General features: G+C 41.2%; 2 protein-coding genes and 1 long non-coding RNA gene across 3 annotated transcripts; 2 read left to right on the top strand and 1 right to left on the bottom strand.

The window, feature by feature from the left end:
- Positions 1 to 20282: 20282 nt before the first annotated feature.
- On the bottom strand, positions 20283 to 24493 carry LOC117524211. The gene is made up of 3 exons (XR_004564740.1): positions 24390 to 24493; positions 23407 to 23410; positions 20283 to 20293 (listed from the first exon to the last, which is right to left on the bottom strand). It is a non-coding gene; the product is annotated as an uncharacterized LOC117524211 (long non-coding RNA).
- A 4773-nt stretch (positions 24494 to 29266) lies between these two features.
- On the top strand, positions 29267 to 58527 carry cops8 (COP9 signalosome subunit 8). Its single transcript, XM_034186584.1, has 7 exons — positions 29267 to 29407; positions 31959 to 32029; positions 33085 to 33133; positions 33722 to 33854; positions 55017 to 55124; positions 56386 to 56448; positions 57867 to 58527. The coding sequence occupies exons 1-7, from the start codon at positions 29336 to 29338 to the stop codon at positions 57944 to 57946; spliced, it is 576 nt and encodes a 191-aa protein (XP_034042475.1). The 5' UTR covers positions 29267 to 29335; the 3' UTR covers positions 57947 to 58527.
- On the top strand, positions 44754 to 46384 carry trim63b (tripartite motif containing 63b). The gene has a single exon (XM_034186583.1). It carries the CDS (start codon positions 45011 to 45013, stop codon positions 46043 to 46045), a length of 1035 nt encoding a protein of 344 aa, XP_034042474.1. The 5' UTR covers positions 44754 to 45010; the 3' UTR covers positions 46046 to 46384.
- Positions 58528 to 60948: the final 2421 nt, after the last annotated feature.

The raw sequence follows: 60948 nt of genomic DNA on the forward strand, positions 1-60948 counted from the left end.
TGACAGTATTTTGGATCCACAGAACCTGGACTGGGAAACACTGAATGCAATAAGTAGATATGTCTTCAGTATGTGTCTTTTCAGAGGAACTTTGTCTCCTGTTAGAAAGACTTTATGTTTAAGCTGCTAAATACAAAGGAGCCACTTTTTCTTGAATGAATGAATGAATATGTCAGGCACAGTGACAGACTATAATTGGCTGGTACAATTATCAGCATGTATGCACTTCAGCCTTACTTATTCTTGCATTTAATCTTAATTATGATGATTTAATTATTTTTATTTTGGTCTTTTATTCTTGTTTTTCATTGTTCTTATTTAATCTACATATTAAATGGCACGTGGCCTCTGTATGCATGTGCATGTGTATGGCTTCAATCACGGAGAAATTGGGGAGAGCTAACATTTGCCGTTTGGTATGCTTATGTATTTTGGGTCAAGGATGAAGGCTGCAAAAACAGAACGTCGATAAGGCTAATATTTTTAGAGAAACTGCAGATATTACATAGCAACAGTGAACAATGGGCATTGATAATTACTTTCTGGATTCACACGCCATTCTGTCAGCGAATCCAATCTAGAGCCCATGGATCCCCAAAGGCAATGCACCAGTAAACGTTTATTCTTTAACTTATTTCAAATTTTCTCCTCCTTACCTTGCCCATGTGCGTAGCAGCTTTATTTTTCCCATATACCATACTGTCCTCTGATACTAGTGAATTCTTTTAATATGCATGAATGTGTATAGGTGGCTGGTGGACTGTAGAAATTTAATTGGCCTTCGAGGATGAATAAAATTTTTTGTATCTGTAGATGTACCGTGTTTGTCCATACTTAATTAACAAAGTGTAGTATTCTATGTATGTCTGATCCTGTCAGCTCTCAAAACCTAAGCAGGGTATGTCCTCGATAGCACTTGAATGGATGACCGTGGGCTGTGTGTGTTTCTACAGATGAAACTGGAATTATCCCAGGTAACAAAAAAAGTTCCCAGAACGTTACGTAAAACATTTGCAGAATATTATTACGGATGGTTTTCTTGACGTCCTCTCAGTTTTACTAAATACGTTATGGGAACTGTTAGATAATATCTGCGCTAATTCTTTATTTTATTTTAGCTATCAAGTATTTTTGTTATTTGTTTGGAAGTTCTGAGAAATATAAGTTAAGTTTCACTTCAATCATACGTCCAAGTTTCAGACACAGGGAGCACTCCCCTTGTTGGTGAGAGCCAGTAACATTAGAAATGTGAGACTAAACCACACCCATTGTTAACATCCACATTGTATAAAAGTGTTGTACAAGCCACTTCATGTGCCTTCACAAGATGGACACTGTCTGTGAGGGACACAGGCCTGTTTTTTTGTTTTTTTAATTTTGTCGTGACCTTTAATAAACTAAAAATGAGTTACAGTGAGGAAAATAAGTATTTGAACACCCTGCAATTTTGCAACTTCTCCCACTTAGAAATCATTGAGGGGTCTGAAATTTTCATCTTAGGTGCATGTCCACTGTGAGAGACATAATCTAAAAAAAAATCTGGAAATCACAATGTATGATTTTTTTAAATAATTTATTTGTATGTTACTGCTGCAAATAAATATTTGAACACCCGTGAAAATCAATGTTAATATTTGGTGCAGTAGCCTTTGTTTGCAATTGCAGAGGTCAAACATTTCCTGTAGTTTCTCACCAGGTTTGCACACACTGCAGCAGGGATTTTGGTCCACTCCTCCATACAGATCTTCTCTAGATCAGCCAGGTTGCTGGGCTGTTGCTGAGAAACATGGGGTTTGAGCTCCCTCCAAAGATTTTCTATTGGGTTTAGGTCTGGAGACTGGCTAGGCCACTCCAGAACCTTGATATGTTTCTTACGGAACCACTCCTTGGTTATCCTGGCTGTGTGCTTTGGGCCATTGTCATGTTGGAAGACCCATCCACGACCCATCTTCAATGCTGTAAGTGAGGGAAGGAGGTTGTTCCCCAAAATCTCACAATACATGACCCCGGTCATCCTCTCCTTAATACAGTGCAGTCGTCCTGTCCCATGTGCCGAAAAACACCCCCAAAGCATGATGCTTCCACCCCCATGCTTCACAGTAGGGACGGTATTTTTGGGATGGTACTCAGCATTTTTCTTCCTCCAAACTCGGCAAGTGGAATTAAGACCAAAAAGTTCTATTTTGGTCTCATCTGACCACATAACTTTCTCCCATGACTCCTCTGGATCATCCATATGGTCATGGGCAAACTTAAGATGGGCCTGGACGTGTGCTGATTTAAGCAGGGGAACCTTCCTTGCCATGCATGATTTTAACCCATGACGTCTTAGTGTATTACCCAAAGTAACTGTTGTGTGTTGGGGGGGGGGTGTGGCTGGACATTTTGGTGTTCTTTTCTTTTCTTTGCTCTCCAGGTGGTATGAAAACTGATTTGTCAGTGGAGAAGGTGCTGGCTGAAGAGTCCTTCACCCTCATCAGCGTTATGTGCAGCACCTGTGGATGGTGCTCACATGCAACCTTAAAGACTTTCAGCTGAAGCAGATAATTAGATGGCGTTCTGAATTTAAGCCATGTGTGATTCAAGCAGAATTGCCGGGAACGCGACCTTGTGGTGTTCGTTTGTGAGACGCTGAGGACCACGCCTGGGTTTGACATCGTGCCTGTGAAGGAAGAAGGGTGAGGGACACATGCTGTCAGCACACATCAGAGGTGAATAATTGTTTGACTAATTGTTGATAGTAACTTGGTATTTTGTTACGCAGTATATTTGAATTGTGATGAGAATTGTGCAGCTCGCTTCTCACTGCCGTGGCGTGCGGACAACTGATCCTCCACCTGTTGTGAGAAGCTGCTCATTTACATAAAGCTTAAATACAGACCTGAATGTGTTGCTGATAGTGTGTGCCTTTTGAAGGATATTGCTTGTAACTGCTGACTTACCTCACCTCTTCTATCCTTCGCAGAGAGTCGGTTTGTCGTGTCCACCTGGGGGGTGTTTGGCGGTAAAAGTGAGTCCAGAAGCGGGCCTCGATCCTTTTGGGCGCTGGAGAGCGTGCCAGCCTTCACTCCACCAGACTGACGCTGTTTTAGTTTGTACACGTTGTTATGCACCAAAGGGTGGAAGAAATAAATTGTTTTGTTATTGGAACCGCTTTCTGGTTATTTTAGCGCTGGGTTCCGTCAGACGCAGGTCCGCTCCTCAACCCGCGTCGACACATAACAGTAACCTTGGAAACAGTGGTGCCAGCTCTCTTCAGGTCATTGACCAGCTCCTCCCATGCAGTTCTGGGCTGATTCCTCACCTTTCTTAGGATCATTGATACGCCACGAGGTGGGATCTTGCATGGAGCCCCAGTCCGAGGGAGACTGACAGTCATGTTTAGCTTCTTCCATTTTCTAATAATTGCTCCAACAGTTGATCTTTTTTCACCAAACTGCTTGGCAATTGCCCCGTAGCCCTTTCCAGCCTTGTGGAGGTCTACAATTTTGTCTCTGGTGTCTTTGGACAGCTCTTTGGTCTTAGCCATGTTAGTAGTTGGAGTCTTACTGATTGTGTGGGGTGGACAGGTGTCTTTAAGCAGCTAATGACCTCAAATGGGTGCTTCTAATTTGGAATAATAAGTGAAGTGGAGGTGGACTTTTTAGAGGCGGACTAACAGGTCTTTGAGGGCCAGAATTTCTGCTGATTGGCAGGTGTTGTAATACCTATTTGCAGCAGTAACATACAAATAAATTATTTAAAAAATCATACATTGTGATTTCTGGATTTTGGTTTTTTTTTTTTGATTATGTCTCTCACAGTGGACATGCACCCAAGATGAAAATTTCAGACCTCTCCATGATTTCTAAGTGGGAGAACTTGCAAAATCACAGGGTGTTCAAATACTTATTTTCCTCACTGTATACAATGGTTTGGTTCTTGGTTAGGGGCAGTAAATTACATGAAAGAACCGGGTAGAAATAACAGAATGTTACAAGAAACATTAGGATAACCCTAGGAGAATGTGATAGGTATGTTCTTGCAAGGTTATGGATGTTCCTGTGAGGATGCTCTTGAACATTATTGTAGCATTGCACTGAAAGTTGGGGCCAAGCTTTATGTAACCTTGAGGAAATATCTGTGCAGAACTACTGTACATTGATGATGGAAATCCTACGAGGGCTGTCAATAAAGTTACGGTCCTTTTTATTTTTTTCAAAAACTATATGGATTTCATTCATATGTTTTTACGTCAGACATGCTTGAACCCTCGTGCGCATGCGTGAGTTTTTCCACGCCTGTCGGTGACGTCATTCGCCTGTGAGCACTCCTTGTGGGAGGAGTCATCCAGCCCCTCGTCGGAATTCCTTTGTCTGAGAAGTTGCTGAGAGACTGGCGCGTTGTTTGATCAAAATTTTTCTAAACCTGTGAGACACATCGAAGTGGACACGGTTCGAAAAATTAAGCTGGTTTTCAGTGAAAATTTTAACGGCTGATGAGAGATTTTGAGGTGATTCTGTCGCTTTAAGGAAACCGACTTCTTCTGAAACTTCTCTGTTCTCTCACGACGTCCTGGATCAATAGAACCTGAAATGTGGAGGTTTTTAGCTTGAACAGGCTGACGACGCCGCCTGAGAGCGCTGCGCGACGTCTCGCACCGTGAAAAGTCCTTAAAGCGACAGAATCACCTCAAAATCTCTCATCAGCCGTTAAAATTTTCACTGAAAACCAGCTTAATTTTTCGAACCGTGTCCACTTCGATGTGTCTCACAGGTTTAGAAAAAATTTTGATCAAACAAAGCGCCAGTCTCTCAGCAACTTCTCAGACAAAGGAATTCCGACGAGGGGCTGGACGACTCCTCCCACAAGGAGTGCTCACAGGCGAATGACGTCACCGACAGGCGTGGAAAAACTCACGCATGCGCACGAGGGTTCAAGCATGTCTGACGTAAAAACATATGAATGAAATCCATATAGTTTTTGAAAAAAATAAAAAGGACCGTTACTTTATTGACAGCCCTCGTATATCATGTTACAAATAGATTTTGCTTTCTCGTGTGGTATAAACAATCTAATGTCAGTATCCTAGCCATGTGCTCAAAAAGGTTACCCATTGATAAAGTCCAAGGCCACTACGTGAAAGCTGGTACATAATATTGGGGATTGCTGTTAAGAAAATAAAGAATTGGTAGTTCCAGAAATATTTGTGTGGGGCAGGAGATGTCACACAACACAAAATATTATTTACTCTACATCCATTATTACCACCAGAATTATTCTTCTACACTTATGTGTAATGTAACCATTTGTTTGCAATGTACCCCAATCAAAGAAAAAAAAAAATAGCTCCATCCATTTTTAAAGTATTTCAAATCTTTTGCCTCTAGAAGTGCCCTCAAATATTTCTGGACCTGTGCTTAAATAAAGCAAGCAAGACATTTGTACCAAATTAAATTTTTAATATCTAGAATGTGTACATCCACTCGTTCCGGAGCTCCATCAACTAGCTTTGTTTACACACACATCCAACATCATCAGTTCCCAACAGACTCCTCCAGAGTTCTGCATCTGCACTATACACTTTAAGGTTTAGCTTTGCTCATTGCGCCCATGTGCAGCACCTCCATCTGCACGCTGTGAAATGGCCGAGCGCAAAGCAGCTTTATCCTATAAAGAGAAATAATACATTTAGAAACATTTTGCAATTCAGTCCCAGGAATTCAAAACACATCAAGTATATGAGGCACATTGCATTCACCTTTTATACACTCAATTCTAAACTTGTATGGCCCAGATACAACAGCTAGGTTGCATCCATTTCATTTACATAATAGTCTTGTGCAAGCCGCTTATAAAGTTCAAAACTATGTGAGTCAGAATGAATGTGAACAGGAGCTCCGGCTCCCTCACGCAACCCCAGCAGATGGTGGACACGGCCGACTGGAAACTGCAATCAAGCACGGGAGGAGCAAGTCTTAACCTTGGATCTGGCTTTACCGCCTGTTTTGCCTCTTTGGCTCATGATTTCGTTCCAATCCTTCACTGTGAAAGCACAGAGAAAAAAATAAATACAAGGACTGTTGACATGAGTTTTCTATTGACAGGAGCCGCACTTTATGCTCCATTCACAGCCTTATAGGGACAAAGGATCAATAGTTATGATAAATCTGACTTCAGAATCTACGTATTTGAATTGACCTAAGCACACGTTTTCATGTCTTAAATGTAAATAACGGCATTTTCCACTGACAGCAGCTGCGCTTCAAATCTTTCAAGATGGGTGGCTCAGTGCTCCAGGTCACATGACTGAATAACCTGTCTATCATGGGATGTCTATGGTCCAAACTGCTCAGAGTTTACAAGTTGTAAGTACACCAGACGCTGCCCTGGAGGTCATGTGAATAACGCCACCGGATCGCTAATTGGCATTGCTTATGGTCGGAACTATAATGGCATCTGATCATCTTCGAACCTCCGACTTTCATTCCTGATTAATGGAAACATTCACTTCTAGCCCCCGGCTGTTCCTCTTAATCATGTCCCCTGCTAAGTGAATAAAACCCACAAAATATAACTGCAGTCCTATTCCATTATTCCTAGCTGGAATATCCAGGTGGCCCACTTTAAACATTGTAATTTCCAAAGTACACACTTCAGACCGTATTATAAGGGATACAATCTTATACATATATATTCTTCTTCTTTGTCTTTCGGCTGTTCCCGTTAGGGGTCGCCACAGCAGATCAATCGTTTCCATCTCACCCTGTCCTCTGTATCTTCCTCTGTCACACCAACCACCTGCATGTCCTCTCTCAGCACATCCATGAACCTCCTCTTTGGTCTCCCTCTTCTCCTCCTGCCTGGTGGCTCCATCCTCAGCATCCTTCTCCCTATATACCCTGGGTCCCTCCTCTGCACATGTCCAAACCATCTCAATCTCACCTCTCTGACTTTGTCTCCAAACCGTCCCACCTGAGCTGTCCCTCTGATATGTTCATTCCTAATCTTGTCCATTCTTGTCACTCCCAAAGAGAATCTCAACATCTTCAGCTCTGCCACCTCCAGCTCTGCCTCCTGTCTTTTTGTTAGTGCCACTGTCTCTAAACCATACAACATAGCTGGTCTCACTACTGTTTTGTAAACTTTCCCCTTCACTCTTGCTGATATTCTTCGGTCACAAATCATTCCTGCCACCTTTCTCCACCCACTCCACCCTGCCTGCACTCTCTTCTTCACCTCTCTACCACACTCTCCATTACTTTGAACAGTTGACCCCAAATATTTAAACTCATCTACTTTCACCACTTCTCCTTGTAACTGCACTATTCCACTGGGCTCCCTCTCATTCACACACATGTACTCAGTCTTGCTTCTACTGACTTTCATTCCCCTTCTCTCCAAAGCATATCTCCACTTCTCCAGACTAGACTCAACTTGCTCTCTACTCTCACTACAGATCACAATGTCATCTGCAAACATCATAGTCCATGGGGACTCCTGTCTGATCTCATCTGTCAACCAGTCCATCACCACTGCAAACAAGAAAGGACTCAGAGCTGATCCTTGGTGTAATCCCACCTCCACCTTGAATGAGTCTGTCATGCCGACTGCGCATCTCACCGCTGTCACACTATTCTTGTACATGTCCTGCACTACCCTAACATACTTCTCTGCCACTCCAGACTTCCTCATACAATGCCACAACTCTTCTCTTGGCACCCTATCATAAGCTTTTTCTAAGTCCACAAACACACAATGTAACTCTTTCTGTCCTTCTCTGTACTTTTCCAACAGTATTCTCAGAGCAAACATTGCATCTGTAGTGCTCTTTCTCGGCATGAAACCATATTGCTGCTCACAGATCTTCACCTGTTTTCTAAGCATAGCTTCTACTACTCTTTCCCATAACTTCATGCTGTGGCTGATCAGCTTTATGCCTCTGCAGTTACTGCAGCTCTGCACATCACCCTTGTTCTTGAAAATAGGAACCAGCACACTTTGTCTCCACTCCTCAGGCATCCTCTCACTTTCCAAGATTTTATTAAACAATCTGGTTAGAAACTCTACTGCCATCTCTCCTAGACATTTCCATGCCTCCATTGGAATGTCATCTGGACCAACTGCCTTTCCACTCTTCATCCTCTTCATAGCAGCCCTCATTTCTTCCTTGCTAATCTCTTTTACTTCCTGATTTACTCTCACCACATCATCCAGCCTTTTCTCTCGCTCATTTTCTTCATTCATCAGCTCTTCAAAATATTCCCTCCACCTTCTCAGCACACACTCCTCACTTGTCAGCACATTACCATGTGCATCTTTTACCACCCTAACCTGCTGCACATCCTTTCCAGCTCTGTCCCTTTGTCTGGCCAATCGGTACAAGTCCTTTTCTCCTTCCTTACTATTCAACTTCTTGTACAGCTCGCAATATGCCTTTTCCTTTGCTTTTGCCACTTCTCTTCTCGCCTTACGCCGCATCTCCTTGTACTCCTGTCTACTTTCTTCATCTCTCTGACTATCCCAAAACTTTTTTGCCAACCTCTTTCTCCTTATGCTTTCCTGGACCTCTTCATTCCACCACCAAGTCTCCTTGTCTTCCTTCCACTGTCCAGATGTCATACCCAGTACTGCCCTAGCTGTCTCCCTCACCACATCTGCAGTACTTTTCCAGTTGTCCAAAATTACTTCCCCTCCAACTAGTGCTTCTCTCGCCTGCACGCTAAATTTCACCCAACAGTCTTCCTCCTTCAGCTTCCACCATCTGATCCTTTGTTGAGCTCTCACTCTATTCTTCTTCTTTACCTCTAAAGTCATCCTACAAACAACCATCCTATGCTGTCTAGTGACACTCTCTCCTGCTACCACCTTACAGTCTGTGATTTCTTTTAGCTTGCATCTCCTATAAAGAATGTAGTCCACCTGTGTGCACCTTCCTCCACTCTTATATGTTACCCTGTGCTCCTCCCTTTTCTTAAAGTAGGTATTCACCGCAGCCATTTCCATCCTTTTTGCAAAATCAACTACCATCTGTCCTTCCCCATTCCTATCCTTGATACCATATCTACCCATTACTTCCTCATCACCTCTGTTCCCTTCACCAACATGCCCATTGAAGTCTGCTCCTATCACCACTCTTTCATGCTTGGGCACACTCTCCACCACCTCATCTAACACACTCCAGAAATCTTCTTTCTCCTTCATCTCACAACCTACCTGTGGGGCATATGCACTGATGATATTCATCATCACCCCTTCAATTTCCAACTTCACACTCATCACCCTGTCAGACACTCGCTTAACCTCCAACACACTTTTAACATACTCTTCCTTTAAAATGACCCCAACGCCATTTCTCTTCCTGCCCTCACCATGGTACAACAATTTGTACCCACCGCCAATGCTCCTGCTCTTACTTCCCTTCCACTTGGTCTCTTGCACACACAATATGTCTACCTTTCTCCTCTCCATCATATCGGCCAGCTCTCTCCCTTTACCAGTCATACTACCAACATTCAAAGTCCCCACTCTCTTTTCCACCCTTCTAGTTTTCTTCTTCTCCCGCTGTTCGTGGCACCGTTTTCCTCCTCTTCTTCGTCGTCTTCGCCCAGCAGTAGCCCAATTTCCACCGGCACCCTGTTGGGCAATAGCACCGGTGGCAGACGTTGTTAACCCGGGCCGCGACTTATTACATATATATATATATATATATATATATATATATATATATATATATATATATATATATATATATATATATATATATATATATATATATATATATATATATATACAAGATTATATATGAGCCATCTAACAGTCAGGTGATGCGCTGCACTGTGGAAGAGGTAAGAGGTCATTTACCCCAAACACAGCCGACATGTGTGAGCACCGCTATTTAAATTCAAGTCAGTATTATCAGTATTTTGTGTCTGTCTGTTGCCAGCAGCCGTGGTAATAAAGTTGCTGCAGTTAAGAAGCTCATAGTTGGATTTCAGTGTTCTTAACTGAGTGTCCAGCACAGGCTTTTTTTTTTTTGGACTTTATTAGAACAAAACAGAACAAAGGAATACAGTAAAAACTCTCAGTATCTACAAGGAATCAGATGTAATAACGAAGTGATTATGAACCTCCAAAGACAATACAATCTGCATTACAGCATTTTCTCAATGAGCCTGGTGGACTGTATCTGTTATAATGTGGTCTGAAGCCTTTTCTTTGAAAATTACAGTGTTTAAAGCATGACATCTGGATATCCCAGCTTGGAATGATGGAATAGGACTGCGGATCGATTTTGTAGGTTTTCTTCACTTAATTGTGGCCTCAGTTAAGAGACAGCAAGAATGTTTTCATTAATCAGGGACATAATTCGGAGGTTCGAACATGATCAGATACCGTCATAGTTCCGTCCATAAGCGATGACAACTAGCATTCCAGCAGCATGATTCCCAGGATCTGCCAGGCAGCGGATCTAGGACTGGATAATCTTGGAGAATAATTCACAGGCCCACATACATATAATTTCACGGTAAAGCGAGCTGAAACGTTCCAACAGCGTTCTTGGGACATCACTAAGAAATGTATAAATCAGCACGAATTGGAAACATTTCAATTATTTGAAATCATAAGCAAGCAGGCAATTTAGATAGCAAGGAAGAAAGAAAAGACAGACAGACAAACAGACGGACATACAGATCAAATTATAGATATTAGTTCCTGCATATCTTAGATTTTCAACATAATGGAGTCCATGCTTAAATAAGAGCCAATCTATTTCCTTTTAGAAAAAAAAATTCTCTCTCTCTCTCTCTATATATATATATATCTAAAATTTAAAATGTCCCTGTAACGTTCTGCTAACATTACGCCAGAACTAGAATTTTGAAGTGAGTTATCTTCTGGATTTTACAAAATAAAAAGAAGCACTAATAGCAGACAATGCTTTTAAATGATTAAGTTCCTCTTCCCAAAATTCTTTTAAGGATCAATTTAAATGGTCTGAGAACATTCTCACGTGACGAAACCAGTGACATTCATGACCTTGTGAGAACCACAGGGTATGATAACATTAACTGTTAGCTGGGAGGTCACCTGTGGGAGCAATCCAATGCTTCCCAAAGGAGATTCACAATCAACTCAGGAAAGTGCCCCCATGACCTTGGAAGACAAGGTCCACAGTCACCTGTTGAATGATGGAATAGGATCTACTTGAGGTAACTTTGGAGTCCAGGAAAAACTGTCCTGTTACGGAAATTGAGATTCGGACCCCAAATCTTAACAGAAGAATCCGTCCAGAAATATGTATTTAGCAGGAGCAGGTTCAGTCCTGCAGACTCTCAGCCTTCAAGGTAAATTCCCAGGATCTGCTAGCGCCCCCCAAGAAAATACACTGCAGCACCCACCGACCAATGTCTAGACTCAGCAGGACCGCAGAACAAAACATAACTGTTCTGGGAACCAGGGGACAAACCCTGGAGCTGGTGTGGGAACCAGAGGACAAAAACCGGGAGCTGGTCTGGAAACCAGAGGACAAAAACTTTAGGAAACTACTGAAAAAAATTCTTATTATTTTTTAAAGAACTAAAGACAGACAGAAAAATGCGGACCTGGAGTTGATGCCATGTGATTACTGCAAGGGTCTCTGTGGAAAAAACGAGAGGACACTGCAAAAAAAAAAAAAATGCACACATTTCTACACAACCGGCATAAGGTTCTGGATGACAGAGACATGGCTCAGAAGCCGGACTAACTGACATGGATGAGGGAACTACTTTCGTGGTGGCTGGAGACAGAGAAGCCGGTGTGGCGGAGGAATCAGAGAGTTGTGCGGCTAGCTGAGTTAGCTGCATGAGATGACTGTCCGACAGAGATATTTGCACAATGAATTGTGAAAAGAGTGTGTCGGAGTGTGTAACCTGGGCTGAGAGGTTCGGAACTTGGACCCCTATGGAATCTGTGGATTGCTGTATTTCTCCCAGGAATTTACCTTGAAGGCTGAGAGCCTGCAGGACTGAACCTGCTCCTGCTAAATCCACATTTCTGGCCAGATTCTTCTGTTAAGATTAGGGGTCCGAATCTACAGGTGATGGACTTAAGCGCTGGGAGCAAGGAACAAAACTGGTTGTGAAGAAAAATACATTTATTTATAATAAACAAGTGAACAATTCTGCGCTGGTTAGATGGCCTGCTGAGCCAAGACAGGGCCTGCTTGTAGCGGTGGAACATCTGGGAGCTGCAGTGCACACACAGGCAGACTTGGGAGTAAGAGAATAAGCAGGAATCCTGGAGTGTAAGGTTCTGGAGCCGGAGCCAGGTGGGACGCACAGAGCTGAGAACAGGAAATAGGAGAACAGAGGAAAGGAGAGGTGAGTGACTGCACTAGCAACACTGAAGCCCCCAAAAACAAAGAATCCAGCAGTGAATAAGATGAAAGCCTGGGTTTAAGTAACCTGCTGCTGATGAGCTGCTCATGCACTTCAGGTGTGTGGCAGTGATGAGCAGCAGGGTAAAAAACTAACAAGCTACGCACAAGGTTTAAAAAGGAAAGGAGATAGGAAAGACAGAGGCAAACCATGAAGTATTTCTGAGTTTTTTTATTTTTAGTAAATTTGCAAAAATTAAAAAAAAATCATGCTGTCATTATGGGGTGTTGTGGGTAGAATTTTGAGGGAAAAATTAATTTAGTCCATTTTGAAATAAGGCTGTAACATAACAAAATGTGCTTTCCAGATACACTGTATACATTACTCACTTTAATTTTTTTTTTGATAACCTTGCCAAATATATACTCAATTTAAATGCAAAATATAACACGGCATTACTTCTACCTGATGACTTTAATGTATGTACTGCTTCCAAAGATGCTATGTTCAATGCTAGAAATAATTCAAATATGCTTGGCATTGAGGCTGTGTAATGGAGGCCAGAAGGAGTCTCAGATCAGAGCCCTGGGTTTTAGCCTTGTGGTTAGGGAGTCTACCTCCCATTCTGGAGACTGTGAGTTTGCATCGCGAGGGGAGCGAGTGGGAAGAGTCAAAACCCACAGCACAGAGCAACCTTCTACAGGTGCAAGCTATCAGGTAGATCTGCATGTTGATTTGGCACCAGTTTTATGCCGCATGCCCTTCCTGATGCACCTCCATATTACATGGAGAATGAGCAGGGGTGGGAACCTTTTGCATAAAAAAATCAGCACACTAACAGAGCGGGCAGCGCCCTCAACTTTATCTAAATTCTGGGTTTTTTGGTGAAGCTTAGGGCTAGTAGCTGGCAATCACCTTAGTATTTCTTTTGCTTTTCTTGTTGCTTAATGCTGACAAATTATACTGTATTTGTTGTCTTTCTGATGCCTGATTCTGAAACCCTCCTGTCCTGTGCACCGGCAACTATTCCTGTATGTTCATTTTGTGAATTGTTTTGTAATTTACGTGGTCTGTCCATAAATTAACGGTCCTTTTTATTTTTTTTTAAAAACTATATGGATTTCATTCATATGTTTTTACGTCAGACATGCTTGAACCCTCGTGCGCATGCGTGAGTTTTTCCACGCCTGTCGGTGACGTCATTCGCCTGTGAGCACGCCTTGTGGAAGGAGTGGTCCCGCCCCCTCGTCAGATTTTCATTGTCTGGAAATGGCGGAATGAAAAGGACTTTTTTTCCATCAGAATTTTTTCAGAAGCTGTTAGAGACTGGCACCTAGAAACCATTCGAAAAATTTATCTGGCTTTCAGTGAAAATTTTACGGGCTTCACAGAGAAGAAGGACTTTAACTACAGCTTTAAGGACCCCTTTAAGGATGGTCGGTGCGCCGCGCTGCGAGCTGCGACGATGCGGCACAAACCACTGGATCATTTCTAAGCTGCTGGCTCTGTGGATACGAGACTGTCGTGTGCTCTTTCTCTGGTTATCACAAGACCTGGACATCAGCCATTTTCCGGCAGATTTCACTTTTAACAAGAGATTTTGTCATGGAAAGCCGCGCGGAGGCTTCGCGCATCACGACCGATTCGCTGATGAAGCGAGACAAAGGAACACCTCCGTTTCGGAGTGTTAGAGGACAAGTTTGGACATGTCTATCTCGGCTTTCAGTGCTTACCAGTCGAGTGAGTATAAAAGAACTTGTGGCGAGCCATCAGCTTAGAAATGATCCAGTGGTTTGTGCCGCATTGTCGCAGCTCGCAGCGCGGTGCACCGACTGTCCTTAAAGGGGTCCTTAAAGCTGTAGTTAAAGTCCTTATTCTCTGTGAAGCCCGTAAAATTTTCACTGAAAGCCAGATAAATTTTTCGAATGGTTTCCAGGTGCCAGTCTCTAACAGCTTCTGAAAAAATTCTGATGGAAAAAAAGTCCTTTTCATTCAGCCATTTCCAGACAATGAAAATCCGACGAGGGGGCGGGACCACTCCTTCCACAAGGCGTGCTCACAGGCGAATGACGTCACCGACAGGCATGGAAAAACTCACGCATGCGCACGAGAGTTCAAGCATGTCTGACATAAAAACATATGAATGAAATCCATATAGTTTTTGAAAAAAATAAAAAGGTACGATACTTTATGGACAGACCTCGTATTCTATAGCATGGCCCAAGCAGAGGGTCACCCCTTTGAGTCTGGTCTGCTTGATGTTTCTTCCTCAGAGGGAATTTTTCCTTATCACTGTCGCCTGTGTGCTTGCTCTGAGGGTTGGTAAGGTTAGACCTTACTTGTGTGAAGCACCTTGAGATAACTTTGTTGTGATTATGCACTATATAAATGGAAATAAATTGAATTGATATGAACTATATTATATTATTTAATATTATATTATTATTTCTGACGTAATGCTGCGTTTACACATAACGACGATGAGTCACGAATGCCACGAAGTATACATTCTTGGCCGCTAATCACGAATGTGATGATTCGGGGCAGAGGCATCAGGTGTCCTCAAGAACTGCTGCAACCTGTTACCACACGTTATGATTAATGGCATGTGTTGCTGGAGAATTATCAGGAACCATTACGCATGGTCAAGAATAGTGTTCCGCGTTGTTGCGCGCTATTGCGCATAACAGCGCATCGTTAAGTTCTGTCACGTTGTGAACGAGGTGAATTGTCGCCACACACACACACACACCCATATTCATCCAACCGAATTCAGATCGCTCCAGTTTTTCAGAAGAACTTTGTGACTCTATGCATAGTTGGGCTCTGTGCCATGGAGTGGCACAGAGAGGAGGAGGAGGAGACGGACAGAGCCAGATGTGTGGCTTCATGCGGCTCTCGTCTCGCGCATTTTCCCAAACATCAGGCTCATGCAGTAGGTGGAACACCTGCAGGAGCGCGCTGAAGAGCACTGAAATTAGACTTTTAGCCGACTTGGTGTCAGCAATCAAACTGAATGCGGTGCAGCAGGGTTTAATTGTGCGCGCGCTTCTTCCTCCACCGGACTGGAGGAGGTGCAGAGATGTCTGGCTGCACGTGAGTCTCCTCTCGCTCCTCTTTTTCCTCTGGTTCAGACTCGTTCTCCCACTCATCGGTTACAACAGCAGGTGGAACACCTGCAGAAGCTTCAGCAGGAACTGTGGAACGACATTTGGAGCCGACTTTAATTGTGCGCACGTGACAGAAATCTAATTCGTCGTGGCACGCAGTGAAATGTGACGCTGCGTTACAAGTCATGTCAAAACTTGACAGTTTCCATGTCACTTCATAATAACGCGTGACAGTTTGGGCTCCAAGAACCATCACAGGAACCACTACAAACGTTGTCATGTTCTATTAAGGATCACTACTCATCAAGACGGATCAACACACTCAGTTGCGACCTCCACGACGTGAGATGAAATGATGGTGGTGTGTGACATTCGTGGAAGATTTTTTGACAGGCAAAAACACGAATATCAAGAATATCACGCACTAACACGCACTATTAAGAAACCTATTCAGATGTGTTAAGTCACATTAAGAATGTCAGGAATGTCATGAATGACAGAAAAATGACATTCGTAATGCTTCTTGCTTATGTGTAAACGCACCTTAAAGAGACAAGCTGTGCAAACCAACTACATTTATGTAGCACCACCAGTACAGTAGTTTTATGTCCATTGTTGGCATTTATCTAACATTTAAACAGTCAAACCCAACACAGCAGACACTGGATCAAGCACCTGAAACAGGAAGGCAGAGTAACAGAACACAGACCCAAATCATAAATAGGTAAATAGATAGTTATGCAAATGAGACGTAGAACAAAGTCAGTGATCTGACAAATAACTGTGTGGAATGAGTGACAGCAGTGAGAATGGCACGGAAATGCAAAGCAGGCGTGCTGATTTCAGGCAGTGGTGAGAATAAATTCACTTTAAGTGTCATCAAAATTGGAGGAACATATGTACTGTCACTCCCTCATGAAAATTAAACAGTAGTTTGAGTTTCACCATAAAAAAAACAGGTTACCATCACTGCTTAAAGTACAACACATACAATGCACCATGCCTCCATTATTTACAATATTAAAATGCTTACCCATTTAATTATGCAGTAGTTGGACTGGGATGATGCAAAAGAAGTGTCTTGTCCAAGGAAGGGAAACATGAACCCAGGTCCACATAGTAGTAGTTCAAGTCCTTATCCTAAAGAGGTACCTGCTCTCCTGGATGTCAAATCTAACCCCTTGTCCACTTCGTCACATCTGGATAACGGATCAAGTAAGGGATTGCCTGTTAGCGTGAAATATAGTCGGGACCTTGTGTGTTCCATACCCACTATGGTAACCATGAAGTCCCAACAGTAACCCTGACCACAAGATGGCTAACAGGGCTCTGGTGAAACAAGATGTCCTCAATGGTGCATCAGGAGGAGAAGGTTATGGCTTGTATCCCAGTGGCTGTGAAGGTGGGTGAAGGCTGCAGCAGGTTCTCAGACCCTGTTCATCTGCGATTTCCCAACCATTGGACCAGGCTAAGGATCTCTCAAGGACTGTGTGTAACAACATTTCCCATGTTAAAGAAACACACGTCTCTAGATCAACCCTGGATGTATCTGTGAAGGCTCGCAGTTGTCCAGGTGGTTTCCATAGTTGATATACATACTGTGAGGGCTTTCCGTACATGTTGTTCTTTAGGGGAGTGAAGGAAGCATTTATGTGAAACAGGTGAAACTCAGCCTTAACTGGGGGGGGTCTAGACACGCTTTGTCCCCTGTTTACAATGGGGTACTCTGGTCAAAGCAGTTTCAGTCTTTTGTTCATGGTAATGAGTCATTCACATCATCAGGAGAGTTGTCAGGAGAGTCATCAGGAGAGGCATCAGTCCCATCCTTAGGAGGGACAGCTGCCCTGTCATTAGGAGGGTGCTAACTAGAGCACAATAGGTGCTAATTAGAGCAATTGTTAGTCACTAGCCAATAACAGTCTGCCTGTTGGTAGGAGAGGTCTGGTTAGTCTTAAAACTCCAGCTTTTGCTGGCTTCTGTCATTCTTCTCTACAAGAGTCAAGACAGAAGTCAGACTACCAGAGCAAGAATTTTAGCTGAGGAAGCTTCTGCGATTAGAAGTGAAACATCCTCGCGTCAAGCAACCCAGTCCACTCAAAGATTCAAGCTTCGCTACTATGGAACCCTGGATGTAGATATCCCATCAGGGAATTAATTAAGAGACAATCTTCTTCACCTCTTAGGGACTGCCACGATAACCTGCTCTACTTTGCTCTGCTCAACTACATGTAGATTTGGCACATTTTATACCAGATGTCCTTCCTGATGCAACTTCACATTACACAGAGATGTGCAGGGATGGCTTTGAACCAGAAACCTTCCATGCTGGAAACAAGCACACCTAACCACTTGGCCACCAATGTGAGTGCCAAAGAACACATGGAATTCACTTGTAGGTGTTACACTAATGTTATTAAATGAACAGGCTTGTGGATTCCATTCACTAACACAGCAAGAACTGTGGAAATTCTTCATCAAGATTTCAGAAGAAAAACAGCGGAAGCGTGCTTGATGTCAGCTTTATTTTTATCTCTGTGGGTGGGAGAGGGAATGATCAGCCTGTGGAGAGGCTCCAAACGCTACCTAGTTTGTAGGAACTCCACAAAGCAAATGAGGATGCAAACATTTCCTGCAGCTTTGACAAAGGGGAAAGAAGTTAGTGGAAACCCACTAGCACTGCCAGTGGCGCCAATGCCAACACATTTTAGACAAAAATGTATGTAGTCACCAGCATCAAAGTCAATGAGATCAAAAAGGATGGAAATACACACAAGCTCATCTTTAGCAGACTGCAGAAGAACATTTGTGACTTTAATAAGAAAGTCTTCCAAAAAATCTGAAACAGTAACAACAAAAAAACACAACTGGCTTTTTTGATGTGAAAAGTTTGGGGATATGAATGAGATTTTAGAGGGAAAAACAAGTTCCCTGCCAATTGCTTCAAATGGCTGGAAAACCATAAGTGGGCAGGGTGAAATAAGTCAATGTTTTGTTGAGCTAAATCAAGTGCTTGCTTTTAAAACAATGTGTAATCCAATTTATCTTTCACCATAAATTAGATCATCAATCATTTTGGCACAACAACTGTTTAATTCAGTGACTCTGTGTGTCCAATCAGCAGCACTGCTGTTATTTTCTGTTGTTTTATATCATCTCTCGTCCAACATGCACAAAGCTCACTTAATAATTATATGCTTTAATAATGAGATTTCTGTTAATAGTGCATGCTTTTCGGGCATAATAAAAGCTGCCGCTAAGTCACTTGCACATTTCAGCTTGGTTTGTTTTAAATGTCCTCCTATCCATCAGATGGCCTGGAGAAATTGCTTCGCCTACAGCAGTAACCCAGACATCTGGTCAAGGAGCCTTCTGATTTAAAAACTCTAATTACTCTAAACGCTTCCTTCCCAGTGATTGACTACTTTTGCCCAAATGTGACTTCAGCACAGTTTTCCTCATTAAATGGATTATTACCCCCCCAGCAGCCATAAGAATGCAAGCGGTATACAGAATTGAGCAAAATCTGAGTCTGCGTTCCTCCATGTGTGTCAGTCAAATGTTCAGTGTATATGATAATTTGACCATAATGTATCTGATTTTCAACAAATTTGAACTGGTTATCCTAAATAACTGTCTCAGACAAGTTTGAATTTCAGCATAATTGGTTATTTTCCAGCTACTTTTGAGCAGAGTATTGATTATTATCTCCCATCCACCCTTGTTGTAACTTCAACCAGTGCTGGTGCTGCCTCCTACAGTTATAAAGTGGTTTTGCTTGAGGTCTGAGTCCTAGGTGCATGTCTGCTGGTTCAGACTATCAGTTTTTGAGAAGGATTTCAATGTATTCCCTCACGGCGGTGACTGGCCGAGTCACCATTTACACCATATAAAGCCGCCGGCTGTAATATCTAACAACTAAGAACTATTTAGCTGTGATTTTGTGTTGTTGGGGAAAACAATCTTTTCTCAAAACACAGAAAATCTCAGGTTCCCCCCGTGAATCCATGGGCAGTGCAAGTACAATACACAGACGACAATAATTTGAATTAAAGGTAAACCTACCAGGTTTATTAAACCGGCAGATCAGATGGGTTCAGAATGCATACACATCTTTAATGACACCACAAAACCGATAACCACATCATTGTGTAGCAAAATGAACACCCTTCTTTTCAAAAACAAAGTTTCTAAGCTTGCAGTTCAGAAATCTGTCCAGGCGGGGCACCCAGTCCCACACATCCTTGGTCTGAGTACAAAAATTTAATAAATGTAACTCCATGATAGAAATGGTGAGAAAAAAATTAGTCCATAAAGCAGGGCATTGTTGTTAATCCTTAGTTGTCCAACATTGTGATGGAAACTAATCTGATAATCACCCTGGGCGCAGAGGTTTACCAGCACATACGCCCCCACATTGTCTTTGCAACAAGTGTAACTCATTAATTAAAGTAGATCAGTGTTAAAGAGTAACTCTCTTCAGCTTGCTGTTTTCAGCTCCGTATGAGAAAAGGTCCATGTTCAGTTCAGTTCAATTCACAGCAACGTTATTGTATTCCTACCGACACTCTCAGGGTTGGCTTCAGATAAGAACTAACAACGCCATTGTTGTCCCTCTGGGAGAAAAACTCTTTCACACAGTCAAAGTATGAGATCACTCACATTTTACAGAATACAGCAAGCAGCAATTAATTTTGAACAGCAAGTGCTATGGGGCCAGCAGGAGTCACTGTATGGCTGAAGTCAGTAAACCTCAGGGAGGTGATGGTCTAGTGGTTAAGTGCTGGGCTTGAGACCACAGGATTCTCAGTTCAATTCCCATCCTGACCGGAAAATCACTAAGGGCTCTTGGGCAAGGTCCTTAATCCCCTAGTTGTTCCTGGTGTGTAGTGGGCACCTTGCATGGCAACAGCCTGACATCAGGGTGAAATTTGAGGCATTGATGTGTAAAGTGCTTTGAGCGTCTGATGCAAATGGAAAAGCGCTATATAAATGCAGTCCATTTAACCTCACTCCCCAAAACCAAAGTGACAGGAAGCTAGAGGCCATGAGTTTTAGCCTCATGTTTAGAGTGCCTGCCTCCCAACTTTGAGATTGTGAGCTGACGCCCTGAAGGGGAAACACAGTGCAGAGGTTCAACATGCACGACCTTTGTGTGAGTATGTATCTTTGTGATTGTGCTCTCATTTGTGTACTTTTGCGAATGTCACATGACGTTACATAATTCAAAGCAGAGGCATCTGTCAGGACCAAGTAATTATCTGCTTGACTGTGATGAGATGAGGTAGACCACAGATGGTAAGATACCTTATCAGACATTCTCCCAACAAATGCCTCCTTGTCTACATCTCAGCTCACTTTCAGCTCCTTATACAGCCTGAAATTTCCATTAAGCACTGTACTACGACCACTTTGGATGACATTCACCCAGCCCTTATATGAACAAACACCTCCTCGTGTGGATATTGACAATCCCAGTGCATTCCTTTGCAACGTTAATGGTCTTGACATGGAAGAACTCCCACATTCCATGCAGTCCTCCAGCCACACCGCACGCAAACTTTATCAATACAGTCTGATCTTGAATTCTTGCCAGATTTAATCTCAGTCATGCAGTAGTGTGTGACACACTAATTGAAACCTCAGAGAAGCTACAAGTTAACTAACTGACTCTTGAGTCTTCCCTTGAAAGCAAGAGCCATCTCCTTAGCAGCACCACTGGTATCAGAACGCCATGCCCAGAGTGCCATGCTGGACACTTAAACATGGGTCCAGCAACTCATCGACCCTGGCTTTTTGCAAAGCCAAGGGGCACTGAGTCATTTTTGCCCTGGTTACCAGATCAATGCAGTCCCCATAGCCACTCCTGCCAGTGCCATTGGTCACATGGAAATTACCCATGGATTGTCACCACCTGGGCAGTCTTTAATTGCATTTACCATGGTCAGAGCATAGACTGAGCCAACAGGATGACACCGGAAGACTGGTCAAGTCTGAGCCTCATGATACAGTCTACCACACCAGTTGCTATTCTCCTGTTATGCCAGCCACTGGAGCAACCAGGTGAAAACTAGGCTTGTCCGCCAGCTGGGCTCTGGCCAGTTCTAGATCTCAGACCTACCAATTGCAGACTTTTGATAATTTTGTGAATTTGTTAAATGGACCATTGAGGGTCATGTATAGGTCTGCTGTGTGCCTACAGTGGTGGTGGTGTAGTGTCAGAATTCTCTTTGCTGTTCTTACATTATTTGCACAGTTGTGGCAACATACAAACAAAAAAAATCCATGAACCTCTTTGGACTATTTGGGTCCAGGTTTTCCTTTTAGCTGAAGACTGAAGTCACTGTTTCCTGTTGCTGAAGGTCAGGGTTGGCTCCCTTTATCCTGGAGATAAACTGATTGGCAGGAGACTGGCTGTTAGGGCAGACTGGTGCACGAAGAAAGAGTCAAATGCCATTCCTGAAAAATTGGAGCCACCTCGAACGCCTCGTACACCTGTCGCCACAACCATTTGTGCACACCAGAGGCTGAAAGACAGAGTGCACTGTGAGTGCCCATTCAATTCCTCTCTCTCTGCAGGTGTCAACCAAATTCCAGGTGCCACACATGAACATCCAGTACCACTCAGGGAGCACTTAGGAAATGTTGTGCCATTTGTGCAGCCAACACAAAAATAGTGAGTAGGCGACCACTTTCGAGCTGGCTGTGAAATTTGTCTAAGTGACCCACGAGTGTGGAGTTGCCAAGCAACACACATGTGGCCTGCGCATTTGCCCTCCCCCCCGTAACACGTGGCGTGCGTGTGGTTTGGGCTTCCCCACATTTCCGTGAAATGCTGATATGTATGTACAGACACACATGGGGACTGGCAAGCCACATCTGACCACACAGCACGCCAAGGCACCTCTCAGCTGATCGCCAGCCAGCCACACAATGACAGCTGGAAATGACGGCTCAGTGCACACAACGTGTTACATTAAACACACAGAGACCACAGCCAGGAGGGGTATATAAATAATTACTACAATAACTACACACATAATTACATAACAAATAACTAAAATAAAATGATCACATAACACAGAAACAGAAAGTAACACTTTGTTCTGTGTGCTGAATTAATAAATGGGCGTGGCCATGAACACCCGCTGCTGTTGAGATCTCTGGACCTGGTCGTCACAGCTGGAGAACATGTACCGTGTTTTGAAGGACATGACCTTATAAGTGCCTGCTGTGATGTGCGTGTGTGTGCCTGCTGTCCTCACATGGAAATACATAAAACATATTTTGCCTCTGCGACGGGCTGCAGCGGCTGCACAGCGTGCACATCCACAGGCTGTGCCAGGTGAAATTGATCGTCTGATCATGTGAACACTCAGGTGGGGATCTGAATGTCACGTCACCCACATGAGCTCTGGTCCACATGACACGGTGTCTCTCCTTCGGCACGCCACTCACTGGACACACACATGGGACCAGCACAGATGTGGACATGATAAGAGCACACTGCTTCATTCATGTCATTTCTTGACTGTACATCTATGACCATGGGTCATCTACAGACGAATAGAAGGTTCATACTTATATTGTCCACTTGATAAGAGGGATTAAACTGCAGTGGTGTTTTTTTATGGTGTGTGGTTTTTATGTTATTTTTTTCTCCACACCAGCGATGTGGTACAACACATTCCAGATGCTCACAATGTGTTTGTGCACACACACGAGCGTGCACAAAACCATCATCACTGCATCGTGCACGCCTGCACTGCGTGTCCCTCCCGACAGCAGGTGGAATGTTTCGCACTTCCCCATTTCGTTTTTTGTTTGCAGATTCTCTTCTGGTTCCTGCTTCTTTCACCCAGCGTCGTGTTATGTGTGAAAGGGCCCTTACCTTTGCTCTACAAAGTGGTAAAAAAAAGATTACTTAACTGACAGCACGAGCATTTCACCTGTCACACAGAGCTTACGGAAAAATTAAAAATGTCATTTTGGAATTTATATAAAATGTGATTAATCATCTCGGCCTACTTGCGCTTTATTTTACTGACAACCACTTTTCAAAACATAATTGAATGTTTGAAGGTAAAAACAATTTTCATGTCATTCATTAGTCCAGCTGGGCTCAGCCCATTCTACTGCACAATTATAATCAACTTGCTGATACTTGAAACCTTCTTGAGAGAAGTAATCCATCACCACAAACCTCATGAATACAGTTTTCTTTTCTCACATATATTGTTTGGTGCTGTTTTCTTTTGAAAGTGCAGGGTGAGTTGTTCAGTAAGTTTATACTGATGGAGAGTTGATATCCTGCCAGAAAACAGATGAAAGACTTTCACATTTAGCTGTGGTGTAATTACGCTGCAAACAAAAGTAAAACAATTACTCAACATGAATTCATTTGAGTAATACAACTACTGCTACTACTGCTGCTAATATAATAATAATAAGTTAAGATATTTCTAATCTATTTCTACTACTACTATTAATAATAATAATAATAATAATAATAATAATAATAATAATAATAATGTATTCATTGATTTATTTAGTGAGCATATGGAGAGATTATCAAGACATCCACTGAGACATTTTTGTGAATTTGTGCTGATTTATTCATTCATTCATTCATTCGTTTTCTGCCACTTATCCGAGTCTGAGTTGCAGTGGCAGTAGACCAAGCAGCTCATCCCACACTTCCCTATCCTCGGCCAAATCCTGTAACACTTTCCAGGGGATCCCAAGGCATTCCCAAGACAGCTGGAAAAATATAATCCCTCCAGCTTGTTCTGGCATTTCGGACATACCTGGAAGACCTATCGAGGGAGATGACCAGAGGGCACATTCTGTCCAGATGTTCAAACCACCTCAACTGACTATTTGTGATGCAAAGAAGAAGCAGCTGTAGTCCAAGTTCCTCCCAGATAGTTGAGCTTCTCACCCTCAGATACCCGACGGAGGAAACTCATTTCTACCGCTTGTATCCGCGATCTTATTCTTTCTGTCATTACCCAAATTTCGTGATCATAGGTGAAGACAGGAGTGTAAATCAAATGTGAACTTGAAAACCTCATCTTCAGGCGCAGTTTCTTCTTCACCACAGCATTCATGAGTAGGGGTAAGCTCATTTATTTATTTGCATTCATAATTAGTAATCATTGATTGTCAATGGGGCGGCACGGTGGTTTATTGGTTAGCACTGTTGCCTCACAGCAAGAAGGTCATGGGATTGATTCCCACCTGTGGCCTTTCTATGTAGAGTTTGCACGTTCTCCCTGTGTTTGTGTGGGTTCCCTCCAGGTGCTCCAGCTTCCTCCCACAACCAAAGACATGCAAGTTAGTTGGATTGGAAAGTTACAATTGTCTGTAGATGTGTGTATTTGTTTGTCTATATGTGGTCCTGTGACAGAGATGTACCCTGCCTCATGCCCATCACTGTTGGTTGAAGATGTGTGTGTGTGTGTGTGTGTGTGTGTGTGTGTGTGTGTGTGTGTGTGTGTGTGTGTGTGTGTGTGTGTGTGTGTGTGTGTGTGTGTGTGTGAGAGAGAGAGAGAGAGAGAGAGAGAGAGAGATGAGAGAGAGAGAGAGAGAGAGAGAGAGAGAGAGAGAGGAGAGAGAGAGAGAGAGACTGTCAGTGAAACAAAAGCTTACTAGAAGTAAAAAGAAAAAAAAAAACGGAAGAAGACAATATATGTAAGTAAACAAGTTAGAGGGGACTCAGTGTTCATGACTGCTCCATGGTTGACTGAACGTCCACTCTACTCTCCCAATCATGTTGAGCTCAGCATCCAAATCGGAACTGGAAACTATTTTGTCAACATTTGTGATTTTCAAATATTCTACAGTGTACAACCCCAATTCCAGTGAAGTTGGGATGTTGTATGAAATGTAAATAAAAACAGAATACAATGATATGCAAATCCTCTTCAACCTATCAACAGATCAACACTTTGAATACATACAGATACACTTCTGATGGCCGATTCCAGGAAGTCACAGAAAGCCTGGATCATAGGCTTGATCTGGGACAATTGCAGACTCATAACGCCACTATACTTACTGGTGTTTATACAACCCCAATTCCAGTGAAGTTGGGATGTTGTATGAAATGTAAATAAAAACAGAATACAATGATTTGCAAATCCTTTTCAACCTATATTCAATTGAATACAACACAAAGACAAAATATTTAATGTTCAAACTGATAAACTTTATTGTTTTTGTGCAAATATTTGCTCATTTTGAAATGGATGCCTGCAAAATGTTTCAAAAAAGCTGGGACAGTGGTATGTTTACCACTGTGTTACATCACCTTTCCTTCCAACAACACTCAATAAGTGTTTGGGAACTGAGGACACTAATTGTTGAAGCTTTGTAGATGGAATTCTTTCCCATTCTTGCTTGATGTACAACTTCAGTTGTTCAACAGTCCGGGGTATCTGTTGTCGTATTTTGCGCTTCACAATGCGCCACACATTTTCAATGAGTGACAGGTCTGGACTGCAGGCAGGCCAGTCTAGTACCTGCACTCTTTTACTATGAAGCCACGGTGCTGTAACACGTGCAGAATGTGGCTTGGCATTGTCTTGCTGAAATAAGCAGGGACGTCCCTGAAAAAGACGTTGCTTGGATGGCAGCATGTGTTGCTCCAAAACCTGGATGTACCTTTCAGCATTGATGGTGCCATCACAGATGTGTAAGTTGCCCATGCTATGGGCACTAACACACCCCCATACCATCACAGATGCTGGCTTTTGAACTTGGTTCCGGTAACAATCTGGATGGTCTTTTTCCTCTTTAGTCCAGAGGACACGACGTCCATGATTTCCAAAAACAATTTGAAATGTGGACTCATCTAGACCACAGCACACTTTTCCACTTTGCATCTGTCCATTTCAAATGAGCTCGGGCCCAGAGAAGGCGGCGGCGTTTCTGGATGTTGGTGATGTATGACTTTCGCTTTGCATGGTAGAGTTTTAACTTGCACTTGTAGATGTAGTGACGAACTGTGTTAACTGACAATGGTTTTCTGAAGTGTTCCTGAGCCCACGCAGTAAGATCCTTTACACAATGATGTCAGTTTTTAATGCAATGCTGCCTGAGGGATCAAAGGTCAGGGGCATTCAATGTTGGTTTTCGGCCTTGCTGCTTACGTGTAGAAAGTTCTCCAGATTCTCTGAATCTTCTGATTATATTATGGACTTTAGATGATGGAATCCCTAAATTCCTTGATTAAACTGTTGGACTATTTTTTTTCATGCAGTTGTTCACAAAGTGGTGATCCTCGCACCATCTTTGCTTGTGAACAGCTGAGCCTTTTGGGGATGCTCCTTTTATCATGACACTCACTTGTCTCCAATTAACCTGTTCACCTGTGGAATGTTCAGGTGTTCTTTGAGCATTCATCAACTTTCCCAGTTTTTGTTGCCCTGTCCCAGCTTTTTTGAAATGTGTTGCAGGCATCCATTTCAAAATGAGTAAATACAGTATTTGCACAAAAACAATAAAGTTTATCAATTTGAACATTAAATATCTTGTCTTTGTGTTGTATTCAATTGAATATAGATTGAATAAGATTTGAAAATCATTGTATTCTGTTTTTATTTACATTTCACACAACATCTCAACTTCATTGGAATTGGGGTTGTACTTGTATAAACACCAGCAAATATAGTGGGTGTATCTGTTTGTATTCAAAATGTTGATCTTGAAGCTCATTTATCTCAGCAGTAACTTTCATGTATCTGGGTCCTCAGTCTTTGAGGTTGAGAAACACCTTGGAAGAGCTTATTGAGTCATGAATTCACTGGACAGGGGTGTTTAGCAATGCTAGTATGGTTGCAGGAAGGTCCATGTCTTTAAGGCTCCGGTGCTTCATGTGTAACATACGGTTGTAAGAAGTGGCACGAACCAGAGAACTAAGGTCATAAGGAGACATATTTGGTACTAGGTCTCTTTGGAGGATCTTTGGGTGCTTCTGAAATGTCTGTGTGTCAAACTGGCATTTACTTAGAGATGCTCAGATGTAGTATACTATTTGGGTAGTGAGGAACATCAGCTGTGCTATTTTCTCCATTTCTATTAGCATAATTCCCCATACAGGTGCCTCAGTTTTGAGGAGCACACTCAACTGGAAAAGGCCAAGAGGAAGTCCACATTCCACCTAGCTGCAACAGATGGATGGTTATTATTGGTGGCAATGGACCAATTTGTCTGCCTGGTTGGTTGCCATCCAGGACCCAAGGCGGCTCCATGGTGCACTGGATGTGTTAATGTACTGTACCTCACCAGTACTTGAGATTAATGCGTGGTTCCAAATCTATGTGTGACTTTATATATTTTAAAATGGCAAATGGATGACATTTATATCACACACACACACACACATAGATTCTATGTGTGACTTTATATATTTTAAAATGGCAAATGGATGACATTTATATCACACACACACACACACACACACACACACACACACACACACACACACACACACACACACACACACACACACACACACACATGCACGCACATGCATGCACACAGAGCTCATGCTAGCCATTTGGGTGCCCTAAGCACAAATGCTTTGTGGTCCGCCCTCGCGAAATGAACAATAATTCAGAATTTTCCAGTGTGGTTCTCCTTATTTAAAAAATAACTTCTCAATACTCAATATTAAATTAATATTGAGTTATTATGTTAATAATAATTTATTAATGTTTTGAAAGCAGCTGCAAATAAATAATTTTGCATTAACAATGGCACCGAATGTGACAAAAAAAATAAATATAAAATTTAAAATAAATAAATACCACCACCATTATTTAAAAATGTAATTAATAACTACAGTCTGCAGTAAATTAATTGAACTCCTCTCAGGAAAAAAATTGTAAACTTTTTTCATGTTTCAGCTTTTAACACAGGATTTTGTGCTTTTCTACCGTTTAGATCATTGCCAATTCAATTCTCTTTATATTTTTGGACAATTTCTTGGACGAAACATCATAAAGTCAATGTAAAGATTCAAGTTCTTACACACAGACACACACGCGCGCGCGCGCGCACACACACACACACACACACACACACACACACACACACACACACACACACACACACACACACACACACACACACACACACACACACACACACACACACACACACACACACTCATACCAGCAGTGACATGGTGGTGTTATGTGTAATCAAATCCTGCCTGAAACCACACAGCTGTGTCACTCAATATCACATGCAAAATGCTCAAATGTGCAATTGCAGCAAGTTAAGGATTAAGTACCTTGCTCAAGGGACGTTAGACTGATATTCCTGTTTCATAGGGAATTGAATGAAGCCTGTCTTTGTACCCTCCAGACCAATGCCTTCCATTACATTTTTAAAAATGGATTTTGACAGAATGGTTTGTTATTGAGTTACAAATTAGTATCAACTATTTTAGCATTTTAGAATAAACTATTTCTTGGAAAACAGTCATTTGATAAATTTAAAATATTTTAAAAATAAAAAAAGAGTGATCACAAGCACAATTAATCAATTTTGTTGTTTAAATGTGAGGACGATAATGTCAATAATTTGTTTGGCTTTATCGTGTTATCCTCAGCATTTTGTTTCAGGTGCCATTATTTTTAATGTTTTTATAAAAGATAATTTACAGTTTTATGTTATTATTGTGACACATAATATGGCTGATTGGTCTTCAACATATTTGATTGCGGATACAAGTAGACTATTTGAACAAAATTCTTTTTGACTAATGAAGTTTGTACTTCATCCTGTAGATGGCAGTAATGAGACAGACGTGCTGCTCATCTGCTGCTGTTTCTGAGCAGAAGAAGAAGAAGGCTTCCGTTGTTGTAGCTGGGCATCATGCCTGCTGCTATGATGATGGAGGAAAACTTTGATAAACTGCTGGAACAGTGTGAAGCGCAGGAGCTTGAGGTAGGGACGCAATCTAACATTTACTTATTGTGGGAAGAGCGACCACTGAATGGTGGTTTACAATGTAGGAGTACTCGTGCTGTTTGTGACAGCTAGCTCGTCTTCTAGCTAGCTAAAAGCTGTAGCTCACTCACAGTATTAATTTGCGGCGCTGCTTGGATGGTAAGTGACATTATTCGCTCTTTTAAGATGGAAAGCATTATCTGCATTAATTATAAGTGTGGCAGCAAGCTGCGTTACTCCACACTGAACTTTAAGAGTCTGCTGTCCGCAAGTAGAAAGTTAAATTAGCCCAATCTCCTCAAACAGTGCTGCAGGTAATATTACTCATTTTGTGTCTCATGGACGAGCATAATGCATCATGTAACTTTAAAATAGGCTATTTCCCCTCTATTAATAATATGTATATTTTCGCTGACATGAGCGAAGCTCTTTAGCATCTCACCATGTCATTTAGGTCCTTCAGACTTTTTTGAGTAAATGCTTCGGTGGAGCATGAACATAGCTAAAACCTTTCAGCCCGCCTTAAAATAATAATAATAATAATATATATATATATAGCCTACAATATGTCCAAATTTTCATATTGCAATATTGTCATATCAATATGATATAAATGTAACCGTTTGTGAATGACTGTGTTGTGTTGTAGAAGAAGAGTCTCAGACGTGGGTCTCTTTGGAGGTTGTCTCCGTTTAATTTCTGACAAACAGTTAAATAAAATAAAAATCCTCCGGTCAGTGGCTTTTATACAACATGCCCCTCTCCCACAGAGATCCAAAAGGACCGAAACACAAATAATACATTAAATAATTTAAACGGGATATAACAAACCTAACAAACAGTGAACTAAAAATCCTCCAGTCAGTGGCTTCAACACGACATGCCCCTACACAAATTAAATGACACAGGCCTATGTTTCAGTATATCGTAGGGACTTTATAAGAAGCCTAAACTAGCCAGTAAACTTAAAAATGCAATTAACCAAGGCTAAAACAGAAATTCTCTCCCGACTGCAAGACGACTTACCTCTCCCATGGAGATCAGTAACAGAAGGGGAGAGGAAAGGCGTGAAAACACTACTTATAGAGGGCAGTGTCACATTAAAATGTGAACGTAAGGGGACAGGAGCATATTAAAGTTCCACATACTGACCTGGAGGCCCAACCTGTCAGGTATTAACTAAAATAAATGAATAAAAATAAAATCAAGGTACACAGATTTTATGTAATTATACCAATAACTAATGTAAAACATATTTTACATACACATATTGCTGCTGTATAATTGACTCTGTTACATAAGATATGACTATGATTTCACACAAAGTGCAGCAACAGTGAAAATTAAACATTCTTAAACAAAACAGTAATAATACCACACTTATTTTGCACTTATCATAAGCTTAGGATACTTTGCCCTCCAAAAGTATTGGAACACTTGGTATTTCACACATATTATGTTAGAAAGATTAAAAAAGAAAATAAGATTATAAAATCATACCTTCACTGTGCTTTGTGATAGAATCACTGCGACAACTGTTCCAAGATGGCAGCCGCATTTCTTGCGCCTCAGCAACCAATGCGGCGTGTACTCCTCTTTATAATGTCAATGTTCATCTATTGTCAGCCTTGTAATAGAATCACTACGATAAATGGTCCAAGGTGGCGGCCGAATGTCTTGCACCAAAGCAACCAATGTGGTGTCTACTCTTCTTTCTAATGTCTGTGTTTGTCTACTGTTGGTTTGCGGCTTTTACAATAACGGTTTATGGTTTTTTCCCCACTCTGGAGATTTTTTGGGCCACTTCCGGTTTGTGCCTCCGTCTACCATAGAGCGAGTCTCGCGCTGCTGCATGGCGCTCCACTCGTATTATTGTAATGTAAGGATAGTTAGTATCGTGATGTCACACTTTAGGATCCTGATATCTGTCATGTGTCATCTTGAACCATATTTATTTCTAATTTCACCTCTGTAAGAGTTTTTGCATTCACAAGATGTGCTCCATATGTGCACTGCCCTTCAAATTATCAGTTTGAAACTTCTTTACAGTCCTCCATATTGTCTTTCTGTCTGGAGCTTTTCTGACTGCAAAACGACATTGATATTGTCGTTGGTTTTGAACGATCGATTTGGTTTCAAAGTAGAATTCCACCAATTTCCCTTTTGGCTCGATTGTAAGCCGCATCCTCATTGGATCAGAAGAAATTCCTCACGTATATCTTGATGTCTGAGGAAAAAAAAGAAAAAAAAAAGAATGCAGGTTAGCTGTTGCAGAATTAGTCAAATGATTTTGTGGCACTGTTTTGGGGACACCCTGTATTCACATTGAAGAATGAAATGAGAATTTTTTTTTTTAATGAAAACAAAAAGACTCAAACCAATTAATTGAGTATCCAAATAGCTGTCAAATAATTTAATAGTTGGTTAATAATCAATCATTGCAGCTCTACTGATAACTTAACCTGCTATTTCTGTTTATTCTGTGCTCCAATATCACAATGTCCAGTGTAGTCTTTTCCTTTGACCTGCTTGCATTTCTTTTTGTCAGGCTCCAGGGGGCATTGCAACACCTCAGGTCTACGCTCAGCTGCTGGCCCTATATTTACTACATAATGATATGTAAGTAAACCAGTCAGAATCTAACATTGTTCTTTCTTCAGAGAATTCTGAAGTGTTGGGGGCAGGCACCATCATCATGCACCACAGGATGAACCACTGTCTATAAATTGTAATATCTTGAACATTTTAACTTTATTTTGTACCTTTTCACAAGCAAAAAACTGGTTTATATATCTTCATTACTAACTTTAATGCAGTTTTCTACACTAATTCGGTTTTTGTTTTGAAGTGATTTGACAGCACGTTAAATGGCTTCATTTATTCATGCATTAATTTTCAACCGCTATGCGGTTCTGGGTCATGGTGGCAGCAAAGCAAGCAGCAGTCAGTTGGTTTATTTTTTTATATTAGTGCAATGTATAAAAAACAGGCTGCTATCTGTATCAAGAAATCAGTCAGAGCTTTCATTAGAAGATGTCACATTTCAGAATCTGAAATTTGCAGAAATTTTGGCTCCTGTCGATATAACAAAAGTTGGACGTTGCTCTTTATGTTGGGATATGTGCAAGTGTTGTTCTTTTGGCTTCTCCTGTTTGTTCAGGGTTGCCACAGCAGGTCCAGCAAAGATCCACATTGGGATTTGGCACAAGTTTTATGCTGGATGCTCTTCCCAACACAACTCCAGTGTTACCTGGAGAAATACACACAGCCCATGGTCTTTTGAAGAGGTCTCTCATCCAAGTATTAACCAGGACCCACTCTGCTTAGCTTCTGATCATAGTATTTCTGAGTGTCTCACATTTTTCATCAGTGCAACGCACCTTGCAATGTATTCAAGATTTTTTTTTGTTTGTTTTTTTGGTGGTCGGTAAGTACCACTGGACCTGAAATAAATTCTAGGGGAAATGCTACGTTTGGAGCATTGGCTCCTGGTAGGGCCTCCCTTGGCAAATTGGTCCCAGATGGGCCTTTAAAGTAGAAACGGTTGAAATCCCCTGCACTAATATAAAATAAACCTACTCTCTGTGATAAAATTCCAGATGGAATGCTGCCACCGTTTTGTTTTCTGTAACTGCCACTTATTTGTGTTTTTTCAGCTGTTTTGTATCCAACAGGAATAATGCAAGGTATCTCTGGAAGAGGATTCCCCAAGCCATAAAATCGGTAAGTTCAAACTCATAGTTGGAGACGAGCCCGATCTGATCCAATATCTGTATCTAGTAGTCATTCACTTACCAAGTGTCATAGGGACAGGGCCAATCCACAAACGTATCCAAACCATTGCCACGTAACATAAGGCTAATGAAAACATGATGTCGTGACCCTACTTTGTTTGTGAATCTTGCATGTAGTAGTAGGGTAGTGCATGTAAAAATTCTTATCATACTACTGGCAAAACATGTTTGCATCAGTGCCATTGACAAAGAGTCTGATATGTGGGACTGCATTGTTGTTGTTTTTCCACAAAATGCATGACTGTATTCTTGAGGGGACTTCAACAGAGATGGTCGATGACTCTCCTAAATCTCCAACAGTCTTATGCGTGACTGGGACTTTAGCTAGATTAAGTTGATGCTTGTTATTCTTCATCTCGCTGACCTTTCATTATTATTTTTTTTTTACTTTTTAAGGACATGCCTTTAAAAAAAGAACACACACTTGCCTGAACAACTGTGATCTGTGTTTTGGATGTGACTGTTGGATGTAGCATGCTGAGAGCTTTTGAAATTCTTTTCTGTTTGCTCTTTGAAGGCATACCCTGAATTGACAGCCATATGGGCTGTTGGCCAGCGAATTTGGCAGCGAGACTTTCCAGGGATCTACATGGAAATTGCAGCCTACCATTGGTCTGAGAATATAGTTCCAGTCATGGAGGCCCTTCGAGGTATGAACTCAAACTATCCAATTTTATATTTTTTGTTTTAAATAATTATGATTGCAGTATCGTACAATGCCACAACATCAAAAATAATCATAATATTAAAAAAAAATTCTTATTCTGACAGAGAATATTTATTTCAGTCGAAACAGGAATAGGCATTAATTACGAGCCTAATGGTGTTTTTTGGACTTCAGGCCCAGTGGGTCAGTAGCGATGAGGCTGAGCAGTTGTATGATTCCATCATACACACCCAAACTCCATTGTCCCTGCTATAACATAAATATATATATATTTTTTGTTGACTGGGCAAACGTAAGGAATTTCAGCAAGAGAGTCTAAATGAACGATGACTGAGTCTTTTGTTTCTGTGTTAAGCAGCTGACATGCTTTGTGACTGTGCATTGTCAGCATTCTGTCCTTGTCATGTAATGAAATGTCCAAGATAAGAAAGCATGTACATTTGGTGCATGCAGTTTTTGTGTGTGTGTGATTTCCTGGTCTCTCTGTGCTTCATTATAACCCCCTCAAGAGGATGTTATGAAAGGAACTTTTGAATTTGAGGTTTAGATACGCTAAGTAATGAGGTGCCTGCTCTAATGGCATTATCAGTATAGTGTGAGATACTGCAGTTGCAGACATTTGCATTACTTATGTAGTAATTATCCCCCACTGGCTGAAGGCCCAAAGGAAGATTATGTTGTGGTGTTTCTGTCCATAAGTCTGTCCGTCCCTCCCTCCCTCCCCTCACATTTTTCTGAGGAATTTTGTGAAACTTGGTGCAGGTCCTTGTTATAGGTTGGTAATACATATACTATCGACATACATATACATCGACTCCTCCCACGTTTTGGGAGGCATTTTTGGAAATGGTACAAGTCCTTGTTGGTAATGTTCATATTGTAACATTGTACAAGATTGACACATTTTGGCAGAGTTATGGCCCTTGACTGATAAACCCAGACACTGCAAGAGTTGGTGTTTGCATTCTGAAATCAGCTATCACATACAAATGGACTGCATTTATATAGCGCTTTTCCATCTGCATCAGATGCTCAAAGCGCTTTACAATTATGCCTCACATTCACCCTGATGTCAGGGTGCTGCCATACAAGGCGCTCACTACACACCGGGAGCAATAGGGGATTAAAGGCCTTGCCCAAGGGCCCTTAGTGATTTTCCAGTCAGGCGGTGATTAGGGCAGTCACAGTTATTACAATATTCGCCAATTGTGATTATTTTTCATATTTGTGATTATTTTTCATATTCTCGATTTTGGTAAATTATTTATTTTATCCACAAAGCATAAAACGACTCAGAATCTGACGTCATTGTGCTGCAGCCTTCCTTACTCTGTTTCGCTCTCGTCTTAAGGCAGGACAATAACATGGAGGGTGATGAGCGATCTGTCCTGCCGTTTGGATAAGACGGCCGATTAAAACAGTGGCCGTTTTCTTCAAAGCCGTCTAAAATGCGGAGTTTACCGAAGGAGGTGTGTGTGTGTGTGTGTGTGTGTGTGCGTGCGTGCGTGGTCAACAGGCGCGAGGGAGGGTTGAGGGAGGGAAATTCCTGAATGGAGGCACGACATGTTACAGTCTCCTGAGAACCATCAGTGCACACAGTGAGCACGGAGCAGAGAGAGGATTTTAACCTGAGTGAACATGTTAAACAAAACCAAAATGTGGAGCTGCCTTTACTTCTCTCTAAACTTTCTCTCCCGGTGTGATTCTGCCGTTACCATCCTGTTCACACCATGTGCGCGTCGTATACTGAATTTATGAGATCATGAGATTAAATAAACGGTCAAATATCTTTAAAAATATATTTACAAAATGTGAAAAAATGTGTAAAAAATATGAACTGAGCAAAAAAAAAAAACCTGACGTGGAGAAGCTGTGGTGATGTTCAGACACACAGATCACAAAAAGCAGGTGAGAACTCTGAACTTTAACAGCTGTTATTTTCCAAAGGTATTTATTTGTTCAGTCTTGAGCTTAATGTAGTGTTTAAGCACAAAACGTGACTGATGAGGAGAAACAATTTCAGAAATGCAACAGAAACAACCACAAATCAGAAAAAGTTGGGACTGTATGTAAAATGAAGATAAAAATAAATATGTTGCACTATTCCCAGTTTCTCCACTCACAGAAGCCAAACATTCTTCCAGAGTTGTGTAGCCTTGTACTACGATAGTAGAATATAAAGCAGCGAAAAAAAGAAAAAAAAAATAGACAATATATTCGTCAATCGCAATTATATGTCTCCAGAAATTCCTAATCGTGACAGCCCTAACAGGGATTTCTGAACTCAACCCCAGTACCTTAACCACTAGACCATCACCTTAGCATACCTTGAAATGTTGTCAGAATGTAGCAAGCACTTGTACCAAAGCAGCATTTGCCAGCGGGGGTTATTGTGCTGTTTTACTTTTTTCTGGTAGTCTTATTCTCCAGAGAGACCTGTTTCAGTCAGACATACAATTAAAATACACCACAAAAATTTGATGTACAGTGGACAAGCCAGTGACTTATAGGACTTATAGTGTATGCACACACACACACACACACACACACCCAAAAGTCATTGAATTCTGTTCAAACTAATAAGAAAATGACTACAAAAAACATAAAACCTTTTGGCAGTAACTCAAACTGTTTTTAGATGTTTGTGGTTTTCACAGCTTTTGAAATGTAATTAAAAACACTTGCTATAAAAAAAATAAAAGTAAGCTACTTGGACTTATTTACGATGCATTTAGAATTTTAATCAGCAGGGGGCACTATTTGACCACAGTTGTCACATGGCCCTGTTGAAGGTAAAAAATAGTTGTTAGAAAATAGAGCCTGAATTGGAATTAATTTGATTTGGTCATATAGTGTTTTTGACTTTGTTGTTTCTTTCCTTCATGTATCATTTCAGGATAAGGATCCTGAAATACTCACTTGATTTGTAACTATTGCCAATGTGGTCACAGTGACCAGAGTCTACATATCGTAATGTTCTCTTGTGAAAGAGTTTAAGAATAGCTTGTCTTTCATGTTTACAATTCTTCCTGCCGATCTGATATTTACACTGCTGTGGCGTGCATCCAGTTTGTCACAAGGTACTTCGGTACCTTGGTTAAGACTTGCTTGTACTTCTCCTGAGCACAGACCTCTTGCCCTTTTCCAATTTCTAAGAAAAAAAAAAATCTAGTTACAACATAGGGAATGTTTCACAAGTAAATAACAGTTTGATAGGTAGCCTTGTCTTCATGTGGAAAAATTACAAACAGGTAACTGTAAATGCTTTGGGGAGAAAACACGATACAGGAATCACCTTGTCCTTCTGGACATGAGTGTTATAATAACAAGTCTTCCTAAACCAGTTTGTAGCTTTACTGAACTGTCACAGAGTGGTTGCACCCCATGTGAAGATGTGCATGAAAGAAAATAATTCAAGGGGAAGTGATTAATTGTAATTAGTAGTCAGTAACCCCCATTCATGTGCTGCGCAATGTCAAGCATGCTGTTTCACAAAGCACCACTCAGATCACATGAAGAAAGAAGTTTTTTTTTGTTGTTTTGTTTTGTGGGTTTTTTTTTTTTTAACTTTTTTTAGGCGCATTAGCATTAGCAGTACAGATGTCTGGTGTGGTACATAAGCTATTGAGGAGTGTTATCATCATGCATGATGAGAGTATTTTCTGAAATAACGAGTAAACATGCTCAGTCCTGATGGAGAGGTGGATGTTAAGGTCGAATTTTTTTATTTTTTGTTTGTGTTTTTTTTTTTTTTCTCTCAAATGGTGTCTGACGAATTTATGTATGACTTTTTTTTTAACTAGTCCAAATCTGTGGAGTAGATGTCAGCTTCTGGTGCCTGACGCCTATTGAAAGCTGTGACTGCACTCATGCAGACAGCAGTGGGAGTGTTTGTTAGTTGTCATCAGGTGACTGGCAGTGATATCAAGATGTAGTAATGAGTGAGGCGCTTGTTGATAAAGCCAAATGGTGTACACGCTCAGTTGAATTTTAGAGGGCTATTGCACTCAGAGACTGGCTATTGTCATGCACAGCTCCACATTTTAGAGGGTGAAAAATGATTGTTTATGTGGGTGTATATTTGCAGGTATTTTTGGAACCCGGGGCATAAAGTTAAGGGCTTGTTGTATGGGAACATGTACACTCACTTATTGTTTCCTGTAACAGAGTATGTCATGTTTTTGTATGTCACAGAAACTTGTACCCCAGAGATGACATACCAATGATGCAGGGCAGCTGTTTATGGAATGTCACTAGTTAAGGTATAGTTAAGATCAGGCATCGACATTAAGCTTTTTAGTGTCCATAGGACAAGTAACCCTGGCAGTTTCCTTGTCCTGTAGGAAAACCTGGTTGTCTGGACAACCCGTGAGTGAGATTCAAATTACATATTTATCACACATACTTTGCTCTGACTTGTCACTTAATAAAAACCTGTCATACTTCTTTTGTTTGTAAGTACTTTAACTTTAATATTCCAACATAAGAATTGCAGCTGAAATAGAAAAATCATTACATTTAAACTTTTTGTGGGAGAGATTCAGATTAAATATTTATCACTACTTTGCTGTGACATATCACTTCATGAAAAAGTTAATACTGTCACTCTCCTGTGTGGGTGGTAACATTTTGAAGATGTGGCAACAGAAACAGTTCATCTGTGGTAATACAGGGAGGCACTTATTGTCTTAATCCAAAAAAAAAAAAATGTCACTAAAAGACACAAAACATAAATAATGCATGGCCTGTGGTCTTATAGTTTTTCAAAATGTGGTGATGGACATGTAGTGATCCTGACATTTACTCTGTCTTCTATTTCTGGAACTGGAACCAACATATTTCATGATTGTGACATAGCTTTGTTTATTTTTTGTTAATATATATCCATTCCTGCATTTGAGGCCTGCTGCATTTTCCAAGAAAAAAAAAGGTTGGGACAGGGCAGTTTATTGTTAGTGGAAGAATTAGTTAATAATATTTACAGCCAATTTTCTTGGGAAATTTCAGAGGATGAATATATGAACATTTCCAACTCACTGAATATTTCTTAGACTTTATTTACATCAGTCATTCAGAAATACAAACAGTGTAGTACTTTATGGTAAATCTGTGTCAGGTAGGCAGTTCTCAACCAAAATGTCCATGCTGGAAGAAGACAAGTGAGGGAAGCCACCAAGACAACTTTGGAAGAATGTTTGCTTCTGTGGGTGTGAGTGGAGAAACTGGGAATATAACATTTTTATTTTTAATCTTCATTTTATATACAGTCCCTACTTTTTTTTATTTGTGGTTGTTTCTGTTCCATTTCTGAAATTAAAGAACTGCTATAAGGAAAAGTGTTAACATTTGATTGTTTTTTTTTAAAACTTTTTAGTAGAGCAAACACAAAAACTAAAGTCTTATAAAGAAGGAAAAAATACACAAACGTGCTGGAAAAACTGAACAATGCAGACTGATTTGACTCATGATTTTTGAAAATAATAAGCAGTAACTTACTTTGAAATAAATGAAACTCAGACCTGCAGCCTAATAATTTTGAAAATGTTGTCTTTTTTCTCCTCCTCAGTCACGTTTTGTGCTTGAACATTAAACAACTACATTAAGTCATCTAAAATAAATATCTGTGGAAAATAACGGCCTGTTAAAGTTCAGAGTTCTCAGCTGCTTTATGTGATTTCTCCTTCTGAACATCACTGCAGAGTTTCTACACATCAGTTTTTTTTAATTACGCGTGTGATTTTTTTTTTATTCTGTTCATTCATATATTCTCATTTTAAGGAATTTTGACCAATTTATTTCATCTCATAATTTCAGTATAACTGTCACCGACACGCGCACACGGTGTGAACAGGACGTACCGTCAGAACAGTCCAGACAGAAATAGCCACAGTTTAGTTTGTGTTGTTTTTCACTCTGTGCTCAACTCGCTCCTCCCCCCGACCCCGACCCCTCCCCCCTCGCAGCCAGCCGACTCACTCGCACGCGCGCGCGCATACACACTCACACACATAGACAGCTGCAGTGATCAGACCCAGTCTTAATTTTAGACGGCTTTAAGCAAAGCCGCCCGCTTTTTTTTCGGTGTCTTTTTTGAAAATTGACCGCTCAAATGACAGCAGGACAGCTCGCTGCCCAAAACCTTGTTTCTCGCTCCCATCTGCTCCCATGAAGTTTTAAACCCGTACTGTCCCAATCACGTGATAAATAGCAAAGTTGACTCCCATCCCGTGGGATTCCCGAAAAAATGTCAGCTTCTACTACGAACACACATGCCATACAGTGGTCTCGCGCACACATTGATATCTAGGGCTGGGTATCTTTTAGATGTTGCCAATACGATACGTACCTCGATACACAGGCTACAATACGTATCTACACTCAACAAAAATATAAACGCAACACTTTTGGTTTTGCTCCCATTTCATATGAGATGAACTCAAAGATCTAAAACTTTTTCCACATACACAATATCACCATTTCCCTCAAATATTGTTCACAAACCAGTCTAAATCTGTGATAGTGAGCACTTCTCCTTTGCTGAGATAATCCATCCCACCTCACAGGTGTGCCATATCAAGATGCTGATTAGACACCATGATTGGTGCACAGGTGTGCCTTAGACTGCCCACAATAAAAGGCCACTCTGAAAGGTGCAGTTTTATCACACAGCACAATGCCACAGATGTTGCAAGATTTGAGGGAGCGTGCAATTGGCATGCTGACAGCAGGAATGTCAACCAGAGCTGTTGCCCGTGTACTGAATGTTCATTTCTCTACCATAAGCCGTCTCCAAAGGCGTTTCAGAGAATTTGGCAGTACATCCAACCAGCCTCACAACCGCAGACCACATGTAACCACACCAGCCCAGGACCTCCACATCCAGCATGTTCACCTCCAAGATCGTCTGAGACCAGCCACTCGGACAGCTGCTGAAACATTCGGTTTGCATAACCAAAGAATTTCTGCACAAACTGTCAGAAACCGTCTCAGGGAAGGTCATCTGCATGCTCGTCGTCCTCATCGGGGTCTCGACCTGACTCCAGTTCGTCGTCGTAACCAACTTGAGTGGGCAAATGCTCACATTCGCTAGCGTTTGGCACGTTGGAGAGGTGTTCTCTTCACGGATGAATCCCGGTTCACACTGTTCAGGGCAGATGGCAGACAGCGTGTGTGGCGTCGTGTGAGTGAGCGGTTTTCTGATGTCAATGTTGTGGATCGAGTGGCCCATGGTGGCGGTGGGGTTATGGTATGGGCAGGCGTCTGTTATGGACGAAGAACACAGGTGCATTTTATTGATGGCATTTTGAATGCACAGAGATACCGTGACGAGATCCTGAGGCCCATTGTTGTGCCATACATCCAAGAACATCACCTCATGTTGCAGCAGGATAATGCACGGCCCCATGTTGCAAGGATCTGTACACAATTCTTGGAAGCTGAAAATGTCCCAGTTCTTGCATGGCCGGAATACTCACCGAACATGTCACCCACTGAGCATGTTTGGGATGCTCTGGACCGGCGTATACGACAGCGTGTACCAGTTCCTGCCAATATCCAGCAACTTCGCACAGCCATTGAAGAGGAGTGGACCAACATTCCACAGGCCACAATTGACAACCTGATCAACTCTATGCGAAGGAGATGTGTTGCACTGCATGAGGCAAATGGTGGTCACACCAGATACTGACTGGTATCCCCCCCAATAAAACAAAACTGCACCTTTCAGAGTGGCCTTTTATTGTGGGCAGTCTAAGGCACACCTGTGCACTAATCATGGTGTCTAATTAGCATCTTGGTATGGCACACCTGTGAGGTGGGATGGATTATCTCAGCAAAGGACAAGTGCTCACTATCACAGATTTAGACTGGTTTGTGAACAATATTTGAGGGAAATGGTGATATTGTGTATGTGGAAAAGGTTTTAGATCTTTGAGTTCATCTCATACAAAATGGGAGCAAAACCAAAGTGTTGCGTTTATATTTTTGTTGAGTGTAGATACAGGGTCATTTCAATACGATACGATTCGATACGATGCATTTCAAATAGATACAATTCGATTCAATAGAAAATCATTTTAAAAACACCTTTGGTCCTTTACCTAATGCTAAAATCCATTTGCACCAAAAAATAGGCCAATAATAGTACATTCACCTTCCATTTATTGAAGATTGTTTTACATAACAAAGTGCATTTTGCTTAGTGCATGTTAACACAAAAAATACATACACTTTTTTGTTAGTGCTTTTTCATTAATATTTAGCTTATACAGTTGAGGTAAACATGTTCAAAGGCACATATGAAGTTTCTGTTTCATATGGTAATTGTGAATGATTCTCTGTGATATTACTTCAATTTAGCCTTAAAATAGTAGCTTTTTAACTTCACAAACTTCACCAAAAAGTAACACTTATTTTGATCACCAACAAACCAATGCTTACAGACTGAACCTGTTATGGGCTGGTTTCTGCCCTTACACCAGAAAAAGCAGGTGGAGAACATTGCATTGAATAGAACAAAACAATTAGAATTGAAACTCAATTGTTTAAAGTGACCACATTTTCACAAAATGCATTTTTAAAGATGTTTGTTTAGAAACAGAATTTGGTCAACATGGTCTGCATTAAGTGCACTTCTCTGAGCAGTGACAATGTCTCCTGCTGTATAGAACACACGCTCTGAGGAGACACTAGTCCCTGGAATGCACAGGTACATTTTAGCAAGCAGTGACAGGAGTGGATATTCATTCTGATGTGCTCTCCACCAAACTAGTGGATTTCCCTTTGAAAGAGACAAGGCTGGTGCCTCCTTGTACCTTGCAACTTCTTCTTCTGCACGGTCCTGTGTGCTTCTGTGTCTCGCTGCAGTACCTGCACTGTAGGTTTGACCGAGAAAATCAGCTAGACTGCACATTTCCCTTGTTCGTTTGGGTGGAGGACCAGCACAGTCTCCCTTCACTTCATCTGCATCATCTTCTTCCTCCTGCATCACCTCAGCCATGGTCTCCAGATCAGCCTCTTCCTAAAACATATATGAGTAAAATTACATTAAAGTTAATTAGTTGATAAAAATTAAGTTATAACAAAACATTTATTCTCCTACATATAAAAATATTTTCATTCAATGCTCACTAGTTCTGAAAATTTTAAATTTATAATAAAATATTTGTAATATTATTTGTACATCTGAATTAACATACCTCAAATGAATCATGAATTCTCCCAGCTTCTGCAACGACTCTCTTGTAGCTTTCATCTCTCTCATCATCAGGAAGGAATGGTAGAGCCTTGAACCGTGGATCTAGTGCTGAACATAAGTACATGGTCTCCTTCTGCTGATACTTGTCTTTTGCTTAGATCTTCAGAAATTGCGGCTTTGATTTCTTTCACCAATGGAGAATCAGATGGACTCTCTTGTAAATCATGAATGAGCTGAGCATGAAGTGGTGCCACAACTGAAAGTGTTTGAGTATTTTCTTTGGACATCACAAGTGTAGCTACCTTCATAGGCTTCATGGCCTCCACTATGTCCTCCGCGGCTGTCCATGTTCTTTGGAGGAGGCGTAGCTAGCTTGTCTGGATGGTGTCGTTGCAGGTGAACACGGAGATTGGTCGTGCTTCCAGAGTATTTCACAGCAGTTTCGTAATGTCTGCAAACAGCACTGGTTTTGTCTATTTCGTGCGCTCCTCCTTTGGCTTTAAATCCAAAATGAGCCCATACTTCTGCTTTTAAAGACGTGGGTGGATGGAAGATTTTCTCAGCCATGTTACTGCTTTCAGTTCTGGCTCTACTTGGCGTCCTGTTTCTGTCAAGCGCCAAAGGCGGTGGTGCCGCAGTACTACCCTCTAGCGTCTAGGGGGAATATCGATTTTGCAAATTAATGAATCGGTACTGTATCTATTTGAAAAATATCTATGTATCTATATATCGTTTTTTTAGCACACCCCTATTGATATCATGTTTTCCGATTGCTCGCTGTGTGGAGAGTGGCGGGAAAAACCGAAGACGCTTTCTCACGAGGTGCGAGACAAGACATGATGTAAATAAAAAAACAAAAAGGCGGCGGTCAGGTATTTTGGTTCCGAGTGATGAAAATAATTTGAACGTTTTAAACCAAAAAAAAGTCACTTGTCCGGTTGGACAACGATTAGAGCATATTGCTTGTCTGATCACATTTTACACTTGTCCCGGACAATCGGACAAGCGTTAATGTCGATGCCTGAAGATGTTTTTACTACTCAGTCATTTATTTCTTTGAATGTATTTAATATCAGGTCCATTAATGATACACAGACATGGTACGTCACGCACTGTAGCATTCCAATTTTAACAGAACCAGCTTGGAGCTATGCCATGAGATAATAATCCCATTAATCCATTTGATTGCTTTGGGTGAAGAGACTCCATCTCAGATGTGCTGCTGTGATCCGAAATGATGTTTTTTTTTAGGGCCGTACTGTTTGGTCTGCGACACCGGAGTACTCAGAGTGGAACCCACACAAACATGGGGGGCACATGCAAACTCTACACAGAAAGGCCACAGGTTGGAATCAGTCCCGTGACCTTCTCCCTGTGAGGCAACAGTGCTAACCACTAAGCCGATGTGCTGCCTATATATATATATATATATATTAAAATTTATGTGCAGATTAGCTTTTAAAAAAATCTGAACACAATAATACTTAAATGATATGACAGTTTTAAGGTGGTAAACACAACAGAGTCACAGGATGTTGACTTTGACTTGTTTACCGTAATAAGCTTGCTGTTCCAGGTGGAGCAATGCTGTAGTCACATGGGGCATGTTTGTCTGTGAAAATTCTGTTGCTGTGAGGTAACATGTGACACACACCACCAAGTGTGGCGTAGGTGAGTGGGGGTTTTTCTGTGAAAGGATCCCAGGCCAGCAAGCAGTTGGGAATGTGTGCTCTGGTTGGTCTAGGTGTCGAGTGTCACCAGCTGTTTGGGGCTGGTATAAAGGGCAGGGAGGGCTGCGAGCTGTTGGCCAGCATTTCACAAGTAGCGACATATGCTAAGGAGGAGTTCTCAGTCTACTGACCTTCTTTAGTGCATAGCTGAAACGTAGCGGAGAGTGAATCTTAGTTTACTGACAACATTTCTGGTCTGGAAGCTTTTCCATTATGGATGTCCAGAGGACAGGATCAATGGTTCGGCCATCCAGCCCCATGGATAGTCTCGAGAAGCAGTTGAGCTGTCCCATCTGTCTGGACATGTTCACCAAACCTGTGGTCATCCTGCCCTGCCAGCACAACTTGTGCCGTAGTTGTGCCAGTGACCTGTATGATTCACGTAACCCATACCGCTTTTCTGGTGGTGTTTTTCGCTGTCCTACCTGTCGGTTTGAGGTTGTACTTGACCGGCACGGGGTGCACGGCCTCCAGCGCAACTTGCTGGTAGAAAATATCATCGACATCTACAAGCAGCAACAAGAATGCAGTCTCAGTGGAGGCACCGAAACCAACCTGAAGGCTAAAGACTGCAAAGAACCGATGTGCCAAGAACACGAGGATGAAAGAATCAACATCTATTGTGTGACGTGCCAGGTTCCCACCTGCTCCATGTGCAAAGTTTTTGGCCAGCACAAAGACTGTGAAGTGGCACCTCTAGCAGGCATATACCAGGCACAGAAAGGCGACCTGAGTAACGCTATTGATGCACTAGTGGCCAGTAATGGACGTCTGCAGGCACTGCTCAACCAAATGGAAGATGTCACCCGTGCAATACAGGAGAATTCTCAGCGTACTAAACAAAGGCTAGCCGAACGCTTTGACCTGCTGTATGCTGTGCTGGAAGACCGCAAGACTGTGCTGCTGGATGAGATTGGTAAAGAGCAGGATGAAAAGGTGGCAGCTCTGCAGGCACTGGCTCAGTGTTATGGTGAACGACTGCAAGCAAGTTCTGAGCTGACGGATACAGCAGTGAGAGCGCTGGAGCAGAGCAGTGCTGCTGAGTTTCTGTTAGCTTCCAAGGGCCTTATCGCACAGACTAAGGATGCAGCTAAATGCTCACTGAACGAAGAGAGGCCGGAACCAGGCTTTGAGAACATGGACCACTTCACGTTGTCAACAGAGCATATTGAAACAGTTCTTGCTAAAATGGACTTTGGCGTGGTGGATGATGATGACTTTGAGGATGCAGAGGAGGAAGAAGAGTAATGGAAGATAAAGTGACTGCTACTTTTTATGCTACCAATGTTTCTTGTAGGGATATTGAAAGAAACCATTGTGAGCTTCCTTTCATCAGTGCAATACTTAAATGTAATGTTACAGTCATACCTTTTCAGTGTGTGTGTGTTTTATACTTTTGTACTTCTGAGAGTTAAATGCTGGTTTAGAAATGTCCTTGACAATGTTTCCTTCACATGTAGTTTATGGAAACTTATGTTGCTTTTATTTTCTCACTTTGTCTGAGACTGTTGAACTAATAGTGTGACTTGAATTTGTGATCATATGCTGTAACAACAGTGAAACCTAGAATAAAGCTGCATGAAATTATGTGCTTGCCTCATTACCACCCCAAAAACATAACTAAGCTGAGCATTGAAGTAGTGAATAGAGAGAGACAGACAACCATAAACCACCTCATCTTTTGGAGTTCTGTCATATTTATTTCCAGTCTACAGCTACCCTTACTGGTTAGTCGGCTGTATGTAAAAATAATACCTCTGCTATGCCCTGTCTCTTGCCTTTGCTGGTGAAAACTGGGGGCTATTTTTAAAATGTGAGAGGTTGAGAAATGATAGGCTATTCCAAGGCCACTATCACTGAAATGCAGGTCATGCCCTGTTTCTTGTCCATAAAACCTTGTCCTCCACTCATGGGGCATCTTACTCAGCTGAGCTCTGAGGTGTTAGTATGACTTTCCACAAGGGCCCAATCCACTTGTCACAAGGTTATCTTTGAGTAGCCTTCCAGCTGTCAGAACGCTGTGGTAAAAATACACGTGCCCGGGGACTCGCTTTCAAAAAGTCTCTTGAGATGACCTAATTGTCCAGTTTAGGAACAATTGCCCATTCGTTTCTTTTACATGTGCAATCATAAAGGTGTATGAAATGTTTTCTGAAAGTAGGAAATGTTTGTTGCTATGCTTTTGTGATACATGTGTAATTACAGCAGTGAATATTTGTGGCAAGCGGTAGATTTCAGTGGCGTCAGATGAGGCTTTCCTGGAAGTACAGAAAGTTGCACTTGCTTGACTGGCCACTTGAGACTGGCTCTATAACAGAGCACATTCCCATAGGAGTCCATTTTAAAATATCCAACTTTTGATCAGAAATAACCACATTTATAGATGGTTTCCATCTCCTTGATAACTGTATGGGGATGGATTTTTTTTTTTTTCCGAACTTCTTAGTTTAAGATGTTTAAAGACATAAAGTTCTGTAAAATTTGGGGGCGTGATCACTTGAGTGACAGTGGCTGAATGTCTCTGTCTCTCGGAACGGCTAACTCAAGTTTTGCTGCTAGTTCTTGTGGAGACTAAATCTGTATATTTTTGAGTATTTTATTACAAACTCCTGGAATAATATGACTTGTGTGGTGAAACATCCTAATTGATCTTCTAAGACATACCTGGTGTAATATTTGTGCTGAGTGAAATTCTCCTCGGATTTAATGTTGTATGTTGCACTTTGAGCAGCAGTCGGTAGCTTCATCCGTTAGGTACATTTCATGCACCATTACTTAGAAAATAAGCAACTCATAACTTTTAATGTCCACACATAGCAAATCATTAGGAGAACTACCAGGCAGCTCCCAAAAATATAATTTGATAAACACCCAAATAGGGATGGGACCGAGCCGATCCTGGATCGGTATCGGGTTCTGATACAACCTAATTCATGTATCGGAAAATACCGATCCAACCCGCAACATTTGCTGATACTGGAAAAGAGCCACTGTGAATCCTCTCAACTGCTGTTGTTCGCTCTCTGCTTGTTTACTGCCGAGCAGGAGGAAGGGAGCGGGGTGTTTTCTTGTGCCGGGCTGTTTGAGAGAGCTCTCTCTCGCAGTGTTCTAGTTGCAAGTAGCGGCAAATTTCTGCCCAGCTCTCACGTTCCAGTTGTTTGTTCTTCGAGCATGGATTTTTCAAAAAAATGTGCTCAAAAGTTTGCCGCTTCACTGTCCCGAGGCTGTAAAACACTATGAAAAGCCAGCTCAGTGTGCATCCAAGGAGGACAGCGAACAGAGGTTCTGTCTGCTGAAAGAGACAGAAAAATCTCCATTAAAATCCTGTGCATGAGCGTCACTGATAATACTTATTTTTACAGTTGAAAAACATTGTTTCCAAAAAGTTCGAAGTTTGTGCAGCATAAAAACAGCGAGAGAGAAAAGGAGAGAGACGAAGGGAGAGAGAAAGCAAGCGAGAGACAGAGATTAGAAAGAGACAGAGTACTTGATTTTTAACTTTTACTCTGTAACGCTTGCTTTGACAATGTAAACATGTCTCCCATATCAATAAAGCTCCATTGAGAAGGAGCGACAGAGTGTTGTTTTCTTTTTAAGTCTATAAAAATAAGGCTACAAAAGTCTGTAAAAAATAAAAGTACTTAATTCTTTCACCAAAACATCAAATCTAGGCTTTCATCTTAGATATACCTTCTGGCAAATTGTAACTCAACTTTCAGGTCTCCTTTTTAAGAAAATCCTCAAATCTATAATAATAATATTAAAGCAAACAGAGGTCTGGTATTGGATCGGAAAAGTATAGGTATTGGCAGATATCAAAATTCAGGTATCGGAATCGGATCGGAAGTGAAAAATTGTGGATCAGTGCATCCCTACACCCAAGCTGAGGTTAGCCTACTAGCTTAACTGGTTTCGACTCAGAGAGAGGGGCGTGTTCAGGCTTCTTTCTCCACACACGGAGCCACCCATGCTCCACCCTTTTATGCATTGTGTTCACCGTGCTGCTGTCAACATGGTGACGCACGGGCTACATATCGGCTGTTCCGGCGCTCTGTAGCAAACTTATGGATGACCTCACACAGGCTTTGTCCAGTATATGTGCAGTCTATGATTTGCCATGATGCTGTTGACAGATGTGTTTTTTGATTGCAGAGGTTTGGTTATATCAACAAGTTGAATTTAAAAAAACATGGGTGTAATAACAGGTACTGGAATTGATATGCATTATCACAGATGGAAAAAAAATCCTTTCAGCAAAGTTTGAGTTACTAGTTGTGTTTAAGTTTTCAGACCTCTCACCCTCTTTTGGACAGTGAAATAACAGGAAGAACAGGAAGCCTCTTGGACTAGATCATGACAAATTTGCTGCCTTCCTTTCACAGCTGTCTCTTCTCATCCTACTTGTTATTGTTACTGCTGCTAACTACTGGAGTGACTGGGGGCCGTCTGTTGGTACACACAATCCGTTGCTAGGCTATGAAACACGAAAGGCCACAACCCTGATATGAACTGCCAGAAAAAGGGATATCCTTCGTATATATGCATTTATGTTTGATTCGCATGCTGTTGGGAGGGTTTTTTATTTATTCATATATTTATTTGGAGGCATCACAAATGGCACTATGTCATGAATGGCTTGCGTTAGGCCAGCTGGAACACCGGCAGCACTGATTTTTCTTTTTCTTTTTTTTTGGCAGGGGGTTCTGTATAGTAAACTCTGCACATAAGAATGATTTCTGTAACAAACATGCCTACCACCTGTGTCGGGGGTTTTTGCATTAACATTATCCATCGATTTTAATTTAATCCACTAGATGGCAGATGCAGCCTGTGAGCTGTTGTCAGCACCTGTCATCTTGCTTAGCATTATTCTGCATCATCAGACATTAGATTAAATAGAAATCTATGATGCGCTGACTTAAACTTGGGTTAAAATGATCTGAAAATGCTGTTTTGCGACATGCTGGCAAAGGAGTATCAGCTGGTAAAATAAATAAAAGTAAATTGTGGAGTAAGCTTTCATAAGTGTGTATTGTATGTAATATTAATGATGTGGGGGAAATGAGTAAAATTTCTGAATAAAGGTTAGAAAATGATTTAATTTTTTGTTTGGATCTGTATTCTGTGAAGTAGTGACATCAGTTTTACTGCCTGAATGCTTTGTCGTGATAAATATCTCGCCATTCATTTACCGATTCAATTAGAAGTCTCAATTTATCCCTTTTTAATTAGCCTCAGGTTTTTTTTCTTCATCAGGGTTTCCATCCTGAGATATTTCTGTGTAGGCTCTCAGTTGTCCAGGTGGTTTCCATAGTAGAGAAGCTTGAATCTTCGACTGGACTGGGTTGCTTGACGCGAGGACGTTTCGCTTCAAATCGCAGAAGCTTCCTCAGCTAAAATTCTTGGGTTAGGATTAGGGTTAGGGTTATATTTTCTTCTCTACAAGAGTCAAGACAGAAGTCAGACTACCAGAGCAAGAATTTTAGCTGAGGAAGCTTCTGCGATTTGAAGCGAAACGTCGTTGCGTCAAGCAACCCAGTCCAGTCGAAGATTCAAGCTTCTCTACTATCCTGAGATATTCTGTAAGAGCAAATTCATGCTTTTTCTCTGTTTGGTGGGTCACATAACAGTCATTTTGACATTGTATATTCTACTAATACGTATAAGAATATACATGAATGAGATTAATTTCTCTGTGGTATACTGAATATTTCAGTGAAGTGTTTTTAAATTTCTTTCAACTTGGTCCAGAAATGATTGAATAATCTTACTTTGACCCTGACTGGTGTGGTTTTCATTTTATTTATTTTATTTAAAATTTGTGTAAAATTTGCTGCTCCGTAAAAGCAGTGCTGCAGGTGGGTTAAGAGCAGTGTTTAATTTTAATATCTTTAATATGATGCGAGTGTGCGAGGCTCTGACTTTCACCCCTGATTATTTCCCATCTTTAATTTAACTTCATAATGAAATTAAGGACCAGACTAGTATCTGGTGTCGTGGCAGACATAATGTGTTTGACAAACTGATGGTATTTTCTGTCCTGCTTCACAGCAGTGAAGCAGGACAGAAAATACCATCATACCATGGTGTCTGCCACGACACCAGATACTAGTCTGGTCCTTAATTTCATTTCTGGAGTGGCACTAACAAATTCATGGCAGTGTTATATGCATTTTGACCCACCTACTGGATGGCAGTGTGAATAGCGCCTGCCCAAATATCACACGGTCGCTATTTGTTGCGCTAAAATCACGCAGAATTTTCAGTTTTGCAAATGCTTTTTTTTTTTTTTGTTTAAACAAATGAAAAAAATGACATGCAAATACACATTTATTTGTAAAAACCAATACACATTACAGTAACTTCTGTGTTGGTTTTTAAAAATAATAAACCAACCAACCACTGATGAGCGGAGGCTCATTTTCCCATAATGCCTTTTGGCTCTGCGTGTATTAATGTTCAAACCTTGAGAATTAGCGCATTTTATAATTAAAATGTTATATTTTCACTTTGTAAAAATGACTGTTGACATTAATGTAGATAACATGGCTGTGAAAACTGCGGATCCGAGGAATTCTGCGAATTTCATCATGGAGAGGTGGGGGGGTGTTAGTGTTGTACTCTGTAATTGTGATCGTCACTGAGGTTTTTAAAATGCTTATCGCAAAGCGTTTCCTGTTTTTTACGACATCGTGCAAGTGCGGACACTGATCTGTGTGTTACAGATACAATTCTGTGTCCTCGGATCTGCGGAACTTGGCAGAGGAAAAATGCCATTCAAAGCGTAGCTGTTGCGACAGTTGTCGTAAAGCCGGACGTTAGGCAGAGAGAAGATGGTGAGAAAGACGGTTTGACAAAGTCTGACAAGGACAAGAATCCGTGTAATTGTCGCTGACTTCATCAACACACCTGAAAGATAAAGAGGAAAAAGTGAACTGTGGCATCAAAAAAAAAAACGGTACGAATTTTTCTCTCCCTGGAAAATAAACATTGTGCTGTTCAAACAGGATTTTAGACATTATGTGACTTTATTATTACTTTACACTTTACTTCATTGGAAACAAGACATTGTGGCTTTGAATGGATTTACATGAATTTACACAAGAATGTAAATGAGTTTTTATTAATGTAGACTTTTTCATGGGAAAAAAAGACACTGGGGATTATAGGAATTTACACAACAGTATGTGACTTTTTTACTACAAGGTATGTTGTTATTTTTCACAGATTTTTAAAATATTCTACAAGCTTTAGCTGTGATTTTTGCAATACTTTAACATTTTTTTCAGTCTTCATGAATTTCATGTAGTTTAATTGTTCTGAGTTGATGCATAATTTGGTTTACAATTAAAAGGAAAATCATTCCAGGTCCTACTTCCATGTCACATTCTATTATTTCAACATTATCATTGATAGTTCAAATGAAAGGTTGAATATAGGATCATTTAAATGTGCACTTCTTTTGAGATTTTTTTTTTTCTTCCAGGAGATGCTGAAAATATATCATTACATACAAAATTAATTTGGTTTCTGGGGCTCCAGGGGTCCTAGACCCCGGCTCGAACCCTGCAAATTTTCCTCGGATTTCACAATTTTCATTTCACAGCCCTGAGATAAACTATCCGGATTAATTTGGTTTATAAATCACAACCATAAGTCAAACCTGCTTTGCTTTTCTTGACTTCTGCCTCACATCTGGGGCACTGCATGTTGTATGTAAATGACTCTTCCTCACAGCAGTGGGCAGGGCGCACAAAGACAGAAGCTCTGACTTGTTGGGTTTGTGATGGTGCTTAAACTCAAAACTGGCCTGTCAGTAGCTGATGGTTTACCGGAGTCAGTATTGATAATTAGGGGTTAGCTGTAGCGTCCGCTAATTTTTTTTTATTTTTTTTTTTTAGCGGTTTATTGGTTTAGCGTTATAAAAATTATCAATTAGCAGATTAGCGGTTATTAAAACTGCCTACAAACAAAACTTACCTTTGTCAAAATGGTCTGAGAAGAGATTTGAAACAAACTTTTGTGGTCCCACTGATCTCATCGGATCACATCTCACATTTTTAAATGCCTGGCTACTCTGGTTGTCACTTTAAGGCTCGCAACAGAAACTCCTGCCACCTGATCTCCTTCGGAATGTTTTTGGAGAAAGCATGGTGGGTTTTACACCAAAACCACATTGGAGCTTAGGGAATACTGAGATACCTTGGAAAAATGTTTAATTTCTATTTTATTTCAATTAAATTACAAATAAAACGTGTCTTTATTTCAAGTTAAAATTCTTAGTGATTAGCACTGTTGCCTCACAGCAAGAAGGTTGTGGGGTTGCTTCCCACCTGGGACCTTTTTGTGTGGAGTTTGCATGCTCTCCCCGTGTTTGCATTGGTTCTCTCCGGGTGCTCCGGCTTCCTCCTACATCCAAAGATATGCAAGCTAAGTGAACTGGAAACTTTAAATTGACTTTAGGTGTTTATTCGCTGTGTGGGTGTGGATGTGTTTGTTTGTGTATAGGTGAGACTGCAATAGACTGGCGTTCTGTCCAGGATGTACCCCACCTCACCCCCTATGACTGGTGGGATAGGCTCCAGCTGCCAGGTATGGCGGTTTGAACCAATTTTCAACTGAGCTTAGCTAAAGTTCTAATTGGTACATTTATTAGTTATACCTCCTACCACTATTGGACATGTTGATTTTTGTTTTTACCTTACAAAGTTAGCATACCTTTGACCAGTCTTGTGAGAGCTTTGCACAGTCCTTCTTTGCAAGAATTTGGAGAATTGTAAATGGCAGTTTTTACGCTCAACTTATTCATAAATTTAAAGTCTCGCCATTGACTGATTTATACTGTCCAGCATTTTGATTGATTGATTGGTCCTTGTATTATTATCTTTTACTTTAAAATTGACTTACAATTTATTTTGAGTTGTTGCACATGTCAAAAATGCCTCGTGAAGAGGAAAATCCAATATATATGTCACACTGTCTGTATTATCAGCTGTTTTTAATTTGGGATATTTGTTAATTCTTGGAGTGTACTTTTTATTATTGTTATTTATTCTTTCATTATTGGAGTTCATTTTGTTTGTTTTTATTCCTGGTAAAGTCCTATATAATTACTATTAATAACAAGCATGAGTTTTCAGGGTATAAATCGCACTGGAGTATAACCCACAGGGCCTCCCAAACTACAGCAACTTGTACTCCGAAAAATGTGATGATTTATTTTCTTTTTAGAAATGGACTTGTCTGCATTTTCACAACCAAATTATTGTGTGAAGTTAAAGGGCACTGACCTTGACTGACTTGGATTGAAGTGTCAGTTAACAAACAAATGCCCATCCCTCTGCAGTACCACCTGAACTGAAGCATCTAGTCTTTCAGGGCAGTTCTCTTGTAAGCTTCATGGACAACAACGTCAAGTTGTTTGTGCTGTTGTGGGTTTTGTTGGGTTGAGGGAGACTAGGAGTTCAGCATCAAAGTGATTGTAAACTCAAACACAGAATTGCCATAAGCAAACTTGGAAAATGGGATGAACAGAAAAATACCATGTAATATTCTTTGCAAATGTCGAGATTCGCTTGATGGTTTTCCAAAACGCATTAACCTGTGACTGTCAATGTTCACTGCAGAGTACTTTTCTTTTCCTCCCCGTCTCCGGGCTATGGTGCCAGCTGGTTTCAAAAACTCCTGTCACTCTGGATAATTTATTTATATCACTGCTCAGCTAATTAGTTGCTCACTGCTGCTCTGCACCGGATGCTGTTGTGTCACGGCTTCATGCTGAGTGTCATCGGTGCAGTTAGTGTTTTAGAAGGTGCAGATCTCCATGCAGCTCCTTCAGTTTTTGTGCTGTCATTTGTTTTGTCCTTTTGTGTTAACAGAAGTTCAGCTTTGTGTAATGTATACATAAAAGAATGACTCCATTTGTGTCTGCCTGACAGATACAACAGAACTAGAATAGAATGTAATGGGTGTGTGCATAGGAATCAACATCCCACAGCTGAAACGCCACATGCATTTGTCTTGGTTTTTCCGATTATCAACAGTGTTTAGAAAAAGCAAAACATGACGTTGCTTTGCATGACAAGAAGTCACTGTGTTGGATATGATTTGTGCTTTTGTTTTCAAAGCAGAATTAATGTCGTGTGTTGGCCCATGAATGAACCTGAACACTAGAATACTGTGTCTGAATCTAATTTTTTTTTTTTTAATATATACACAGAAAGCACGCGACAAAGGGCCTATAGTCTGGTGGCACAGGCATATACGTCCATCACAGCAGAAGATTTTGCTGCTTTTGTGGGCTACTCTGTGGAGGAGGCAGTAAAAGGTAAGATTGACAGCCGTGTTTTTTTTTTAACTACTTAGAGAGGACCGGTGGGACTTGTGTACTGAAAATTCACGATTCCTTACATTTTCATTACAATGGAAAGAAGAAGCACATTAGATTGCCTTTTTTCTTTTAAATAAATGAGAGGGGGTTGGAGAGGCAGAAACTTCATAGTGGGGCTCAGTTACTTTCAGCATGCTTTTAAAACAGTCGTGTCACACTTAAAACATTGATCGGATGACACCACCAGTTGGCAAAATGGGTGTGTGTTCCCACACGCTACTTCAGTGTGTGGCAGAGAAACAGAATGTAAACAGTAACGGCTAAATGTCACGGTGAGCTGGGTTTGTTCTGCACTGACCTTTTTGTTGTACCACGGTCAGTCACTTGGGGAAATGTTCCACATAAAAAGCTGAAACTGGAGTTTTCCCAACAGCAGAGTGAACTCCATGCTGTGTTTTGACTCATATAAAATCCAGTCTTTTGTCCAGTCACTAACCGGAGTTGTCTAGGCTAATTCTTCTTCTACTTCTTAAAAAAAAAAAAAAAAAGTGTAAATAAGAAAGAAAAGAACACTGTTCTTTGTTCTTAAGAAATCACATTTTAACTGTTAAGTTTACACTCTTGAATAAAAAAAGGGAATATAATTTCTTTGTTATATTTGGCTTATTTGATTCCTGTGAAGAAACTGAACATCAAGAAAAAACAGTAAGTTTATCTTTTGCAAATGTACTGTAAAACTTTTCAAGTGTTTAATTACATGGCACATTTACCTCACATTCAGTGGCTTAAAGAAGCAGTTTTGTCACATCTTGCACGTTTTACATCATTAATTAGCTTATAGCTTCTGATTGCTACAACAGTTTCTTATAAATAATTATGCCAATTAAATACATTTTACTACTTGTGGTAAATGTGTGTTCTCTCTCTTATTGAGGCATTTTTTATTTTTTATCTTTTTTAGAGAGGTGTGGCTTATATTCTGGGAAAACACAGTAAATGTTTTCAGACAGATTACCATAAATACTTTTCCACCTGTACACTGTAGTCAGGCATTTTTAGGAAAAGACACAGCACTGGGTCTTTTGAACACTAGCAAAGCATGTAGTCTCCATTGGCTTCTGACGAATACAAATTCCCCACAGTTATTATTTTAAGAGTAGCAGGAATGTAGCATTTCTATTTGTGCACTTGTTTTGTTCCAGTGTATTGTTGTTGATACATCTCATTGTTCTTCTCCACCCTGTGCATTTGTTTGAAGGTGTAGTGAGCCAGGGCTGGCAGGCAGACCCCTCGACTAGGATGGTGATGCCCAAAAAGCCCGGTAGGTGGCAGTATTTCTGTTTTTAAACTACGAGTATAATGTCCTGCTTTAGCACTGCCCTCAAACTGTTTGATTTCTTTGCCTGACACATGCTGTATTACATACGTCTGTGAGTTACACTCCTATTCCACAGGGCACCATTCTATTACAGTCCGTCACGATAAAAAAAAAAAAAAGTTAAAATATGGGATGAAACGCCTTCCTCTGGCATGCCTCCACTCAGGCTGGCTTATAAAGTGCATACCTGGCAACCCGGATGGAAACTAAAGTAAAGCTGCACCCGGCTGTGTTCTTAGCCAGAACTGCAACAAACATTGCTTTTGCTTCTAATTTTTACCTCGACGGAGCACAATCAAGCTGTGCTCACTAGGACTACCCTGTTTAAAGATGATTGAAGTCGTTAAGACTGCGAACACCTGGAAGTGACCATGTAATGATGTCGATTTGTTGAATCGTGATGAAATTTTTGAACAGCTTGAAAATTTTACCCCAATTTCAAAACTGGTGCAGATGATGGCCATAACTACTCCGTATACCAAGTTTGTTCAAGATTGAGAAAAGGTGGATCAAGGACTTACTGCGATGCTTCAAATCGAGCCCCAATTTCCTATTTGGGATGAAATAGGAAGGAACGGCACTCTGTGGAATAGGGGTATTAGGAACCACTTCAGTCTAAACCCACACTTACAAAGTGTTATCGTAGCTGTAGTGCCATCTTGTGGTCATTGCCTTGAACTCCTGAGCCTTTGTGTGTCACTCTAACCATGTGTAATTTGTTGCTGATGAAAGGCTGATGATGACACACACTTTCCTCACGTTCCTCTTTAGACTTCCATTCGTCTTGTTTGACAATCCTGTTGATTTATGAAAACATGCGAGCTGGGGAATGTGGTCAGCTCTCACAAACTACTTCCCCTGTCTCTAATCATTGGTTTGCAATGTTGAATGAAGCATTTGCTGTGCACATGTCCAGCACTCACCCACCAATAATCCACTCACACCCCCATGTTCCCCACCCCCCACCCCTGACTGGCTTAATTTTGCTCTGTGGTTTTTGCTTGAGTGGATCTTCCACATGCTGAAACAATAAATCTTATATGGATGAACATGAAGGTGTGTAATTTGCTTGCGTTGGCACCCCTTAATGAGCCGTCAGTGTCACCGTCTTGGGGCCGCTCTGTAGGTTGCCTTGGTAAATTGGTTGGGGACAGAAGTGATTTTGTTGCGACTGTGCGGTTACACTGACACTTGAGCCGTGCTAAGCCTCTTTGTGAGTTGAAGCATGTGTGCTGCAGCCACCGAGTTAAAATGTGGGAGATGTAAGAAGGCTGAAATCACTTGGCGCAATGAGGAAATCCCTCTGACTCAACCTCTCCTCCTCCGTCTTCCTTCTCTTCCCCCTGTCTCCCTTTGAACAGATCCTCCCCCTGTCTCATTGGTTCCAAATGAGCAGCAGTTGGCCAGACTCACTGACTACGTGGCTTTCCTCGAGAACTGATAACCCACCAAAACCACTGCCACCATTTTCTGCCTCCATGGTACAAGCTTGGATAGTCTCCTCCTTCCTTGACTTTGCTCAAAACCTCACTTCCTGATTAAGATGTACCACACACAGACCCATCACCACGTGTTTTTCCACTGAACAGCTTGACTTCTCAGTCTTGCTTTGTTGAAAGTCCTTGTTCCTTGAGTTTGATTTTAGAGGAGCTCTTATAGGAAACAGTATTGTCAGTGTGTTTTTATTTGGAGTGTACAGGTATTTTTCTTAAATGTAGCTCATATCTCTTAAACCTAACGTCCTCCTTCCCCACAAAACGGAGTGTGACCTCCTCGTGTTAGCACTTACACGTTACTCTGAAACCGATTTCACCACAGAACAGAAGACCTGGTGTACATGCATCATAATACAGACTTGTTGGTTATACATAAGCCTCATACAGACATCACACAGATTATTGGTCATGCAGCTTGTAAGTCAACTGAGAAATATGATTGATACCTGAGTCAATCTTCAGTTGTGATACAATGTATTAGAAATTGATTGATTGGCAAATAAATATATTGATGTATTTCTAATTCCGAATTAATTTCTTGCTTGTTTTTTCCCTGTTAATCATGGTTGGTGTCAAGTGAGATATCCACATGAAAATGGTATTGAAGCTTCTAGAGTCATGAAGAGAGATAATAAATGGGAAAAAGAATATTAAAATCACTCTGGAGCTCCATGTTCAGACCCGAGTAGCTTTTCTCGTTTGTATCTCTCAAAAAATATAAATAAATCTATCAGCTCTGCGCTGCTTATTTAATACAAAGTCCAGCTGCTAATGATTAGCAGTAATTACTGCATTTTTTTTTGTTCTGCTTTGTCACACATGCAGTCTGTCATGTGATATTTCAAAGCAGCCTCCAGACAAAATGACACAAATGTTTGAATGGCTAGCAGCAACACCTTTCCTTTTTGAACTCAGTGTATCAGCAGCAGTTTTGTTAAACGTAGTTCACTTAAATAGGCGGTTCAGTCAACCAGACATAGTGGTGGCTGACTAGGAAAAGAAGGCCGTAGTTGTGATCGATGGGGCAACCTCAGCCGACAGCAACATCAGAAAGAAGGAGCACGAGAAAATCAAGAAGTACAAAGTCCTGAAGGAACAACTGGAGCAGATGTGGTAGATCAAGTCCAAAGTGGTCCCAATGGTAATAGGACCTGTAGCCCCCAAACTGGAAGCGTGGCGCCTGCTGATTCCAGAATAGTGTGTGTGTGTGTGTTTATGTTTAACCCCTTATCACTCATTTTGGCTTGTCTGTATCTCACAAATAAAAAGTGAAATTTCCCATCGACGGGCTCTACAGGTTTACAAGGGCTTAATAAATTTGAGCTGCCATAGGACAGCTGGCAGCTTGATTTCTTGGTGTCTTCATGCTATATACAACCATTAAAATATAAGAACTCGAAACCTGTTATTTGTAAGGAATAACATGGTAGAAATCCATGGAGATGTGTACTTTTTTGTAAAATCATGATTTATGCAACACCTTGCAATGCCCCCAGAACACATCCACATAACCAGGCAGTCACACTCTTCTTGATATATCTTATGATTTTTTTTTTTTTTTTTTCTGTGCTCTGCAACAACATTGGATGCCACCAGGGACCACAGCCCCTAAAGACCCAAGGCATTCTGCTCGATCACTCTCGATCTGTCCACCTCTTTTCAGCTTGAGCACAGTCTGCAATGGCCGATCACTTCTCTCTGTATCTCCAAATAGGGGAAATCCACTTGATATGTTAGAATAATTTTTTTTTTCTCTGAGTGTCATTGCAGTTGGATATATAGCTGCACACTGATGTATCCGCTGAGCAGCATGGCACGTTGCTAGAACGTGCTCATCTACCAGTCTCGTTTCAGCCTGCAGAAGGCACTTCTCAGAACTTTCACATACAAATAGACACTACCATCCTTCAGTTGTGGACTCTTGGGCAGGCACTCATTGACGTGCATATTCATCACTGCCCAGTTTCATATTTGGGAAATCCCTGGCATGAACAAATAAACATATTTACATTATAGAAGGGGAAAATATGAGTGGTGTGCTCCAGTTCAGTGGCTGCTCGCTGACAGTAATCATCCGCCATTTCCGTCATAAGTGCCGTGACGAGGCTGTCCCTTTTCAAAGGCTGCTTGTGAAGCAGCTGATGTGTGCAGCCTTCTTTCCCCACAATAAAGGACACAACAGTTCCTTTAATGGGCCGAGCAACCCAAAGACTGGTTGGCTGTATTTTTTTTTTTTCCCCCTCAAGACAAAATAATGCTTTTAGACTCTGTATGTACAAAGAAGTCAGTAATATTTATACGTAAAGCATAAATAAGTACTGAAAAATGGTTCCTGTCAAAAGTTGCAAGGCGACAGCTTCATAGTTTGTTCTGGCCTCTGCTGTGTCTGAGGGGCTGAAGCCTGAATAATTTTGTGGAACAGATTTGAGAAGGGTGCAGACCCTGAATTGGGACATAGCTAGTGTGTGTGGCAGACTAGGGGGTGTGGCATCACAATGGCCTCTCCACATTGTAATGTTGGTCAGCTATCAGCTGTGAAAGAAGATTCATCCAACTACCCAACCCTAATTGATACCCCACTCAGAACTTGATAGAAATGTGTGTGTGTGTGTGGGGGGGGGATTTGCATGTCAACACTACAAAATAAACTGCCTGTATCCTGTTTGCAGAAAGACTCAACAAACTTTATTTACATTTGGCTATGCAGTCCAGCTTGACTTTACTGCTACAGAAGAGGCTGACATCTGAGGTGACTTGGTGTGATATCGGGCTTGTGAGGGGTGTTCCACTGTACAGTGGTGGCACAAAAACCCTGAACTAGGGTTGCAACGGTCAACATGTTTTCACATCCTATCCTGATACCTGAATTTGCATATCTGCTGATTTTTGGATATCTGTTGATTTTATATGAAGATATTTTGGATCCCGAATTATCCAGCTTCATGAT

This window comes from Thalassophryne amazonica, chromosome 14 (genome assembly GCF_902500255.1).
Source record: "Thalassophryne amazonica chromosome 14, fThaAma1.1, whole genome shotgun sequence".
Taxonomy (NCBI): domain Eukaryota; kingdom Metazoa; phylum Chordata; class Actinopteri; order Batrachoidiformes; family Batrachoididae; genus Thalassophryne; species Thalassophryne amazonica.

Excerpts from the sequence above, each read along its gene's own strand:
- cops8 (XM_034186584.1), top strand. The coding sequence starts at position 29,336 with ATGCCTGCTGCTATGATGATGGAGGAAAACTTTGATAAACTGCTGGAA. Across the intron at positions 29,408-31,958 it reads GTGAAGCGCAGGAGCTTGAG|GCTCCAGGGGGCATTGCAAC; the intron begins GTAGGGACGCAA and ends TCTTTTTGTCAG. Across the intron at positions 55,125-56,385 it reads TGTGGAGGAGGCAGTAAAAG|GTGTAGTGAGCCAGGGCTGG; the intron begins GTAAGATTGACA and ends ATTTGTTTGAAG.
- trim63b (XM_034186583.1), top strand. The coding sequence starts at position 45,011 with ATGGATGTCCAGAGGACAGGATCAATGGTTCGGCCATCCAGCCCCATG.